This window comes from Chelon labrosus (genome assembly GCF_963514085.1).
Source record: "Chelon labrosus genome assembly, chromosome: 15".
In the NCBI taxonomy this organism is placed as follows: domain Eukaryota; kingdom Metazoa; phylum Chordata; class Actinopteri; order Mugiliformes; family Mugilidae; genus Chelon; species Chelon labrosus.
The window spans coordinates 15,276,483-15,348,571 of record NC_140348.1 but is presented as its reverse complement, the minus strand read 5'-3'; the positions used below and the strand labels follow the sequence as shown (position 1 = coordinate 15,348,571).

Genomic DNA, 72,089 nt, shown 5'->3' with positions numbered 1-72,089 from the left:
CATATGCGTTTGTGCGTTTCGGGCCGGTCATGGTCAATGACAAATAGCAATCAATTAGGGTGTGTGCTGGGGTTTCTGGGTAAAGGTTCCTCCTCCTGGACAAGGTCAAAAACATAAGACAAACATGAGGCAGGTGTCACGAACTTCAGATAATAATGTAATTTTCAATAAACAAACGGCTAAAGGATGAAACGCCTCTCTCTGACATATTACCACAGACGCCCATACGTTGAGGCATTAGGGCCTAACCTTGAAGAATGGTCTGCGGTGTGTCACCTGTGGGTGTGTATGTGTGTGTGAGTAACAGCAGGGGCCTCTCAGAGCACTAATGACAGCTGATGATAGGCCGAGAAGAACGGCTCTTTGACTGATGAAAGCTGCTGCAACGCTGAGGCAGAGGAAGGGGTCAGATTGTACCAGGGTGCACAGTGCAAAAAAAGATAACACTAATGACAAAGCTATTTCACCGTTTAACACTTGCTTGGCCAACACGCTGGGAGAGGAGAGTGAAAATAAAAGATGTACCTGACAAAAATAGGATTTTAGACTGAAAATCAACTCTTTATTGTGAAAGATGGCTTCCCACGGTAGGAGTTAGACATGTCTAAAGAGAGTTTGGTGTTTTATTGGGCTAGTTCAGTGCACCAAGTAGGATTTAGTGAAACCTAAATCAAAATGAGACCACACTCAGGTCTGATCAATCCACAGCTACACAGCTCATTTAAATTGTCTACTCAAAGTTTGAACTGTGTTTGGTTCTGAGTAATTAATGTGTTAGTGTGGATAAAGAGAGGCTGGACCATAACAACACCATGTGCAGCATCAGGTCTGCTTTGATTTCTGAGAAAACTAGAATTACCAGCAGCTAGTCGAGACACAGTTTACATCCATGTCATTCATGTAGTGAAGAACTTGAAAGAAATGAGTTTCTGTTTCTGGCAAATTTGGAGAAATTCCTGAGATGTTCCTGAGATATCACATTCACAAGAGTGGACCAGACGATCAGGCAGCCCGGGAACATAATACCTGCGGTCACGGCTGTCACAGATTTTACAAAACACACCATTTGCCTCTGAGTCGGATGATTAGGGACAGTTATAGACAACCAAAGCCAGTATGCAAACAGTGTCTCAGAGCCTGTCAAGTGAAAGTTGACAGCCAAAACTTAGCAGTTCAAACGCAAGTCTGCAGTCTATGCGTACACAGAGTGTGAGCTGTTAAATTTACAATCAACGTGTTGTTAAACCGGGGCGTCCCGATAGCTCACCTAGTCGAGCAGATGCCCTAGCCTGGAAGCCACAAAACATTCGTGGGTGGGGAAGTTGGTCTGGAACCACTCCATTTGGAACTGATTATGCCTTGGTAAAGAGCAATGTGACAGCGATGGACAGAATAATAACAGCAACATAGTCATATAGATGATTTAGGAGAGAGGAGTTGAATTTGTTTACAACTAAAGGCCCTTGTAATAAAATCCCAAATGTTGTGTGACCAGCCAAATGTTCAGATAAGAATTGAAGCCATGAATGCTATAGTTGTGCTCACCTGATTATTTCTCTTGACTGCAATCACCAAAAGAAGAAGTTTATATCCTAAAATGTTACGTTTCTGCACTTTAAAGGGTGTTGTTATCAAGTGTAAGGTGTATTTTAACATGATATAAATACACTGAATCCCTTAAAGGGATAGGAAGTATAAATAAATTGTAACACAATCTGGATGATCCTGTTTATCCCATTACGTGTATCCATGAGATCCTGGACCATAAAAGGTTTTGATGAGCTTAATATTTGTTCTGCTTTTTCTTGACTACCTGGTTTTGAGTGCAGCATATTTATAAAACATATTTATTTGAGGGCCCAAATGAGTTGAATGTTCAGAAAATAGTCAAAGCCTGATGCTGGAAAGGCTGTGGCCAGGTACAGCTGACTTCACTTCAAAGGCCATGTTAGTCTCTACTGTATAGCCTCAGGCAGACTACTCAACGATCTGGAGACAGCACTGAGGTGGTGCTATACATTCAGTAGATAGCATCATACATCAAACAAACTCTGGAAATACTACCCTGCTCCTTGGCTGCGGCAGAAAGGGACCTGGTTTCTTAGCCCACACAAGGCCTCACACAGGAAAACACACAGTGGAATGCTTCAGTACACTAACAACTAACGGCGTGCTTCGTTAACTGTGGACTTCCAGTACCTGAATCGGTGTCAAAATCTCGCTTTGCAATCAGAACACTAAACCCACTGTACATATTAGTTTAACACGTTTTTTTTCCTTTTTTGTCGATCCTAAAGGGCAAAATGTGCACCTGCTGCCAGACTGTGAACATTATGTGAAACATTCAACATTCCCCTGTCTCGATACGTATTTATCCACTCATTCCTTCGCTCATAGTTGGGAGAGTGTGCTAAAAGGGAGTAGGAGTTACACCCAAAGTGAGTGCAGTGGTGGTCATCCTCTTACACAAATACACCTGATAAGAGCTGCTGATTTGATCTGATGTTATAAAAAAAAAATAAAAATACAAACCTCAGTGGCAGTGTAGACCAGAGACAAGTACACATGGAGAATTATAGATAGAAGAGATGTGGGGCTGATTGGAGCCCACACTAATCTCTCTTCAAACTCATTACTAAGTGAAATACAGAGCAGCTATTACTGTCCATACAGACAGCACTGTGTACAGTAGATGACAGCACACAGATGCTCTGTTGATACAGTATACACAGACATCAGACACATCCTGTATGTATTACAGAGACTCGGCTCCGAGGAGCCCACACACCACACACCGAGTCTTCATCCAGGCTGAGAGCAGAAGAAGCCACTGTGGTGAAATGCTGTAATTGCGTTTTAATAGTCCAGCACAAACACAAACAATTTGGTCATATCCTGCACCAGAAGAAAACAAACAAAGGAAGGGGAAGAGAAAACAGAACGCGGAATATTTGAAGCTGTCATTAAAATTGCAGCGTAATGCGCAAGTTCACTGAGACGTTAACAACAGCAGTATGCGTCAGCGAGATGACTGACCGGTAACGGGGCTATTAGCAGATTTATGCAAACAGCAACAGGCTAACGTAGCAAGTAAAGGAATGAGAGTGGGCATAGAAGTGTGGAGAAATGAGGAAGAAAGAGCGGGAGGTAGGAGACCAAACAGAGGAGAAATGGGAGGGAGAAAGGCAACGTCTGAGTGTAGGAGACCCAGGAATGTTAATCCTCTTTGTATGTCTCCCAGCAATGATTAAACTTTTCTAATATCAGGCATGACATGAAAAAAAAAAAAAGGGTCAGAAATGGGTCAGCTGTGGGAGAAGAGGAAGAAACAATACCAGAGCCGGTGGTTACGCTCACAGCAGTTGAGCTTTAAAAAATACATATAATGCCACAACAAGCCAGGGTCTATGTCTGCAGGCATTAGCATACAGCAGCAAAACCAAAGCCTGTTGTTAGTTAGCATGTCTCAGCTGCACTGGGTTTGTTCTACTTTGAAGGTAAAGTGGAGAGGCATATGAAACCAAGCTAATCTGGACTGTAACACACCGGCCTGGTAATCCACTCGTCAGTACAGCCGGGAACATGTGACATACAGATTGTGTCATTCCCGCAGGGGACGCTACTGTGTGAAAATGGCCCGAAAAGCCAGCGGGACGAGTGCAGGAGTCACAGAGAACCACTTAGCGGCTACGCTAGGCTAATCACAGGTGAGAGGTCAGCGCCAAACCGTGTGTGCTTAACCCCTGCGCTTCCTGGAAACTGTGCTCTCAGGAGGAGGATGAAGAGACGACGAGCGCACATTTTCCACAGCCTGGGACTCCCTGAGGCTCTGGGGACTGGACGCATCCCTCTCTTTCTTTTCATTTTTTGCCCTCCCTCCCTCACAGTCTCTCTCTCGCTCCCCCTTTCTCTCACCACTTTCAATGAGCTGCATCATTACCAGCAGATTTAAAGAGAGGGCAGGCGAAAAGCAACACAGGGAAAGCGAGGGGGCACGGGGTGGGTTAAGGAGGGGGTCCATGTATGTGTCTGTTACGCGCCGGTGTCAGCAGGGAGACAGATTGGAGAAGTATTTCCTCGCCTGTCCCAGGAAAAGGCCCTCTCACAGGAGGGCTCAGACACCATAAATCCTCTGTGATTCTTTCCATGCCCCTCTCTCTGTGTCACTCTCCCTGCCGCTCTCTGAGCCTAACTTCACGTTGCAGTGTCGAAAGCAATCTGATTCATAATTTCCCAAGTGGCTCTGTGAATTGGTCCCTCACTCGGCTTGGCAGGCCTCACGTTCACACGGCCTCTATTCATCAGCACCCGTGGTCACACACTCTAACCTGAGTTAACCTCCAAGCTTGTCCAGCGCTGAGAGCCGCAACACTGGACTGTTTCACTGATACTTCATTAAGCCCTAACAGAGCCATTTATCTCTGCGATTCCGTCATGTATTACTATGTTAAGTATTGCGCACAAGTACTATTTTATGAGGCCTTTATTGTGAAATACCATAGACACCCACTTAGGCTCTTTCACACGCTCTCACTTGGCTCTATATATATTCTTCCATCAAAAGCAGCGCAGCCCTGATCATTAACATTCTTACACCGAGGGGCCGTTTTATCACTCCAGCCACGCGATGTGAAGCAGCTACTCCCTTTGAAGTCGAGTTATTGCCAGCATCGGATGAGCGAAAATAGCTGAATCTGGTTGTTTGAGAGAGAAAGAAAGAGAAAGAGAGAGAGAGAGGTTTGCATATCGCTGCGTATCTGCTGAGTGTGTGATAGATGGATTTACGCCCTCACCTCTGGACCAGCTCACTAATCAGGCCTTACACGTTCCTGAGATTCTTTGCTGGACGGAGAAAACCCACTGTGAGAAAGCCCACCCACATCAGACACAATGAACAAGTACGGTTCACACAAGCAGACATGAAAGAAGAAATAAGTAAATACAACAACTTTATTGAAGAGATAAACGAGAGAGCAGCCATTACTTATTTACACTGCACATGACTGCCCTCTACTGGTCTTAAACATCGCAAGTAAATTTCAATGTGAATGGTTTAATAGATTTTAGTTTAATTTAAACATGAAGAATTTGAAATATTGAAAGATCACAGAATCTACATACAGTCTAGTTGATGGTTAGAAACAATGCAGCTATAGGTATTTTAAAATCTAGATGATGATGTGTCATGTCGAATAACTTTTCTTAGGCTGTCGTAGCACCAGCCATGCTTCTTCCTGCCCTCTTGCCTCTTTGCCTTAGGTGTTTGAATGGCCGTGGACATGGCTTTCTCACCAGTTCCCGCTCACCTTGTGCTTGGTACACCAGCGGCATCTATCTATATCCCCACCTGTGGTAGAAAATGCCTTAACGACACCAAACCGACAGTTGCCAATTGACAATCGTCAGAGTTTCAGAGAGTGGCCCTCACTCTGGTGGTGTGACTCGCACCATTGCCACTGTCATTCAGCGGTGGAACGAATGATTAAATTGTAGACCAACTGATCAGAGAGATTCAGGAGAGGTTAGCTCTTTACGTTAGTGTGCTGATCTTCCTTCCCAGCTTCCTAGCCTCCCAACTAATAGCTCTTTTGATTTCCACTTGACCGCCTCACATCTTGTACCAGTTCCTGTTCTAGTAGTCAGCACGTATTCTAGCCATGTTCTTGTGTGAAGTTACCTCGGGTGCCAAGCCAGTCCTCAACCAGCTGATCTTCCTTAAACCACTCACCTGCCTGCTCATCCGCCATCACAACCCAAGCTCCACTCTTCAGTCTACTCAGTCTATGGAATCTCTGAATCTCTTGCTCAGCCTCACAACAACCACTCCCCTCCATCTGTATTTGGGTTCTCCACATTGTAAAAGCCAAACCTAACAATAAGAGGGAAGGTTAAAGAACCGTAAGCTGGCTTCAGCTTGATCAGGACTGAAACCCTAGCCCAGTACTCCAAAAGTCTTTCAGCTCTTTAACAGGTTACCCTGCTGTGTCCAAAAACGTTAAATAAAGTTTCATCCAAGAAGCTTCTTCAGTTTTAAAGGACTGATGGGGAGTAGGGGTTTAAATAGGAACATCTGTGGGGGTTGAGCATCAGAAACCTGATTGACTAGAGTCTGTTAATGGCTAGATACTTACCTGTCATTGGGTGGGGACTGGTTGTCCCTGTCCTCTTCCTCCAATGAATGGTGCTCTAACCAATCATTATCAGTCAGAGTCTCAAGATGTGAGGGGGCGTGAAACTTCTTGGGGACAGAACTTAAGACTGCTTTGTAAATTGATGGCATATTATATCTCAGTCCACCTACCCTGTTCTGAGAATGGTTTCTTCTCTGGTTTAGCCAGATTTAAATCCCAACTCCCCACCAGTCCCTCAGAACTGAAGAAGCTACTTAACTTCCTCTAACTTCCTACTAACCTTCTAACTTGGATTAGTGGTGAAACGTCTTCAAAAAACTCAAATCCAGATGCCATTCTTTAATGTTTTTGGATATACCATGACCTGGCTCACTGAGAACCTTCTCAGACATACTTAACCCTCTGTAGACATTGGGTCAGGTCATTTAATAGCATAATAGCTCATACAAATATGGGCATCCCAGAGATGCTGCACTATTGTGCTGTTGCTTCAGGGTTTTACATTAATATGTTGTTCTCCTCTCTGCAGTCAGAGGGCACAGCTGATATGGAGATAACACATGGAAATATTTTTTATTGCAGTAACACAGCTGTAGGCCACGGTGCTGCTCTTCACAGTGCAGATACGCATTCAGACATGATATAAGGTTAAAGAGGCTGGTAAACTCAAATATATCATACATCACTGATATTTCAGGTGTACATAAAAGGTCAGATGCTATGAAAAAGGGTTGTGCTCGCTGACTTACTGCCCTTTGGTCTCCCCCTTAACCCCTCCTCATTTAACTTCCTCGCCTTTCAGGTGCCTGCAAAAGCAGAGAGGGTCCCACATGTTCGCTCATCTGTCCCTCGACACACATTCCCTAAACAAGCACTCTCCAAAACACTGCTGGTTGCCATGGCAGTGTTGCTGGCCTGAGTAAATAAGAAGGATGGGATGAAAATGTCCGTAGAGGAGGGGAGTGTTTTAAGTGGTGGGGGGCGAAAGTGTGTGTCTTTACCACGGTAGTACCCCCACAGGAGAGCTGCCTGGTAGAATCATTACAGTCCACCCAAACACACGCTGACATCTCAACTTTAGTCAGCCTTGCCACACACGAACATGCACACACACTTACAGATATGCATAGACAAACACATGCATACATCTGTGGACATTTTGCCACCTCTAATGGTCAGTCAAGTGGTGTCAGTGTTCTGCAGATGTTCATGACCGGCTGCCGTTTGCTCAACAACATGTGCTCATTATTCTAATTGCATATTTCCTCGTGTTTGTTTGCAGAAAGGCTACTTGTAGATAAAATAAACCACATCCACTGTCTCTGACGCTTAATTCTGTTTAGTCTGAGAGACACACGGAAACACACAGGTGAAGCATGTTTAGTCTGGTTTCTTATTGTCCCTTTAATTTTCTCTAAATGCTGCGTCATTTGAAATAAGAGGAAGTTGCCCAAAAACATGTGTTGGGCTTGTGTGAGTTAATGACAAATTACAAATCATCTGACCAGTGCAGTTTCTACAGTGTGACGAACTGATGCAAAAATTTTAGATGAAGAGGAGTTTAATTTTGTTGTAGTGGGTGAAGCAGTGCAGTAATGCGTGGGACATCCATGTAGGTTGAACATAGATTTCTACTTCTTTACTTGTTAGGTCTAGGTCCCTCATTAAGGAGGCAGCACGATAAATCCACCGAACTAAATCCAGCCCGTCCTTGCAAAGTTTGACATTAAAGAGGACTCATTATGCACATTTCCAGCTCATTTCCACCGGTAGAGTTCCATGATTCACAGTTCATAAAATCCTTATTTAGCTCATGCTGCCTGTTATGCGGCGCCACCTCTGCCTTGAAAAACAGACAACGATAGCTCCATGCTCTTTAAGCCCCCTTCTCCAGAAGCCTATCTTCTGATTGCGCATCCTTTTGCGATTTACGAACACTGTGATTGTTCAGAAAACAAACCGCAAACCTAGTACGATAAAATCATGTGCTTGTTTGTCGAGTGGAAAAGGCAACTTCTCAAATCTACCCTTTCTAAAAGTTTGAGGTTGAATCCAATACCGAAATGTGACTGTTTCGTGAGAACATGTAGCTACATTTCCGAGTGGATGGTGATTTGGTGGGGCTTCTACGCCTGGAGCAAGGGAACATATAAAGAACACCAAGCTTGTTGAAAAACTTCTGTTAGGTCCATCTGAAGGCTGGGCTTTAAGGTCACAGGGATTACTTTACACACATTTACCTTTCAGATTTGAAACCTTGGTCATGTTTAATAGGAACAATCAACATTTCAACATTATAGGAAAAGTATATCTCTCTTCTTAAAGTCCCACACGCATGTTTGTATGGCTATCTTTGCAAGGACATTAATTGACATAATGATTTTCCTAGCCCGTTAACCTAATCCTAACCATGACCTGATGTAACCTTTACCCTAAATCAAGTCTTAATGCTCAAACAGCCTTGTAAAGAAGCGAGGACCAGCCAAAATATCCTCACTTTTTGCACTTTTTGCACCACTCTGATGGTATTAAACGCAGGTCCTCAGAAAGATAGCTGTACAAGAGCACACACTGATACAGACACACAAGCACAGGACCACTGAAGCAGCTAAATGCCAATTAGACCCTGATGAGAGACATGAATAGTGGAATGTAATGACTGAAATTTAGCCCTTACTTGTTCAGCATCCACTGTGGGCTCCTTTTCTTTCCAATCTCCAAACTTACTTGAACCCTGCTACCCCTCAACCCACCCTCCCCTCCTTAAACCAGAGAACACGGCCACAGTCTCTATAGGTATCCGTTTTAGTTGGCACTGACGTGTTTGTTTATGTGTTTTATTTACTGTACGAGAGCATGAGTGTGGTGCAGTGTTTGTTTAGAGCTCACATCTCATATGGCTTTGTTACTGCGTATTTAAACTGGCGATTAACCGACCTCAGCGCTGCAGATGAAACATAAATGTCTCTGGTCTTTAAGGGATTTAGATAATTTGTGACACTGCAGCATGAAACAATTCTGCCAGATACTAGGGTTTCCCCCTGAAAAAGTCTCTTATTCAATTTAGCCTATGTTTCAATCTTTTCATTTGATGTCTCCTAATCTTCTAATGTCCCAGTTTCGTATGCCATCGAAGCGTACATGAAAATCAGATAAGTTAAGAACGTTTGCTCCGAAGCGCAGCAATAGCGATAAAGAGCACCTTTAAAAGATTTACAGCTTTTGCGGGACATGTGAGCTGCCTGTATATTTTTCTTTCCACGTTGGACGCACAAATGCAGCGGAAAGAAAAATTTTGTTAACTAGTTCCTTGGTAACCGCTAGGTAGCTCAAAAACAATCCATAAAACACACCTCAGTGCACTTTACAGACACATAAAGCATGGCTGGAACACCCTTTGGACCAATTCACTTGCATGGCAGAACTGCCCATTGCATCATCAAAAAGCAATGACACCCCTGTCTATCTAAATCATTCATATATGTATGATATATGACCCTGCACAGCCCACACTTCTGGCCCAGTGGGGGCCCCATGGGCAGAGACTGGCCAAGTTCAATTGGCCCTTCATTATGCGCCTAATCATCCGGAGTGCAAAGACCACATCTGGAGCTAACCAAGCCCTGCAGGCCCGAGGCGAGCCAGAGTGTAGCCCGTCATGGTCAACACATGCCGCAGAAGAACAGCTAAAGCACCTGGGCTCTGGATACCGGAGCCCAAGCCTGGAGGCGCAGGACGCAGCACAGAGTTTCAATCTGCACCCTAAATGCTCTCGACAGAATGGTAACAATTTAATCGTCCATCTGCAGCTAATAAATTAGCATCATGTAAAATATATTTCAACCCTTCCTTTCCCTGTCTGTTAATTTAGAACGTGTTACTGTTCTGCAGACAGGAGAATGGCAAGACCGTCTAAGCTTTTGGGAAAAAAAAAAGTGTTTCTCTGTGTGTGGTCATATGTGAGAGCAGTGTTATAGCTGCATAGATACGTACTGTATGTGTGCGCGTATCTTGGTCTTCTTGGCTATAAGTGTTTATGATTATTCTTTATCTCCAGGCCTTCATGCATTAGCAACATGAGTCAGTCTCAGCACTTCATAAATCTCCTCTCCACCCTGTCCCTGGCTGATGACACATGTCTCTGTCTCGCTAAACAGCTTGTTCCAAAAAGTTACTTGTTCCAAATGCCACGCCAGTAAGGAACATAAGTAAGGAATATATTTTCATTAGCTGACCAGAACACACACATAGCACTCTGCTCATATATACAGCGTACCCACACAGAGGCACACAGAGAACATGTCCTCGACTGGGTGCACACAAGCACAAAACACAAAGAAACAAAGCTCAATAGGCACAATCCGAAAAGCCCTTCTTTATGTAATCGTGTTTTTACAGAAGTTGCTACACAGTAGTCCCACAGTTTGAGGACTTCTTGTGGATAAATGAGGCTTTTCTGCTACATTACATAAAAAAACTGAACCTCAGAGGGGAAGATGTGAAGCAACAGGGCGCAGCAGGAGCCAAACGGGGAGCGCTCAAGTGACGGTGTGGTCAGCAGCCAGCTGCATGATGGATCTCCGGGTGTGATTAAGCAAACAGCGTGTTATCAGCGGCTGTGATGGATGTAGAGTACAGCAGCAACAAGGCAGGACGTTTCCCAGGACACCTTGCATCCACACTCACCTGAGAGACACCTCCGGAGCATACACACAAAATACATTACTGATCTCTGGATCAGCTGATATTTTCCCCAGGAAGTGTACGTCCAACCGAGTCGCATAAATCACTAACTTATTGAGCGAGGGCCACACACACAAACACACGTCCAAGAGCGCCGCCTTGGCACAGCTGTCAGTCATGTCTTGGCAAAACACACCAGAAGTGGAGGAGAAAAAAAAAAAAAAATGTAGGAAAAAGGATGGATATTGAATTAGCGCAATAACAGTCTTCACACATGCGGCACAAAATACACACAGAGTGAGGTTAGCTTAGCCCTCACAGGTAATTCTGTTTGATGACTTTAACAAGCCACCACATCCAGTTCTCCGAGAGCGTATGTTTTAACCACTGATTCCGTTTCTGGGTGCTCCTCAGAAGTGGCGTTGTCTTATTTATGTATTTTGAGAAGTGATGGAAAAAGAAGGCCTGCGTGCTTTTAATTAAAATCATTTCAACAATACACTTGCATGGAACATACAGTATTTACATTTGAACACCTTAGATTCTGGGTTTACTTCCCAAATTCATCTGCGTGTCAAAGACACTTCTACAAATCAAATTTCCTCCACTTCAAGGTCAAGGCACTTTCAAGAACAGAACGTTTCACAAAAACAAATGTCTTGGACTAAAAAAAATTAAACTGAGGACAAGAAGCAAGTTATGTCTGTTTCTGATATGGAATGTAAAAATGGCAAAGCTGAAAAGGCAAACAGCAGACAGGGATTGATCTGAAGCCACTGGTGCAAACAAACTGCTTTGACTCTTCCGTGTCTTTATCTCCACCAGAGCCTAAATGTACAAAGACGTAAAACAAATACATCCATATGAAGTAAATTCAATCATTGTGCTTTCGCCTTTGGACGTTTTCCGTAACTGGTCTGAGAAGCATCCGATCCAGCTGTTCGTAGCTGGAAGATGCACAAAGATCCATTTTGTCATCGGACAATAAACCCACGCGAACATTTAATTCCTATAGTGCCGACATTAAATAGCTCTATTCAGTTTTGGCCTTTTCAGAAAACAACGCTGATTCCCGCGTCCCAACAAAAAATGTGTTTGTTTCATTTTTCCTCATGAACAATTAATCCAATCGTCACCAGATGTGAGAGGAAGCGCCACGCGGATGCAGGTTTATTGACTCGGCGTTGAGACTTTAAACTGTTTGGCTGTGATGTTCAAATGAATTTGGCCACGCAGACATAAACGGGAAGTGAGCAGATGTGAATAGTAATTTTGTATCTGTTTGAATTCTAATCTCCTGATGCACTTTGCATAAATGTTTCTGCTTGCAGCTGCATTCGCCGGCATGCTGCGGTGGTCGGTTGCGCGTGCGCGTACGGAGGTGGCTGGATGGATTTGCAACATGAATTTTTATTTAGTGTTTTCCACTGTCTTGCTCTGATTAACCAAGTTCCCCCTGAAACAGGAACACACACGGTAAATGTAGGTCACCTTTAACCCTGGTGTCACCGGTAGAACCACTACTGTAATCTCATCATCTACAGGAACAAGAGACTGCCGGAGAGGAAACGTTTGAAACAAATATGTAAAAACACACACACACGCGCACCCCCCCCCCCCCCACACACACACACACACACACACACAGTGACCCAAACAAATACCAAGATGTGACTACCCAGAGACTCTGCAACATACGGCCCTTGTAAATGTTTTTGTTCAGTTCCCACCACAAGACCATGAGTTCAGTCCTGTAAGTTGGAAAGCTGAGTCCCTTTTGTCTGGAAGAAAGAGAATAATGGCTTGTTGGAAAGGGTTACCCTGCTTTACTTTCATGCCGGTGGTTGTTACGGATTTCTGGGGATTTAGAATAAAGCCATTTGAGGATCATGTCATTGTTCTGAGCGGCATGGATACACGCGGAATGGAAATTCACAGAGCTTAGGTAGAGCTCGCAGTTCAGCGTGTTTGGAAACGATGATGGCGAGATTAATGTGCAAAGTCAGAGTCAGCCATAGGTATGCCCATGCATATATCGTATACCATCCAAATGAGGGCGCACATGCATATATGTGGGCATCTTAATCTGAAGCCTGTGGGAAAACGCAAAGCTTTAATGCAGTATTCCTGCTTAAATATACCACAGAGATCTAGATAAGAGCCGCTCGAACGAAGGGAAAATTTGGGAGCGATGCAGGGAGTGGACGGTTGGGACGTGACGAGGTAGAAAGTGGTGTTTAAGGGATTAAGATGACCCCCACTCCACTTCAAGAGCCAGAGAGAAGCTTAATCAAGAGTCACACAGACTGCTGGCTAGGGAGCGAAGTGCTACACATGGCCGAGAACATTAGTGACGCACTGCAACAGGATGTATAACATTGCAACCAAATGTAAATAAAATGTATGTGCTCTGACATGATTAAATTCTTCAGGACACACAAAACACAAACACAGACGTCTGTAATGAGAGCCGCGTCGTTTGGATGTAATTAGAGGCAAACGAGTGGAAAAGATGGAGTAAATCTCAATTCCAGTGAGTAAACTGAATTCACCATAAATATAATTAATGTTGGTTTAAGTGGAAGTATGTGGTGTGTCATAAAACCGTCGCTGAGGTTCAGTCTTGGCTCTCTCCGTCTCTCTTTTCTCCTTCCTGTAACACACACGGAGCGAAACAGCAGGGCTCTGGTGCCATCTTGTGTCTTCTAATGTGTCCTACAACAAGCTAAACATAGAGCTACAATTTTTTGGTACATAAACTACTCACAAAAAGTTAGAGATATTCGACTTCCGGGCGCTAGACGACCTGCAAGAGTACCATACCACACCACCAGGCACAGGTGTCATCGTATTGCATGGGCCAGGCAGCGTTTGCGCTGGACAAGGAACCAGAGCCTCAGTGCCGTTCTCTGATAAAAACTGATTGACACTGAGCAGATATTATGGCTGCCACCGCTGTTGGAAACGTTTTTGAGAATGCATCAGCCATTGGTGTCACCAGACGAGCCTTTGGAGGTGGTGGTGTTACAGTCGCATCATCAGGCAATGGCTGCTGGGGACCTGGAGACCTGAATCCCATCGAAAATCTATGGGATTAACTGAGTCGTCGTGTAGAGGGTCGTAACTCTGCACCCCTCAATGCCCCTCAAGATGAGTGAAATGCCTTGCCTCAGCAGTCTTGTGAACAGCATGAGACGTTGTTGTCAAGCTGTATTTGATGCTCAAGGATGATATTTTTTGTTCTGGTATACCCAGCACTGTTTTAGCTCTTGTTTTTAATAACTTGTTTCAGGTAAAGACCTCTGCATGCTTCTACTTAAATGCCCTAATTTCGTAATATAATATCACTGAAGCATGAACTCTTTACATTTTCCATACATTTCACCTGAATGTTGCATATCCCTTATTTTCTGTGAGTAGTTATAAATCCATGATGCCCATAATACCACTGACCATCTTGTGGCAATTCAATGTTCTGCTGGGAAACTTTCGGATCTGGCATTAACACTCCTTGAAGGCAGCAGCCATCCCCAGCAGGATGCAGCAGCACAAAGTGTTGACCTGGCCTCCAAATTCTCTAGATCCCAAACTGATCAAGTATCTGTGGGATGCACTGGAACAAGCCTGATCCACAAGGGACCCTACCCCCCTCAACAAACAGGACCCAACAGCCCCCCACTAACAACATTCTGTTGACAGACACCACAGGACACCCTCAGAAGGCCGATGTCCATTCTCTGATGAGTCACAACTGTTTTGGAGGCACAAGGAAGACCTACACAATATTAAGCAGGTGGTCATAATGTTATCAGGGTTCCCACTCCTAACCTGAAATTATTTTCCAGGACTTTTCCAGGACATTTTCAGCTGCTACAGAGACAAGTTATCCTGTCATACACTAATACATTCCCCTGTCCCGCTCATTCTTTGGAATGATACTAGCGACACTGGCACTTTTCAACTTACCGTAGTCCTGAGTTTTGTCTCTAGGCGCGGGGTCTGAAAAGTCGCTAAAGCCAGAAATTCTTTGCTAAAGCTAGCGACAAAATCAAATTTGATTTGCTGGTAGTTTCACGTGGGGCGGTGCGCTGGCTAGAAGCAGAGAAGCTCTGTGCCATATGTTGCCCAGAAGACATGCATGCGCATAACATTTAACCCGTTTGCATTCGCTCAGAAGGTAGGGGGAGGATAAATAATTTTCCAGGATAACTTAATAATTTCCAGGACATTTGACCTTTTTTCTCATTTTCCATATGTTTTCCATGACTGGAAAATTGGTGAATCATTTTCCAGGTTTTCCAGGTTTTCCAGGACACGTGGGAACCCTGTGTTATGCCTGATCAGTGAATATTGAGTTTATATTTTATTTTTGAAAGTGAGAAATTGATCGTGAAGATTTATAAATACCTGATGCAAGTTCTTTAAAGATGCCACATGCTAATTGAGTGTGGGAACCTTTGGTGTAACATGTACTCATTATAAATGTGTTGTGTTGATTTTTCCTCTAGATGGCCACAGCTACCAGCTGCAGATAAGAGAAAGAAAAGGGAGGACAGTACTTGCAGCGCAGCCGCATTCATTAAGAATGCATGGAGGCCAATAGGAGTCATCACTCTCCAAAAGCAGCAGTCCTATCACAGCGTCTCAGTGGTTTTAAGTGCAAACTTGGGCGTGCTGTTGAGAAGGAATGGAAAAAAAATAAAAGATTTAGAAGACATGCAACAAACTACGCCAAAAGAGCTGAATGTCGCCGCAAAATGTGCAGCACCTGAATTTCAGTCGTGGTGCAAATCGAATACGAATCAGATTCACAGTTGTCCAGATAATTTGTTTTTCACACATCAAATCGCACGATGGAATCTCATGCATATTCTGCAGCCGCTGTTTGTGTAAAAATACAGCTCCAGACATCTGATGACAAGTATCATGTTTGTAACGTTGGGGCCGACACAGATCTGTCTGTCACCTCGCTATAAATCCTTTTCACAACAGTCAGGGCCAAGCACGTTCAGTTTCTTGATTTGTCGTGACGGGAAAGTAAAAAAAGGTCAAAAGAGGAATACTTGAGAAATGCGTTTAAGGACAGCTGTTGGAGGTACATTTATTGGCGTCTTTGCTTTATAAATTAAGAGCATGACTCCCTTCCTTCGTTTAGTATCCATAACACGTGCATAATCAAAGAAAGAGACATCAATGACAAGGATGACTTTGTGTTTGAGCTGACGCCGTAGATATCAATTATTCTCCTGTTCTCGCTCTGTCTTCCTCGCCTGGCGTCCAGGGTGCCGACGAGATCACATTAATTTTGATTTAGCTCCTTCTGTGCCCTCTCAGTGTCAGCTGTCCTCTATATACGGCTGTTTGTAAGTGATCTGAGCTGGAAGTTTAAGAGTTGCTGATGCTCCTGTAATTAAATCTCTCTCTCTGGATTTCCTCTCACCTGTTACCAATAAACACTTTATTGGAGAGAACACCGTATCCTCGTGGTTCCCCGTCCACCCAACTCGTTGCGCAGACATTCAGGCCGTCCCATGCCTGCGCCCCATCAGTCGATACATTTCTCTCCCTGACCTAAAGTGGACAAACAACTCATCGGTTTTGTAAATACTTTGGGGGAAATTATTCTTGGAGCCGGCCTCGTCTTCTTTTTCCTTTTCCAGCTATAATGAGCAATCCACCACACTCGGGCTAGCCACCAACTGGCAGCACCAGCAGGCTGCCCCCCGGACCTTGGAGCCGGACCAAGCGGACCGGGCCAGTATCCTAGCAGCCAAAACCCAACAGATGCACCGCACAGAAGACGGCATCATCACAAAATCGGGGGGGGACTAACATTTATTCTCCCTCGCACAAGAACACGCTCATATTCACATCTAAATATAAACACTCGCTTAGCTAGAGAGTTAGCGGATGAGCCGAAATAAAATCTGGCGTATCAGTTTAATCTCTGTTGATTTCTCTGTGCCCTTGTAGTATCTATTTCAATGTGGCAAAACAAAGTTTCACTCCAGCAGATCAGGGTCCTGCCTTTACTGGAACGTTTTGAAGGTCGGTGTTAACGGTAGCGTCATCATTTACTTCCAAACATATAGTAAAATTATGTATTTTATGCTCATTTTAAGGGTGTTGCAGTACACTTTGTTGTGCTTTAATAATTCATTGTACCCTCAAGAACCTTTTTAATATTTTACATATATGAGTCTGAAGCATTTACACTGCTGTTGTACTTCAGCTACTTCTTGAGACCAAAGTAAAGAGATAATTACTGGTGGGGGAGCGGCTACTGCAGTCATTGTGGCTCAGATTCATAACACTAGCTCTACAGATGGAAAATCTGGACAAAGTACTTTAGATTTATACTGTATTTCACCAACCAGCCACAACATTAAAACCACCAACAGGAGAAGAAAATAACATTGACCATCTTGTGACAATTCAATGTTCTGCTGGGAGACGTTTGGACCTGGCATCCATGTGGATGTTACTTAGACATATACCACCCACCTAGACCAGACCAGGCCCCCCCACCCCATAGAAATGACACTCCTTGATGGCAGCAGCCATCCCCAGCAGGATGCAGCATGACACAGGTACACACACAAAAATGGTTTAGGAGCAACTCAAAAAAACATGAAAAACAGCACAAGGTGTTGCCCTGGCCTCCAAATTCACTAGATCCCAAACTGATCAAGTATCTGTGGGATGATCCACAGAGGCCCCTCTCCTCAACTCATAGGACCCAAAGGCCCCCACTAACACTGTGTTGGAAGACACCACCATTATTAGGAAGGTGGTCATAATGTTAAGCCTAATCTGTGTTTTTTTGAATAAAAAAATTACCACAACGCCAAATATGATCAAAATGAGCGAGGAGTGAATGAAACATCCCAAAGGAATAAAATCCGTCCATTATGTCATTAGTGAAGATTCCTGTTTTGGCTAAACATCACTTATTATTTCTCCATCTCTCCCACTCAACTTGACAATCACAGTCAAGACAACCCAACAGCTTATCAACGCCATGCAGTGAGGATGTCCTCGTGCTGTGCAGACCCTTTGAGACGTTTAGGCGCTGTCTGTTTTTCATTTGAACACAGTTTCTTTGTGAGCACTGCTCTGGGTTTTCTCTCTCCCTCTAATACTGGATTAGTTTGGGCTTCTAAATGCTGTAAAGCTCCGAGAATGAAGATCGATCTTGCAGTTTAATGAGGTATAACACGGGACAGGCCTCAGTATTTTCCCTTCCTCCCTCTCTCTCCCTCCCAGTATCTGACAATCAAAAGAGCTGTAAATACTCATTGCAGCCACGTCAGCTGGCATCAGCAGGTGAAAATAAGCCAAAGGCAAAAGTGAGTGTCATGTTAGGAGAGCCGTCTTCACCGTCTACGCAAAGAGAAAGGTGCGCACACACACACACACACACACACAGGCACGTCCTGCCCTCTATCTCCAGACCAATGCTGGCACTATACGTCCTCAGGCCTGCCGAGGCTGGTGGTTTGATAAATTGGCCCTTTCATCTCGTCTATGCGCATTGTGTCAGTGGGCTTGTGTGTATTTGAATCTGTGAGTGCGCGCGTCCGCCTGGGTACATTGTCTGAGCTGTGAAGTGTTTGGCTTCCTCACTGAGGGCTGCTGTCACAGCCTCTGAAAGCGTGTAATAGGCGCCCATTCTCCCGGAATGAATACAGATCCATACACTAGTGAGAAAATGTGGCATTTCGAAAAGACTTGGGATAATCGAACAGAAAAATTATACATATATTTAAAAAAAATAAAGGGTATCGCAATGTCATTCTTTTCAGCTAAGCTCTAAATTTGGTGCACATGATTGCTTTGGGAACCGTTTGTGAATTAATGCCATTTCCGACAGATCAAAGGTGGTTGTTGTTGGCCGTGCAAAACATTCTGGCAGCAAACGTGGGGGTTTCTGTGAGTCGGACTGTGATTCACGGCAGTGTAATGTCGTCTCGGTTTGATTGGGATTCAAAAGCAATGGACTGTTTATTCAGATTCCACTTTGAAATATAGAATAATTTGCAGTGATTTGTTGTTTCTCTGCCAGGTTCAAAGCAAGTGTGTTCTGTTAAGGCGGGTCTAGAATTAGATCTACACACGGTGAATTACCTGCCTTCTGACAAATCATTACCTCGCTTTCAGGACCTCGGCGTAACCTCAACATGTCTGCAGGAAAATACAACATGAAGAAAACAGCTTGGAGCTACAGGAACAGAAAACTGAAAATGATTGAACTGAAATAAATTTAACACATGGACTGTTAAGTCAAAATAGCTATTACGCATTTCCTGCAGCCACTGAGTTTGTAAATGGCTGGTTTCGCCAAGTAATCAAACCCCCGAAGGCACTGAATGTACAACGGATCAATCCGTAATCTAATCGAGATTGTTATTTTCTGGTCCAACTGTTGAAAGGAATTCCCGCAGCAGGATTAGTGATCATTTAAATCCCGCTCTGGTAACGTGTCCAACATGTTTCCATGTCTTCAGTCTACTTCACGATGGGAAAAGGGTGCACAACGTCGCCCCCGTCCACGGCTGAGAAAAGAGACGATTTACAGAGGATCCCAAAGCTCCCAACTTGTCAGCCGTCTAAAAAAGTTGCATTATGTATGTGTGCTGTACGCAGTACGGCAAAGGAGCGACGACACTCCCTCTCTGGACGGTTTCATTCATATAATTTCAGAAGTCTGATGAGATCAGACTTTTCAGAAAGAGAATGTATTCCCAGGATTTATCAGACTGCATGGTGAAGATCCCAGGACAGGAATCTATAGTACCTCTTGGTGAACATTTGACACCACCGACATACTGCTTCTCATCCTAATATAGCCTAGGCATCATAATAAAATTATATGGGACTGTGACTGAGATAGCCCAGGCGATTGTGGCAAGTCTGCCCAGCACTTAGGAGAACATTAGTGCATTAATGTCACACTGATTACATGACAGGAAATTTGGGCGCCCTGTTCTGTCTGTTCATTTTTTTTTTTTATGTAAGCTGATATCCATGTGGGTGCACTGTGTGCAGAGACTCTCGACCAGTGCTCCCACTCACTCACTCTACAAATCGAGCATTCAGCGTGTACACTATCACACACGCCGTGTAAGCCGAGAGCGCTTTCTGTCTTTTCATTCATCCCGGTGAAGAGGCTGCACACGCTGCCTTCTCTCCTCCTTCCCTCCCTCGCCTCCTCGCATCACGCCGGGATAGCTGACTTTGTTTTTGATTTTTCTTCCCCCCCCCCCCCCCACCCCACTCCGCGGTGCCTTTCCCTCGGAGGAGTGTTGGATGATATCAACAGAGCTCTCCTCACCTCCGCGGTGCTACGGAGTACAGAGGAGTCGCCGGAGGACGCGCGCATCACGCCGCGCATTCTGCCGGACGGGACGCCGCAAATTTCAAAACAATAAATAAGCTCGGCGTCGTTAGCGAGAGGGGATCCGGAAGTTTGGACGGATTTTACGGCTCCCGTGCGCAAAAAGGATTAAAGACAGGCAGCTGGCGGATGGTTGTCGGATTCGTGGAGAGGAGTCGGTGCCTCTGCGCAAGGTGAGTGATGGACTCTGAACTGATGGGAAATACTGACACTGGAGTTTGGTCAGGAGATGAATTATTGACCTTGACTTCTGAGGCATCAAACAGAATACCTAAAGTTGGTTTTATTTAAATAATTCAATATGTGTGTGGTATTCCTCTTGGTAAAGTGTCAGTTCGAAGCAATCTCTGCAAAATCTTTTTAATTTGGAGATATATTTGAGGTGTGGTGACAGCATCTACTACTAGCAGGTGCTGCTTTGTGTTATAGTTTCAGCATAATGCTTATAATATCATCCATTAGTATTTTATATTGTAATAATTTCACAAATAGGCACAACTTTCCATCGACGCCTTTGTGGACTATGCCAGGGTGGACTCATGTGGTTTAGAGCAGCTTTTTAAAGTCCGTTTAAAAGTGTGGTCTGGGGGGGAAAAGAAAAAAACTGAGAAAAATCTCCATCACAGAATGCGAGAGTTCAGCGTGAGGTCCCCCAGTGTGTTATTTGTTCAGCCAACCGATATTTAGTTCACAGTGCGACAAAGACAGAGAGAAGTGGCAAAACCCCACACTGGAAAATGTGAGACCAGGGAATGAATGGACTTTCCGCAAGATAAACGACTTAAATGATTACAGATTCATTTCATCAAATATTAGAAGAACATTTCAGCCCACGTTGCAGGGATTTTCATCATGCTCCAAGAACCTTTTCACATCAAGCCTCGGCAAAGTCTTCCTGTGAAAGGTGAAAATGAGACACGTGTCGCTTTTAATATGGATTCATTCTGATGCTGCATCTAGTTTCACTGACGCCTATCCAACTCACTCAGAGCCGACTCACTGCAAGAATCTGACACTTCGGGGGGAATGTCCAGTCAGCCTCACACTGGGCGTCTGGTGGCAGGATGATACCAGCTTATGGTCTTTTCAAATAGCTCACCTGCCTGTCAACGGCGCTGACCCCCACGCTCACACATACACTCGCACAGGGCGCAGGCTATCACCAAGTATCACTCACTCAGACACGCTGTAATGAAGTGTCACGGATTCAGACAGGTGAATGTTTTTATGTCATGCAGCCATCGTTTCAATAGTCAGAGAAGGACAATTATATCTCCCTGGACTGCACCCTCTGCTCTATTCAGATTTTATATATATATATTCACAGAGTTATCCAGCTGCAGCCGTTGGAGCAGCGGTGAGGCTTCATGCTCTGTTTACATACAGTTATTGATCACAAGTCAGGGAAAGCGACGCTCTGTCCTGTGCCGTGATTGATTCTGCCTGTGCTGAGTTTTACTGTACTTCAGGTCACTGCAGCAGACAACCCAGCAGGGTGCCTGAGAGCTCGAACAGAAGAGAAAAACACACCACACAGAATAGTAGCGTACACTATTAATTGCCAAATAACAGTTGACTGAAATCAGGAAAATCACATTTGAGAGGATTTAAAGGATAATCAGTTAGATAAAAGCTAAAATCGGCTAATTGCTTCAGGTCTACATACTGAACATTTTAGTTACAACTGCAGATGTGCTGTGCTGTTCGCTTTAAGTATCAAACAATATGCTAACACAGTAAATGTAATTAATAGTTCGTATGCTCTACATGTGATTGTAATAGTTTGTATTTAAGCAGATTTCCTGTCTGTAAGAGTCTGAAAGAGTTCTAAAGGCCCAAACTGTATTAGTCTGTATTCGTCATTCAAAAGAGGAAACCGGGCAATCAAGTTAGGAAGAGACAGAAAATCATCCTGATCTATTGATCCACAGTTTATTCATTTATTTCATTTGATTTAAAGAGAAGGAAAACAAGAACAACCTTCCGTGTGTGCCCTTTGAATTCGTCGTTCTGTTTACTTTCCTCACTTCCGTTTTTCTTTTCGTGTGCTGGTTCACTGAGCTGATCAGCCAATCAGAATGATCTCTCTGACAGACTCATTCTGCCGCCCGTTTATTAAGGGGTCCGACCAGTAGCAACGGTGCGGGAATCCCCCGGGAATACCACGGTACCGTACGATCCCCCCAAAGGCAAATGGCAAGACCATTGGCTTGGTGTGTCACAGCTTTAAGGAGATTATAAGCATAAAAATCAGCCCAAAAATAGAGCTAAAGTTAATTGGCACATTCATAACGTCACACATATGCAGTGTAGCCCTGCTCTTCTCCACTAAGAGCCATTTAGAAGTACAGTAGTGTATTTCATCCTCCCTCTTCCTGTCTCTTTGTGTCTCTGGGGCAGAATCTGATTAACCGACTGGCATAATTTCCTGAAGGAACAAACAGAGGAGCAGCGTTGTTCTTGGAAAGTTCATTCTATACGTACAAGTAAAAGCAGCGCAGAGTCTGTGAGCAATAACCGAAGCCCAGATGCTCCTGAAGAGTGGCTGCTGCCGCAGCTTCCTCGCTTTCTTCAACAGGACAAGGATTGATTGAGCGTTGAGTGCATATCTGCGTGTGTCTTTATGTTCAGGGGCGTGTGATTGCTCTGGTTTGGTTAAGACTGATAGAGCGTGGTGTGTAGGTGTGCGTCTCTGTGTGTATGTTTCCCACTAGGAGTGCTCCATAGCAACAGGCAGCATATCTCCTTCAAATATCTTCTTCTCCTCGCACACCGTACGCCGTGACCTTTCTGCCGACTGCGTGCGGTCTTTGTACGGGGTGCATCTGCATGTCTGCTAATGCCAGTGTGTGAGACCATGTGCATCAGTGTGCGGGCCATTTGACCTTTCATAGTGTACATTCATTATTAGCTGCATAATAACTAATATGGAACCGCCTGCTGTGCCTGCCTGTGCGATCAAGATATTGAATGTGTCTCATAGCGGCGTCAGTGCGTTGCCAACGGCGCTTTTTGTGCCTTTATTTCAAACAAAGTAGATCTCAACGCAACAGTGCAACATTGATAATGATTTGCCGTGCTTTGAACAAGTGGCAGTTTATCATTTTAAGCCTCTTTCTAACATCTCTCAGAGAGACATCTTTAATATATATCTCGACACGGTTGTCGTGTTATGTTAATATCAGTGTTAGACTAATAACTGGTTGCATATTTCATATCCGGGGGATAGCAGACAGAGCTCTTTAGAAATCAATTTTCTTTTGCTCCATCACCATGTTCAAAAACTGGCCTGCCGCCAGATAGGGAGGAAGTAGGGGAAGGAGAGGGGAATATTTGGGTGCATTAGTGAACGAGGAAAGAAAAATCTGAGGTAGAATTCAATTTATTTTTTATGAAAAAAGTTTTCAGTTTAATAGTTTTTTTTTTTTTTTAAAGTAAAGTAAAGTCTCACATAAATGCAAGCTTAAGAAGCACAGACACTTTATACAGGTTGTTTATACCATGCTAGGTGCTTCAAGGTCACGACCTATTTAGTCCTAGCCAACGTGTGCGTCCGTGTGTGCATGTTTGTGCGATGCACGGCTTGCAGTCTAAGCTCATACATATCAATGGCGTATTCCTTTGTGTGGATGTGCGTTTGACCATGATTCAAGCAGAAGATGAATGCGGTGCAGTTTGATGTTTATACACACACATGCTGTCTTTGTAGATGGAGATAGTGTGTGCATGTGGAGACTATACCACGAATCATCACGAGTCTGTGTGGTGTGTTTAAATGCTGCCGAGCTTTTTTTATTTAGGGTGGATATTTCTCAAAGAGGAAATAAACCAGCACTTCTTTCTCATCTTTCTCATCTCCCATACTCATGTAGAACACACCATAGATCAAATTGTGAACAAGGCAGATGAATAAAACAGACTGTAGTTGTTTTGTGTCGGCAGTGTGCGGTAAAAACTATTGTTTCTAAACAACACAATTTCCAAGCGCTTAATCTAAAATAGCTCAAAGTTTTCTTTTCTTAGATTTGTCTCTGCAGGTTCATTTGCCAAGGACTTTGCCTTGTTCGTTTGATCATTTGGCAGTTAATTGCTTTAATCGATGCCCTTGATTGCTTCGCTGTTCTCGTAGCTGAGCTGGAAGCACTGTTCTCTAACAACCACTCAGGGGCCGAGCGGCTTTAGTAGTTGAACACCAAAAGCCTAAATCAATCTTTTCAATGTAATAGAACTCACGCTGCCTTAGACAACAAAGCTGGCGGCAAACTGAGTAAACAAAAATCTCTACACTGTAAAATGTAACTCTTTCCACCCTGGAGGTCTGTCAAATGCAGGCCGCTGCCGTTTTTCAAGGTTGCAGAGCACATGCTATAAAGACAGAGAGAGTATAATAATATTACTAAACTGGGTTCAGCGTTGGTGTGCTCGATTTCTGTTAAATGAAAATTCAACAGATATATTTGTTGACAGTGTCAGCATCATCTGCGTCTGGCTTGTTATTATGAGGCTATTCATTCCCTCTTTTCACTTACAGTTCTGATTAGGTGAAAGTAAAGTGAAGGAGACGAGGACACTTAATGCATCTCAAAACTCTCCCGAGTGTCTCGGGCCAATGAATCCCAAGACTGCTCATGTTGCTCTCAGAGTTGTTGAGCTTTCTGAGTGAATTTTGGAATATTTATTAGGATGAATGTCTCCAAAAATAGGCTAAAACCTGGAGTGCAGTACTTTCACATATCAATGAATGCCCATTACATTCAAGACCTTGCCAAACGAGTTCACCCAAGTCTGATTAAGCCTTAAATCTGGTGTCTATCTGCACCGGTTCACTGATGCCTTTATGTCAAGCAACAATAATTTATTGCCAGAGATGAAGAGGGGAGCAACTGTGAGTATGGTGCAGTCTGCGCCAGGAAGTGTCCAAGGAAAGTCTGCTACTTCAGATAATAAATTCAGCATTCAGAGGATGGAGAACGGAAACACAGAAACAAAGCAATATACGGTGAGGAGAAACATGAATTACCACGGGTGAGGATTTTCTTTGTTGACAGTGCAGCTAGACGAGAGGGACTCTAGACTGCAGGCATATATGTCAACAGTGTATAATTACAAATTATACTGCATTTATACACTCACTTGCAAGTTCATTAGGTACACGAGTGAAAATGAATACATTCCGATACAACAGCCCTGCACTATACCAAACAGGCATAACATTATGACCACCTACTGAGGATGTCCTGTGGTGTCTGGTAACAGAATGTTGTTAGTGGGGGCCTTTGGGTCCTATGGGTTGAGGGGAGGGGCCTCTGTGGATCAGACTTGTTCCAGTGCATCCCACAGATACTTGATCAGCTTGGGATCTAGTGAATTTTGAGGCCAGGTCAACACCTTGTGCTGTTTTTCATGTTGTTTTGTGTCTGTGTCAGGCTCCATCCTGCTGGGGATGGTTGCTGCCATCAAAGAGTGTCATTGCTATGGGGTGGGGGGGCCTGGTCTGGTCTAGGTGGGTGGTACATGTCTAAGTGACATCAACATGAATGCCAGGTCCAAAAGTTTCCCAGCAGAACATTGGATTGTCACAAGATGGTTAATGTTATTCACTTGGTTATTCCTCTATGGTTACACAGCACGTTACGCTGCTGCACATGCAGCAATCAAGAGGGTATTTGTAAGCTTTGATAAGAAAATATTGCAGACACTAACATGTAGAGACACACACCTCAGGCAAGAGGAGTGTTAATAAGCTTGTCACCTCAGACTGTTTGAAGAGATCGCTGCAGGCATGGCAACCCACTCAGACACTTTACAGACACTTACACACACGACACACAAACACTATATAAAAACAGAGGCCCTGTGTTGACGTGATATTTTTGTACCTGTCCCCTGAGGTCCAAAGCCCATCATCAACTCTCAGCTGTATTGTATGGTAATTATTTACACTATATACCTGCTTTATAGTCAAACTGAGAGACTTGCGGTAAGTCTGAGGTATTGAATAGAATTAGACTGTGTGATATCCATATTAAAGCCTTTTGTGCCACAGAACAGAAGTTTCTTTTACTGGCTAGTGAGAGGGGAAATGTCATAACGTTAATTAGCTGCAGTTAGATCAGTTCAATAACGGAGACAAAGAGGGTAAGGGAGGATCTCAGAGATACGGAGAGCAAAAAGTTATTAAGGAACATTTTTTAGCTTGTGTCACTTCAGTAGTTAAACCCATTGCGATCTTACCGGTCTTTCCGATATCTTTTTGAATGCATTATCAATATGTCTCACTACAGCTCAGTCTCTAATGCGTTTTCCTTTTCTTTTTGTGGAGGTGAATTTTATCTTGGAAATACATAGGAACTTAGAAATGCAGCATAATACTGTTCAAGTATGAGTTTTTGTTTGGCTTCGGGAAAATGCATTAATGGGAGCTTTGAACTGTAGGATTATCTGTTGGTGCTCTGATCCCAGATTCAATCATTGCCTAACAAGGAGGGTTCATGCCTGCGTCGCTCTGTGTCTGATACTGAGACAATCATTTGCCAAAATCCATGAAGCGTGTTTTTTAGTGCTAAGTGCAATACCATATCTAAGTCCATCTTTTTTATTGATCACACCATTTTCTAGCTTGTGTTCAGTCTTCAGACGATGCCTTGATATTGCTTCAGTATCTGCGTGAATCTGTGTACAGGAAAGTCACACAACACAGAAGAAGAAGAACATCTGGTCAAAAAGTGCCAAAGTATTAAAACTAAGCAATTAGTTGCTAATGGAACAGATAGACCCAAGCAGTTTTGTTGCCATCCACCATAGCACTCTCCATATGTTACAGTAATATAACGGCCCCCTCTCAAACTTCAACCCGCCTTTTGTCTCCCACCATTAACTCAGTTTTCCTAACAGGGCGCACACACTCATACAGACACACACTGAGGCGGAGATGTGCTCAGTTAAACCGAGGAAACCTAACTTTGCCCGCGATAATAGTCTTCTTTTACCCTCTAATGAGTCCATATTGTGGCCTAAAGCGGTAGATCTGTTATTATTACCATTAACAACTAATGGTCCACAGAGAAAGATTTCCAGAGATAAAACTACCAGAGTACCCTCATGAATAAAAAGGTCTTATACAGGCAGAGAGGTTATAAAATCTAAATAAATGAAACGAGTAGAGGTGACTAATAGATAGTTTGCCTTACAAACTGCCTTGGCCTCACTGCGAAGCTGCATTAAAAAGGGAAGCACAAGAGGCACATAAGCGCCACTGAAGCGTTTAATCCATCCATCCACACAGATTCCGACCTCCAGTCGGCGTTTCTGTCCGGCGTTCTGTCTGTCAGCGACACAGAGGAGCACAAAAGAAAAGCGGCCAGATAAAGTGTCTTCACCTGGCTGACTGATAGCATAAATGTGCTGGATAAAAACACATTTCATTTCAGAGATGAATGTTTTATGCGTGAATTCAACATATGAACTGACGTTAAAAGTTCCTCGCATATCACAGCCTATGTAGAGCAGGTTTGGCGAGATAAGCCAGGGAACAAAAAAAGGAAAAACAATGGGGAATCTCTGTGTGAACTGATACATTTAATATAATGCTAGTCCGTCTGCTCAAGAAGAAAAGCGAGTGCAGAAAGAGTTTCCTTGCGGCCTGGCTTTTAGGAATTATTGTGGTTGAAACCTCATGGCTGGAAACTTACAGTAAAGTTCTTTCGGACTAGACACTCGATAAGAACCAAGACGAGATGTACATAGATCAGGCATAACATTATGACCACCTTCCTAATATTGTGTTGGTCTCCCTTGTGCCTCCAAAACAGTTGTGACTCATCAGAGAATGGACATGGGCCTTCTGAGGGTGTCCTGTGGTGTCTACCAACACAATGTTATTAGTGGGGGCCTTTGGGTCCTATGGGTTGAGGGGAGGGACCTCTGTGCTTGATCAGTTTGGGATCTGGTGAATTTGGAGGCCAGGTCAACACCTTGAGCTGTTCTTCATGTTTTTTTAGTTGTTCCTAAACCGTTTTTGTGTGTGTGTCTGTGTCATCCTGCTGGGGATGGCTGCTGCCATCAAGGAGTGTCATTGCTATGGGGTGGGGGTGCCTGGTCTGGTCTAGGTGGGTGGTACATGTCTAAGTAACATCCACACGAATGCCAGGTCCAAACATTTCCCAGCAGAACACTGAATCGTTCCAGAGAGATACGTACAAAGGAAGTTGTAATTAGGGTTTCATTAAGAATGTTTTTTAGCTGAGGTGGTATATGATAGAAAAATATTGGGTTTAGGTGTACAATGATGTGCCTTGTTTTGTTGAAAGTTCGTTCAAGGAGAGTTCAGGAGGCCTGAGGCCTGGTGCCACCTGAAGATACTCCCTCCTTCCGTAGAATAGATAACATGTTTGTTGCTAGCAGTATGACGGGTACTGAAGATAATCTAGCATTGTGTATAAATACTGTTTCATTCTTCTGTTCTGGGAGCTCCTCTCCCATGACCTTGTGTTGTGTGAGATTCTGTGCACTGTTTGAGTAAAGAGACGCTGACTTCAAGATCCTAATTGCAAGAGTGGTGATTCCTTTTTTCACCCCACAGTATACATCTTCATCTCAATGACTCCTTCGTCCCTAGCGGCGAAACAAGAAGAAAAGAAAGAAAACTCTAAGAAAACTAAACTAAAACAGAATATAATCCGTCTTACTTACTTCTAATGGACTGACGTGGCCTTACTATAATCAGTTCAGCGGTCTACAGAGGCAGCTGTCTGTGTGTAGAGTTCACATTATGTCTTCCATAAGATCATACAGAGTTTGGAGCAAAGATGCTAACATGCTCACAGTGACACTGCCAACACACTGAGCACATGTAAACAACGGCCTTTTAGAACAACAAAGTTCAGCTGAGCTTGGCGGGGTTTTACTAGTTTTGAAGGTATCTGGTCTAATAAAATTGCTCCTACATCAAGTGTGTTTGGAATTCAAGAGAGCATGCATGTGTGTTTTTTTCTCTTTTCTGCAAGTTCAATTATGCAAATTGAGAAAACTGTAGTTAAATGATCCATTTTCAACACAATGATGGGCAATTTCTGTGAAACTACTCTTTCAGGGTTTCTTTAATGTTTTATCTGTGGACATACAGACAGTTGGCTTTGAATATGAGAGACGTCCAGAGAATTGATTTGGGCCGTCTACCAAGTGCAGGTTTCGTTTACAACTGAATTTTTTAGCGAAAATGAAGCATTGGTTTATAAAATTCCATATATAAAGAGGAAGATGGGGGATGTAGAGCCACACACAACTCTATCACTTTGACTTTCTCTTTGATGAGATTCTGAAATCAATAGAGTGAAACTGAAAATAAATAAGTTATTGCAGTGGGGTTTTGCAGGGCTTGACCTGAAGGGAGTATACCTTGCAAAATGTTTCACCCAAACCCAGTCACACAGTCCTTCCAAGAAAGTAAACATTTTACTCGCTTAAATACACTCACAAATGAACAACATAAAAATAATATCTGCACGTCACCAGGACAGAATGATTTGTCCTAGTGAAGCCACCATAGATAATCAAGTTTATCGTAATTCATTCATATGAGAAGGGGCGTGATGATGGTGAGAGAGCATACACCGATCAGCCACAACATTAAAACCACTGACAGGAGAAGTAAATAACAATAACAACTCAAAAAACATGAAAAACAGCACAAGATGTTGACCTGGCCTCCAAATCCACTAAATCCCAAACTGATCAAGTACCTGTGAGATGATCCACAGAGGCCCCTCCCCTCAACCTATAAGACCCAAAGGCCCCCACTAACAGCATTCTGTTGCCAGACACCACAGGACACCCTCAGAAGGCCCATGTCCATTCTCTGAAGAGAGTTTTAGAGTCGCAAGGGAGACACTACACAATACTACGAAGGTGGTCATAATGTTACGCCCGATCGTTGCATGTTAGGGGATCACAAATGTCAACCATGAATATTTGCAGCAAGTTTAAGCCCTTTAACTAGATGAGTTTACAGCATGTCAGCCACCAAAGATTAAACTCCAAGGCCACCAAAGTTACACAATTGTCCCTGAGTGGAGGAGTCAAAACAGTCCATCTTATACATTTGTTGTGATATTTCATTCAAAAGCACAAATGATAACCTCGTGTTGTCGAGACGAGAAAATCACGAATGTCTAGAAAAAATTGCATTTCACAGTGTTGGAATCTTTCAGTCTGCACCAAAGTCACGGACATTGTTGATGCTCTGTAGAGTAGACACTTTCCAGTCTGCACCAAATGTTCAGTACCCTGGCCTTGGGTTTCTTTTATTAATCTATTAAAGAGGCTGTCTAAAGCACTTTTAATTGCCTCGTGGAGGAAAGGTGCCACACAAACAGACTTGTCTTTTTTTATTCATTTATTGTCTCATTAAGAACATCACCTCTTTGACAAAGGGTCAAGTATAAACATAAATCCACCTACATGTGTAACCCAGAGAGGTGAGATTCTTCAACTTTAAGTTACAGTGCCATTTATTCCAGCAACAAGGTGCATAATACAGCAGTCTATCTGCTCATCTTTCCCAGAGTGGAAGAGTCTACTTACACCCTCGCTCATGAATAATCCCTGCCCTCAAGGCCATATTGGGGATATGGCCACACAGAGAGAGAGAGGTGGCAAAGATGGGTAAAGGCAGGCGGTGAGAAGAAAAGCATAGCGTGACAATATGAAGATACTCTGACTCAGAGAGGAGAAAAAGGACAAAGGTAGAAGTTGGGGGGCAAAAATAGTGAGAAAGAGGAGGTGTGTATACCTGAGTCGACACTCCATTTCGTTCTGCTTGGTTTAAGGATTTGGAAACGAACAATGGGGAGCAGACAGGAAGCCTTAATCGCATGTTTGTCTCACCTGTTTTTGCATCTTTAGCTTTTATATCTCACTTTCATATTGCACTGCCAGATTTGTGTTTGTGACCTGCCTGTATTTGAGGGTTTTGCATACAGTCTGAAATATTTAGCAGGAACAGTACAAAGTGAGCCTCCTGCAGAACAAATACAATGAATGTGGATTTGGATTCAGACTCTGGGCTCCGGCTCCTTTGAAGACTTTTTTCCCCCCTCAGTCTACTACCTTTCATTACTACTGTACAAAGGGGAGGTTTGTGAATTTTAGAGTGTGTGAGTGTGGAGGGGTGGTGCAGATGAGGTGAAGCCAGTGTTCGGAAAGATTATATTACCAGGAGCAAAAACAAGGGGGGAAAAAATTGTAAAGTGGAACATCAAAGTGACGCAGCGGCATGCCTCCACGATATAGGGTTCCATATTATTAAGCCTGCAACCCCTTCTCTTGTTATTCCCACCAGTGACTCATTAGACAGGTCATTGGCTCACAGGCTCGTGTCAATATTTCGTCGTCTGCATGCGTAATGTGACAGCTACATCACAGCAGCTTTTTACATCAAACGAGACAGGAGGTGTTAAAAACGTGAGCACAGGAAGCTGAATAGTTTGGACCTGAGCATCCACCTTCCTGATGGAGCCTGCTGTCTTTTCCATCCTCATCTCTCACTCCTCTGCAAACCGTGGCACATTTTCTACTACTGCACTTTGCCTTTCCCTTGCTCACACTCTATGTTCTATAATTTTACCAATAAAGCGATGTCGTGAGGCCGTAAAAGAATATATTTATAACGGGAGCGGTGTCTCCGAAGCTCCCCGCTGGGGTAAAACACTGCACTATATCTCTGCCAATGCATTAGCGCTCCCGTTTAGTACGGCGCTATCTAGTCGCAAGCAATATTACAACCCAATTAATATTCCGCGCCCGGGCGACAGAAAACAGTCTGAGTGGTTGAATTTATTAGACGAAAAGAACAAAAAGGCACATCCTATTCAGCGGCAGCTATATAATGAATGGTGGGCCGGGGGCTACGATTTCAGGGAGGGCTCAGAGTTCGCATCTGTGTTAAATACTTGATGTGGTTTGTTAAAGTGAATCCCCTCAAGGTTCGTCCTGTCTTCTTATGCTTGAGGCTTTCATGTGCTCGCTAAGACTCATCTGGTCTATGTCTGTGTTTAGGTCTTTTTAATTTTTAATGTGAGCTGCTGTTTATGTTTGGCATCTCTGTCCTGACTGTAACTGTTTATATATATTATATATAATGTATATACTCTATCTATCTAGATATAGATAGATAGATATTCCCTGTTCTTGCATATTGTGTTATAGTTTGGCTCTGAAAACTCCTTTGAGCTCCATGTTTCACCCGTGTGTTACCACATCCTTCCACCAGATGTGCTCAGTCCCTCTTCTTGCTCCCATTCACCTGTCGACCACACCCACCTCACCTCCCGATCATTTCCCTTGTATATATATTATACATGTATATATATTTTTTTTCTTCCTGGACCTCAGTCTCAGCCGTACCCTTCGGTTTTGTTTGTCTGTCCCCCACAAAACTACTCCTGCCTACTACGTTCAGTGTGCACTTCACTTGGCTCATGTTGCGACATAGTTTCACTAACTTTTAATCACCACACTGTGCTCTTAAGTCCTCTCTAAGAACTCCACTTCGGATCCTTAAGTATCTCTCTGTAACATTAAATATTCACAACTAGATAAGAAATAATCGCAGATGAAGTTCATTGTGAGCAGATTCAAAGACGTATGTTAAGTTTCCCCACCTACCTCAAACGTGTGAGCAAGGCCTTAAGCAACAATACCAAGAATGAATTGAGGGATTAGTCCAGGAGGAGCACTGAAGTTTTGTGGTGGCTGACTGGCATCAGCTGTTTCACACAAGCTTCACAACTGGCTCAGTCGCAGCTGTGTGGCTATTAATGTGCAATCGTATTTATAAAGGTGTCGTTAGGACCCGACGAACCGCATCTCTCACCTCCACCCCAGCCTCCTCATGTGCTGAAGTTTTGCACTGGCGACTTATTCGTACTTACTAAATTATTTATGGTTATTAAATGGATTAGTTTCCAAGCAGAGGTTTTGCTGCTATTCAGATTCTTTTGACCTATGTGCACAATTTGTTCCGCTACTTTGTACTATCTCTATCCCATTATGTTGCTGATATTTAATGCGACCAAGGTGACGTTTGGATTGAGTTCCTTGACTCTCGGGAGGGAAAAATCGTCCAATAATAATACATTTCACAGGGAGTGGATTGAAAAATAAAGGTTAAATCCTAACCTTTACAAGTATAAAACTTTGTTAAAGAGTTGTTTCATTTTATTTTTTAATTAAGCTAAGGTTTCACTATGAAGGAGCTTCCATCATTAATGTGCATATACTGTAATATTACATTCAAAATCAATGTCTTCATGATCAGATGGCTGCAAAGGAGTACTAGACCAGTGCTGTCTGTCACTCATTCTCCATTAATCCGACAATGCATGAAGTTTTGCACATGGCACGACCTTTACCGACGGCCACCAAAAGCTGTATGATATTTGCCACAAATTGTCCCATCAGTCTCTTCTGTCTTATAATAATAAAGACTGACTGGTGACGAGACAACAGCTTCCGGTATCTATATGTAAATTCTCTTTACTTAAACATCTGAGTGACAAATAAGATGCAATATATATCGTTGAGAAGAAATCAAAAGATGATGTGTGATATGTGGTTAATGCTTTCAAAATCGATGTTAAAGTTGCAATAAATCCGATTTTCATTATCACGATCAGTGCACCCTCCGCTCCCTTTTTCCACTTGCCTTCCCTCCTTCATTATGTTTCCCACTATCTGCCTCTCAATCTTTGCGCTTCGTTGAGCCTGCCAGTCCGTTAATCTCACCGACAGATTGCCTCTATTAATTAGTCTATGTCTCCCATCTTGCATGTAATAATCAGAGGTAATAGAGATATTAAGAAGACAAGGATATTTATGCAATCACTTTTAATTAGCCCCAAAGATTAAAAGATAGGCTCCCTTCCCCCTGACTTACGTCCAGTCCACACAGACAGCGCAAGGTCTTTTTTTCTGAGACAAACTTCGTTCATTGTGTCAGTTTGCAAAAAATAAGTATTCTCAGGAGGCTGTTGAGGCACTTCACATAGCGGAGGTAATAATGCAGCTAAGCCTCTAGACAAAATAAGAGCACAACTTGTCGTCTGTGGCATTTTCAGGATAAATATAATGCCTTACACCGTAAAAGTGTAAGGCTCCAAATCAAACGCACTGTCTTTTAGTTTTAATGTATGATTATACTGTAGGTTCAATTAGATAATGGAGGACTTGCCCATACAGCATGTCTGTAGTTAATTGAAAGGTCCAGGGTGCACAACACAGACAAGATGAACAGACAAGGGTAATTACCGCTGTGTTAAGGTGAGTGCTTGCAAGAGTTAGGCAAATTGGTTAAATGTAGTTATGCACTAGACTTCAGATAAAGAATACCAATTCTTGTCACCACTTAAGAGTTGTTTTTGTGTAATGCCATAATGCTGTGTTTCTTGGGATGCCAAATGTTCACGTCTTCCAGAGTTACCGGAGCTGACTTCAACAGCATCGATGCATCTCTATAAAACACTTTGCCCCTGAAGATCCCCCTCTCTCCTGCTGCCTCCTTGACGAAAGGACCTCATCCAGTTTAATGGTTGATGTTCCTGGACCATTCCCTACAGACCCGTTACTCAGCCTAACCCTGTCAGAGTGGGGCCTACAGGGCACACATAATGAAGAGAATAGAAAATTGAACACAAGACCCCAGAGCACATCATTAAACCATTTTCTATTACTGTACTCAGTATAAAAGCTAAAGAAAACACCGGTGCCAGGTTGTTAGGAGCTCAGAGCCACGTCTCCCTGCGGGTTGCTCAGGTCTCCGTGGTTTTACCGGTCGAGTATTCGCAACATTGACAAGATTTTAAGACACTGCTTCTCACCGGGGGACCTTGCTGTAAACCGTTTTAAACAGCTTACTTTAGAGACCGTAATCCTCAGCACTGTTCCTCTCGGCTATCCGAATCGCTTTACAGTATTAGTACTCTGGCCAGGGATCCAGGGATCAGAAATTTTGAGATGTTTATGTAAAGGGTTATGGTGTTATCCTTATAAGCATTGAGCAGCAGTGCATTGTAACTGAATTTCACCTGGTTCATTTATATTTACAACAAAACAGCAGAACATCACCAGAAATGGGACGTCCTAAGCTGCCCACAGCAGGATTAGGAACAAATATCACAAGTCACACGTTGGCTACGTCTTTGGTGAAGGCTGCGGAAATTTGAGGACCAGAAGTGGATTCTGGCAAAGCAATCGTTAAAAGCCAAGAGCAATGATTAATATTTACTCCTGTGATGTTGTAAATGAACACACTAGCTTTTCCATACACTGTCAAAATGTCAACACTTTTCACATTTATAAGAAAGGTTGGGTGTGTCAATAGACCGATTAGTGCAGTGGCTGCTGTGCCCCCTGCAGACCAAAGACCCCTGCTGAGGTCACCTGATTTTCTGTCAACTCCAGAGGTGCATGTATACAAACTGTTTATAGTCCCTAATGAAGAAAGGCCGCTGAAAGCACAACAGAAACAAATCAAATATGACTACTGCTCATCCAAACAACTTCAATCTTGACAATGGGCTTAGTTGAATCCTTAGAGGCGTCAAGCGTGAATAGGTTCACAAAAACAGTTGATAAGAAAAGCAAAGACCAGAAACACAAAGAGATTCCTTGGTTTATGAAATAGTGAAACGCGTACCGATTCATGACTTCTGGTAGGGAGTCTTATCGAACCTTTGCAAACATTGCAAACATTGCTATGATGCCAGCATCTCATTAACGATGACATTACCTCGAAGTGGTGACTCATTCATTCCATACATCCGTTGTGCAAGGAAACCAATCTGTGCCTCATTACGTCTGAAGCTATCTCAGTTTATTTTGATAATGGGTGACGCTCATAACTTGGAAATTAATGAAGCAAAAATGTTTGCGCAAACAAATGAGTCACCACTTTGGAGTCATTTGGACGTTAATGGGGTCCTGGGGTCTATGATTTAAAATTTGGGGTTTGATTTCTAAAACACTGCACAGCACATTGATCTGGTTGGGGAAGTTAAATGCGTTTTTTTTTTTTCAGATTGATATTATTGTTATATGTATTTTAAACTTAGATGATTGACACACACAATGGGCTGGAATAGTGAGTCTCAGCTAAAATATGTCTTACCTTGCAAAATTGCATTAAAATTGGACCGGAAGGACAAGCTTTGTGACTGAGACGAGCTCACAAAAACAGTTGGAAAAGTATGAGTGAAGCTGTGCAGAAGCTATGCTTGAACTGATGACTGCATACAAAACATTTATGGAGTAGAAGTGATATAAAATGTTCAAAAGAAAAGACAACATGACTTCTTTTAGAGACATTTTCTCTTTGCTTACTTGCCAGCACCATGATTTAAATACAATATCATTACCATGCAACGAGAATAAATAGAGATCATTCCAGCAATGGATGCAGAAAGTGACAATGCATCAATCACAATGTACTGTTCAAAGGGTAATACTGTATATTTTTATATGACAAAATTTAAGTATGTAGTTAGCCGTGTGACCACGTTGACCTAAATATTAACATGCTTGCAATAATAATGTATTAATAAAGTGGCCATGTAAAAGGGCTCATAAAGTTTTGATCCTTGTGGCCTCATAACTTACATTATGGTTTTGTTTCCATGGTGTCCATATCATGAAAACTATAAATAGCAAAAACTTGTTTAAACTTTACGATCACAGATTCCAAGTGATTCAAAAAAAAAGAAAAAAAAAAAAGAAAGAGCCACAGCCTCAGGCCACTATTTCCAAGAGTGGAGCCAAAATCATCCATGAGAGGACGTTCTGACAGAGAGGATCACCATGTTTTGGGCTGAGCTGTCATTGTGAATTTGTCATTCCGATGGAAAGCCACTTCTAAACTGAGATAAGATATTTGCGAGCTCATGCACCTCTAACACTCGCTGTAAGGTTCACTGACATTTTATTCCACTCTGCATCTTAATCACATTCATATTTGCATATGTTTGGGTGTGTGTTTTGTCTCTGCGTATAGTCTCAGATGAAGATGAAGTCGGCGGGCGTCGTGGATGGAGGCTTGTTCACAGAGAGCTACTGTAACATCTGCAATGCCCAGCTCATCTCCGAGTCCCAGCGCACCGCTCACTATGAGGTGAGTCCGTCTCTTCTCAGTTCTGGAGGTATTTCGTCGGGTTACTCAGGGGTAAACACGTACGCGTCGAAGAACTCTCAAAGGTTCTCATGCACAAAAACAAAAGAATGATGCAATGATTGTTGCTTTCACTCGCAGATTCCAGCAGTGTATACTCTGCAACAGCCTTATTTGTACCAATTTGTGCTTGTGCCGTTCAAAAACAGAGCTCATCCATTATACATAGACTTAATGCAGCATGGTAATGCCCGTTACTTGCACACAAACAAACGTGCACACACACTTTAATGTAGTCTACCTTTCCGCCGACTCTTTAAGAGTAATTTAATGGATGGCCATTAAATAATCAACCCTTGCTTTATTTAACTGTGATCTATATGTGTGTGTACATGCACATCCAAACGTGCGCTTGCATTTGTGCACTGCGCTGAGGTTGTTCTTGATTACAAGACACATTTGGGATTAACAAGCAGAGTAATGAGGACAAGGCCCTTATCTAGAGAGTTAAGCAAGGACAGCGACAGTGTGTATGTGTCTGCACACATGTGTACCGACCACATTCGCTTGACAGTCATCTATTTCTGTCCCTCATCCCAAGTCAAGACAAAAACACCCAGTGGAGCAGACAAATAGTCAAGCTGAGTCACTGCCTGTCCTCACTGTCACCTGTAGGTAAAGGTCTCCACAGGGGTCAGCAGATCAAAATAACAAGGCAAGAAATCATTTGAAGGCATGTTAGATTTAGTCAGGACAGTCGAGCTGGACTCGGATATTCAGCTGTTTGGACATGTAGTAGGTTTCAAATATTGGAATTCTCCAGATCCCCTCTGAATGCGCTGGTTTCTACTTCCTTGTACATATTTGATATTAAAATTAGCCGTTGCTTAACTTGCTGTGTGAGAACATTTTAAACTGTGCCAAATATGGTGACACAACAAGCATGAAAGGACACCTGATACTGTAGGTAGAAGGCTAATGTACTGTTTGCAGTGCAAACACGTCATGGTATGATGCACCGCAGCGTCATACCATCTGTCTCGTCATGTCATCTGTCAAGTTCTACAAAAGCTTCAAATATTCACAAAACACACTTAAATGTGGCAGAGCTTTGGAGATAGAGGGCTAAGTCATTTTAAATGCATCTTGTTATTTCAACATAAAACAATGCAAAATCCACATTTGTTATCCCAATACCATCAAACGCAATCTTGTGTCGTGTAAATCCTTTTTTATTTCATTTATGCTTAGGTAGTGGTGTGAACTTACAAATCTATTGCAGTTAAATTAAATCGCTTTTAGATAAATTAAGGAATCAAATAAACTTCTGGTATTTTTAGTCGATAACTTGAACATGAATAACTTGGAGCTACAGCCAGTACAAAGACAATATGCAATGCTTCTCTCAGTGACTTTGTTAGATCATAAAACTGCTGCAATGACTAAATATACTAAGCTTGGTTAGAATCATTTTTATAATTTAAAAAACAAAAAAACAACCAGTGCTTACTTTATGTAAAACCCACGACAACAGTTTCCAAAATGTGTAATTTCCTCAACTAAAGTTAGCATGCATGGCACGGACTCTATTAATATGCAGGTTTTGTATCCCTAAAAACTTAATTTAATCGCTGAGTGAACTTCGTTCAACTCATTGAATTCCTCCTCAGGTTTTACAGCTTGTGGGTAAATTATGGCAGACAAACAAGAGGCTGAAGAAAGGTTTATTATTATAAGGAATTCATTATTAAGAACGCCATGTTTTCAAAAAGGGTAGCCTGCGCTTATTTTATAGGCCCCACTAGTCACATTAAACTCTCTACATGTTTACACAAACACACCAGGGTGATGTGGCAGACTATTTGATATAGTTACTCTCTGCCCTGTCTGTCTCCTCCAAGTTGTTTTGACAGAGAGAGGAGAGACAGAGAGACACACGTAGTCCATTAGAGTAGGCTGAGCGCTGAGGGTCAGTGCAGGGTAACCATGGTGACACAGGGTCCTGCTTTTAGCCCATATCCCAGAGCCATCATCTACATGACCATTTATACACCTATAAACACGAGCGTACACCCGGACGCACGAACACACACAAGCGCTGACAAAATGCATTAACAGTCGTCTGACAAGTGAGACGGGGCTGGAGGGCGGGGGGTCATTTCCTGGTGGAAGGCAAAGGATCTAATCTAAGCACTGGAGCAGCAGCAATATAGCATCTTGTCCACATTTAGCTTTTTTTTTTTTTTTTGTGCTGCTCAGTCATGATCTGAACCTACAACTCCACCTTTTATATGGATTAAATTAGGTAAACCACCTCTAATATTAACTTCTCATCCATCTAGAGTCCACAATCTTGACTCCCAGCACTCGGTGGTACAAACAACATGTCTATAACCTCCATATGAGACACTCTTTCCGATGGCGTCATCAGCGGAACTTATAAATATAATGATAGGTGTTATATAGCGGGAGGGAGAGAAGGCCAGAGGTTGCCAATAAAATGATATGTACGGAGGAGGATAGCTGTGTCAACCTCGCACACAAACACGCAGAGCTGTCTGGACACATTCACCGATCTTCCTGCCGGCAGCGTGTCCAGTGATTTACATCGTTCGGTATTAAAGTGACAGTTAGCAGCTTCAAGGACAGTTCACTGTCCTTTCATATAAACGCCAGCCTGCTTTTTATAGTCTTTATAGTCTAAAGCCAGCAAACACACATTTTGCGGTCGGGTGAAAATGCCAAATGAATAACAAGCACAAAAGACGATACGACTACCCGAAATTATTATTTTAATTCTGTGCAGACAAATTTCATTTAAATTATTTTGGGTGTTGACTCGGCTAAAAGTTTCACCTTCTTCATGTGGTATTTATTTTAAAGTCATTTGGGCCATCCAAATTATTTCGTCACACCCTTTAGCAATTTAAGGAGTCAGTGAGTGCACATAAAGCAAAGTGCCCCGCTCCCTCCCCACCGCCCACTTCCATCCCACCACTTCCCTTACTCTACACCTTACTCAGCTCCAGAAAGCTGAGGCAGGCCCCGACCATTAGTCACCTACCCGGGGGCAAAGTGTCTGCTAGCATCATCAGCCGAAACAGAGATAAAAGCTTGGAGCGAGTTGCCAAGGTGGAGTGACAGTCATTGATTTTTTCTTTTTTACACACACACACTTGGCTCACTTCATAAAATAAAACTTACTTCACTTGCTGACTTTCTTATTTTCCCTTTCTGTCTTCCTGTGTGTCTCCCTCAGAGTAAGAAACATGCCAACAAGGTACGCCTGTTCTACATGCTTCACCCCGAAGATGGAGGACCACCTTCCAAAAGACTGAGGCCAGATAACCCAGTATGCTTTCACTCAATGTGTGTGTGTGTGTGTCACTACTTCCATCTTCTCCCTCCAAACGAGAGATTTGTTTTTAATATTTATGATTTAAAGATCTGCACATGTCACAGTTGAGTACAAGCCGAGGCACCGGCACGGATAGAGGGGCAATTATTTGGGAATTTATCCTTTAAAATACATCGATGACAAAAACCTGGGCTCGCAAGCCGCGGCCTAATCCTTGCAAAGGCTTGACCGTTGAAGCCAAGTGCTCACAGGAATATTTGTTTGATCCGTGTGCAGTTGTGAGCTATAATTCTCCCAGGAGAGGTTATGCCTAAGCTGTGTTTCTGGTAAGATTTAGTGGAGGCAGATGCCGCCAAGCAGCTCTATATCTGTCTATTGCAGGCGGTGGCTAAGGAGGTCAGTGCGTTACCAGTGTTTGTGTGTCTGTCTGTGTGCATGTCCTGTAGGTAGGTAGGCCATCGCGTCTGTACATTTTCCCCTCAAGTGCTGAGGCTGCACGCGCGTTTACGGTAAATTGTTCCAACGTGAAGCATCAACTGTTATTTTCCTGCTGATTAAATTTAGACTTTGTGTTTTTTGTGTACGTGTAATAAACTATTGCGTAGAGGGAGATTTATTATAGTACATTCATTGTGAGCCCCATTTATCTGGCTTGTCCCCCGTGGCGTAAAGTGCACACATACACACACGCACACGTGGAATAAATGTAACACACACTTAGAGGACACAGCTGGTGGAAAAATAAAGCTTATCAAGCTAACTGACAAATCTAGTTGCGGCAGAGAGAGAGAGAGAGAGAGAGAGAGAGAGAGGCGAGACGAGGTGAAGAGGTGCACTGCCACGGCCAACACCTTGGGCCACACTGCAGGGCTAGTTCCACTGGTACGATAATGGCCCTCTGTCCTCCAGCCAAAATATTTGCAAACGTCCCCAGAGTAATAGAATTCAGGTCTGATTTGACAAACGAGGAACGCAGAGCTGAAAACTCCAACAATTTAAGTTTTGGGTTGCAAGCAGTCATCTTCAGAGGGAGCAGATTAAAAGGTTTTTCATTTTCTACTATTAAATCCAGCAAGGCTAAAGCATAAAAACAGGCACGGATTAACAGTTCCAAACACTAGAGCCAGAACAACCATGTGGAGTTGTCAAACACACAGCAGTCCCGCTTTAAACCACATATTAATACTTTTATGCTCTTCAGTAATAGCTGGATGTAGTATTTGTATGTTTCTATAACGAGGAATTCCTTGTGTCTGTGGATGAGGTTGTTCCCCCACAGCGGCATCCAGCATTTCCTCACATCCTTTCCTTTATTATTGAGTATTTAAAATCTATTAACATTACTCAGCCTAAAGTTTGTTCTCAGATCAGTCCTGAATTGTACGGTCAGGTTGTAAATAACTTGTAACGATCACATCAGGAGACAAACGAAACACTTAAAGGTGAAATTAAAGCTACCAGCTGTATTCTGGGGTGCATTTTAAAAGCCAGGCTCAGACTGCAGAAGTTTTACAATCCTACCCAATTTTGAAATCTTGGTGCAACAGGAGAAATACTCTCACTACGTGATTCTGAAAATAAGAGCGTAAAACACACTGCAGGATGTTACTGAGATCACAGTGTCACATCACGTGATCTCAGAGGAAAGAGGACGTTCACAAAAAAAACTGTGGTAACAAATGAGTATGGGTAACAAAATGGTTGGGGATGACAGTGGTTGTCTGTTCTGTAGCAAGAACTGGAGGCGGGATTTTTGCTCTAATTTTAACATCTGTCAACAGCACAAGGTGTTGACCTGGCCTCCAAATTCACTAGATCCCAAATTGAAAGTATTTGTGGGATGATCCACAGTGGCCCCTTCCCATCAACTCGTAGGACCCAAAGGCCCCCACTAATAACACTGTGTTGCCAGACACCACAGGACACCCTCAGAAGGCCCATGTCCATTCTCTGATGAGTCACAACTGTTTTGGAGACACAAGGGAGACCTACACAATACTATGAAGGTGGTCATAATGTAATGCCTGATCGGTGTAGCTGTACAATGATGCACAAAGGTGATGCACGTGCACAACACTCCAGAAATAACACGTCAAGGTCTTATGGGTTTACAAACACACTCTCACACTACTGTAGAAATATACACACCTGCGTCTCCATCTGTCTCCCTAAGTGAATAAGACATGACTCAGCCCATCCTGGCTCTCACCTCATATGGGACACCGAACACACATAAGCAGGTCACGCACGCACACACACACAGAAACGCACACTCATCTGCCATACTGTAACGCACCGCGCGCTCCACAGCCAGCGTTTTGTTCGTAACCTTTCACACGGAGACGTGACATTGATTTTCTGACAATGCCGAAAAAAAGAACAGATGAAATCCATCTCCCCAGATTGAATTCTCACGATTCAATTTTTGGAATAAACTTTTTCCATCTCTTTCATCTTTTTTTCTCCTCTCGGGGGAAGTTTGGCACATTTTTTTCCCCGCTGCACTTCATCTTAGTGAGTTTGCCTGTCTGTGTCTGCACTGATTGACGTGGTGCAGTCCGATGGGAACTGAGGAAAAAGGCTTTTTGCGGAGTGTATGAAATGCCAGTGTAAAATGCCATGCCTGGAGGTTTTTTTTGTTGTTGTGTGTAGGTGAAAGTGTTTGTCACAGAACAAACATAAGAGAAAGTAGGTCATAAAGGTGCTCCCAGATGAAAGGCAAGGAGACTTGATCCTTTTTTCCTCCATTATCCTCCACCCTTTCTCTCGGGTCTCTGCAGTTTTCCACTTGCACCAAGGCCAAGAGATGACAAAATGTTTTTCTCTTATTATTATTATCTTCTCCTCTAGTGCTATATTTGCACTGTTGCTTTTTTCAGTTTACACTTTCAGAGCTTTTTTAAAACTCCAAACGAGAGTGTCTCTTTCCCCGTGCTGCTCCGTGTGTATATTTAGCAGTGTTTCCGACAGCGCCTCAACACAGAACAGTGGGAGAAGTAAGGAGGAGCCGAGAAGGAGCAAAACAGAAGGAGAGGAAGATAAACACGGCTAATTAGGATTCTATTGTTAGGTGCATGAGAAGGATGAAGCCTCCCAAACACAAAATATTCTGCGATACAGACGTCACGAGCAGGCAGCAAACAGATAAACAGGCACGCACTGCAACGAGGTCGCACCCCGCGCGTCCGTCTCGACAGATGTGCGGGGTGCGACCTCGTTGCAAGCATGCGTACCTGTTTATCGAGGTAGACACGGAGAGGGACCAAACAACAAAGAGGAACACGGCAATGAGCGAAGAGGGACATTTAATAAATCAAACAAGAAGAAGCGGGAAGGCTGATGATTTTTTGACTAAGACAGGCGGACGGAGGGAAAACAGTGAGTCAGGGATGCTGTTTATTGTTTAAAGTGGCTCAGTAGAGTGGCAGCCGTAATAGGCTGACAGTTATTCATATGCCAGTCACCAGCGCACCCCCCAACACACACACACACACACACACGGACAAACTTTCCCCATGCTGTCACTAAATCCCTGGTGTAACATCTGTCTTTTTCTTTCAAGTCGATGCTTCTTTGTGTTTCGGTCCCAATCTCTGTCGAATGCTTCTTTTTTTTTCTTACTATCCAGTGTGTTTTGACAGGTGAGACCACTGCAGACTGCCACCAAGATATCAGCGCAGGCTTTTTGTCCAAAGTCCAAAAAATAAAAAAGTGTTGTGGGACACCGGTCCACATATATCCTAGTACAACAAGGGTACAACAGGATCCCAGCAGCTTTGCCGGTGCAAGGAGTGAAGTAGAAAGAAAAGGAAAAGGAGGACGTGAAATGAGAGAACAATAGGATAAATAGTGAAGGAGATGAGAAGAGGTGTAGTAGAGGTGGTAATGAGGGAGAAGAGAAGAGAAGAGAAGAGAGACTTGTCCTTGTGGGCATTGTCTCTACTGTGCTACAATCATGAATAAAGATCATGGGATAAATATAGATAAGCTGCATTCATTTTACATACAAAGCTACTGACAATAACAACAAATAGACTTTCTTTCATTTTCAGCATGAGACAATGCGGCTGAGGAGACAATGCGGTGCTTTTAGAGCGCATCTAGCATCGTTTTAGATGGAGTTACTAATGGTGATGCTGGGTGGGTGGGGGTGGGTGTGGGAGTAGAGGGGCCTGGACAGCTTGTTGCAAGCCTTTAAAATGATCACAGCAGGGACAGACTCGGGGGAGGTGAGGAGGCGAGGGCGAGAGATGGGGGCTAGGGGAGGGGGCAGCGAGGGCCTGCCAATACAGATAAATATTTCATCCTACAACACACAGAGTCACTGAGACTGGTGCCCAGAGGGGGAGGGAGGATGCATGGACGGAAGAGAGGAGAGGAGAGAGAAAGAAAAAAAAGCCTGAGAGGGAAGGCAAGGCAGGGAGGCAAAAGGCAAGAGACGAAGAGAGAGAGGGAGAGGGAGAAGAAAACAGAAAGAGGGATATGGGACAGCTCAGAGACAAAGCTAAGCCTGGAAGGTAAAGGTGTCCTTAGCTCTCACATCCACTGTCCGTGATGCTAACCAGGGCTGACATATCGCACACACACACGCACACTGAGGCACACAGCGTGCACCCACACACCCAGATATGGTGTTTCAGACACTTTTCCATTATTGCACTCTCGTGCAGAGACCAAGGTTTCTCTCCTCCTCCAACTCGATTTGACACCTGGACTAAAGAGAGTTCTGGTGTGAAAAGAAGAAGAAAGAAAGTCTGGATGAACAGACAGTAGGGGGAGGTTTAGTGTGAACAGTGAGAAGAAGACAAAACATGTCCACTTGTTTTTTCTTATTCTTTCTTTAAAAAGACTGTCCGTGTTTTAATTTATATATTTAAGTATGTGGCATATACACTGATCAGACATAACATTATGACCACCTTCCTAATATTGTGTAGGTCTCCCTTGTGCCTCCAAAACAGTTGTGACTCATCAGAGAATGGACATGGTCCTTCTGAGGGTGTCCTGTGGTGTCTGGCAACAGGATGTTGTTAGTGGGGGTCTTTGGGTCCTATGGTTTGAGGGGAGGGGCCTCTGTGGATCCGACTTGTTCCAGTGCATCCCACAGATCTCGATCAGTTTTGGATCATGTGGTGGGGGTGTCTGATCTGGTCTAGGTGGGTGGTGCATGTCATGGCATCCACACGAATGCCAGGTCCAAAAGTTTCACATTGTATTGTCACAAAACGGTCAGTGTTATTTACTTCTCCTGTCCATGGTTTTAATGTTCTGGCTGATCGGTGTATACACGTAACACAAACACAGTACAACATTTCTATGCTGCTATATGAGCTGCCACTCCTCTGACAGAACGGTCCACAAAATGAAAAAAAAAAAAAAATGGACAAATGCAGAGGTTTGCTTCCTTTTAGTTGCGGTCAGGGAGTTGTACTGAAGGATTACAGATTCGTGCCGGCCAGTTAAGGTCACTACAACAAACTCAGAAAGTAATTTGTTTGACATCAACCCTGTGCATGAATTGAAACAGGACAGGACCTCCCCCTAAGCTGATGCCGAAAAGGTCAAAGCACACAGAAAACCTAAAACGCTATTGTATGCTGCACAACATTTAGATTTCCTTAAACTGGAACGTGGACTGTATATAAAAGATGGGCATAGCTGCAGCTGCCATTTTAAAGCCTTGAGTTTGACATTTGGCTGTTGTCTTCTCTGTGAGTTTTTTGGAGACAGAGGGGGGAACTTGTCAATTACTCCAGACCAGAGATGTCAAGTATTTCCAGAGGACCACCAACATTGCATTAGCTTCACTTGTAAAACTAGGTGGTTATATCTATATTTGACCTACAACAAAAGACACGAGTCGAGTATGTGGACACATACTGACAGTATCTATGTTTCTCTTTTAAAAACAGATATTACTATCTAATAAATGTGCTTTGGTGGCCTTGGTTGGCTTATTTGCAGTCTACGTGTGACATGTTGTTGTACTTCATTCTGATTTTGTCAGGTTTTGAACAATTTATGACCGTACAGGTCAAACACAGTCCATCACGAGTTTTGTATGACGTCCTGACATGAAGCCTACAGCATATTTTAGCATGATCTTCACTAGTTGTTATGTGGGCCTGAATCTGTTCACGCAAACACATTATTTGGATCCACTTCGTGATAAGTTAAAGTTACAAGTGGTAAATTCAGCAAGTTTCCAGGAATTTCTTGTGAGTCAATGTCATCTGAAATGACAGAAACATGACTTCGTGTGGTGTGTGAGTGTGTTTGTGCACTTGTGTCAATCAGGCGGTTGGTCTTTTGGTTTGCGTTGCCTCTCTCCCGCAGGGAGCAACTCCCTCTCATCATTAGTAATAAACCGGCAGCGGTGAAAGGGCCTAGCCACAATCTCAGCCCAGAGAGACAGATGAATATTTGATCTGCCCTCTCTTTGCCTTTGTGTGTGTGTGGGTGTGTGTGTGTGTGTGAAAGAAAGTAAGCGCTAGGGAGAAAAAGCCCAGTGAGGTCAGCGCGGAGTGTACATCTTTTCATTTCCCATTCTCCTTGCTTTTCTCCCCTTTCTCACTTTTACCTCTCCCTGCTTCTCCTTTCACATCCTTTTCTTTCTTCCCCTCCACCAGCCTCTTATTTTTTATGTCACCTCGCTCACCCTCTCCTCCCATGTGGTTTAATTTTCTCTTCACCCCCACTAACACTCTCTCTCTCTTACCATCTCTCCCTCTTCTACGCCTGTAGGACTGTGCAGAGACAGAAGTGGACAGGAACAAGTGCTGTACCTTGTGTAACATGTTCTTCACCTCCGCAATTGTGGCCCAGTCCCACTACCAGGGCAAAACCCATGCCAAGAGGGTGCGCCTGGTGCTCGGGGAGCCGACCAACCTACCCACAGCTATGGCCAGTCCTACAAACACAGGTATCTAGCACACTCTACCTGTCTTCCTATCTGGGTTAGACTTCAGCAATAAGATGAGCCTCACACATCTAAGAATCAAACTGCTAAGAGCCGTTTCATACTGACACCAGTGACCTAGTTGAGTTTGGGAAAGAAAATAGAGAATTAAACTGATACTCTGAGTAAGCTGTCTTCATCCGTCTCTCTTCAGGTCAGACTTAGAATCGATGTATTAATCTTCCGACTCATGATCAGCACTTTCAGCCGCAGCTAATCGATACCTCTATCAGATTTCAGTGTTGATGTTTGCACAGAGAGCCTGTCGTCAAAGAAGACCACTCAGCTTAGTCATCTAACCGACTAACGCACTCATTCGATCCGGATATCTGCTTTTTTTTTGCTACACATATCACTGAATCGAGAGCTACTTTTAGTTCAAAGCATATATTTCTTTCTGAAGTGGGTTTGGACAGTTTTAGCCATGGTTGCGGAAACACGCCCAGGCTGTGAATCTGTGCGATGAATCGAAACTTTGAAGGTGAAATCACATAGACAGCTTGTAATTCATAAAGTTCTTATGATTAATAAAAAAAAAAAAAAAATGTCCTTAACAAATCAAGACATCCACCACTTGATTTTTGTTCATGCCCGTGATTGTTAAAGATGAGCGTTTGTCTTTGTGCGACTCTGCTGGCGAGTTGTCTCCAGTAGTGGCTTTACATAATGTGATTCAAATTGGATTCAAAGGGAAAAATTCACAGAGCTCTAAATGCACAATCACTACAAAATGGAGTGCTATAATCAAGCCCCTGAGTGACTTTTGCTAAACTTTGGCCTACTTCGGGAAAGTGTCACTTCTGCGCAAGCCGCTGCCGTGGAGTTTCCGCGGTTTTGTGACAGTGGGACCTGGAGGAAATTAAACAAGAGAGCAAAGAACAAGAGGAGTGACCTGGGAGAGAAGAAGAGGATTTCAGGAGAGATTAAAGTCAAAAGTACCCTTCATGATCGCTCTGAGATGAGCGCTCCACGGAAGATGCACAGCCAAGCTGACAGGCTTGGGCGCACATGGGAGCAGAAACACACACACACACACACATGCACACAAAATCGGCAGAAGCACACAAAAGCAGGATGCATGCATGGCGTTCACTTGGGTCTCAGGAAACATACATGCAGAAAAAAAAGGAATATATACACACACACACACACAAACCGCACAGCTTAGAGAGAAAAAGCAGGGGTCATATGTACTGGAGAGGCCCTTGAGAGGTGGAGAGCCGAGGCTGTACCTGTGTCCCCTCCCTACACACTTCAAATCACAACCTCCTCCTCTTACAGACACACACTATCGCACACACTCCCTGTTCCCCACTCCGTGAAAAACACTTACTTCTGCTTCAGCGTGCAGCGATCACAGTCAGGAGTTGAGAAACGGTGGGAAAACAAGGGACGGAGAGGAGAAATACATTAGAGGATCCTCTCACTGTTGCTGCTCACCACGTGCAGCTCCACTGAGCTGTCAGAGCCGAGGAGCTTCACTCATGCACGGGCACACACACACACGCAAACGCACATGAACGCCACGGCAGATATTGACGATGGCTTTGCCTTTAAAAAAAATAATAAAATAATAATAATAATAATGAGATGACAGTAAGAGGGTTACAAGGCTGTAAGTGAGATGATAGTGTGGCGAAGGCAAGCAAAGGGAATGTGAGTGGGTGTGGTTGGCGAGATGAGCAGAGACGCAGCCATAGATACAGTAACTATGTGAACAGAGCCCGAAGACACATCAAGGTATGAGTAGCCAATCAGCTCACAGGGCTAGAGTCAAGTTAACACAGGCCCACACACACACACACACACATAAAAGAACACACACAAACGAACGCACCTCACACTCATGGTCACTGGTCAACGGTTCATGCATTCCCTGCATTTGTGATCAGCGAGCTGATGGTTGAAGTGAAATAAGTGATATGACTCATTTGGGCTTAACACAGCATGTGTGAGTGGGTTTTTATCTGTCATATAAAAAGTCTGAACGTGCGGCATCGTGGCTGCGTAGTCACAGTCGGTATAACTCTAGTCATTGACACATTGCGGATGGCGAATCGGCACATTTGGACACGCCATCTGGCATTATCGGCTTTCTCACACGATTTGGCTGCGAACCTGACCCCCCCCCCCCACTCTCACCCTCAGGAGGTTGCGTCGGTACACATGCTGCACCTTACACATGCAAGCAACCTATTCTGGAGCGCCATTCATGCACACACACACACAAACACACACATTTTCTCAAGCGTGGATTACACATTCAACCCGCCACCCAAACACACACACACACACACACACGGGTGCACGTGCAGCCGCACGCACGCATGTCTTCACTGCTGCAGCCACAACCGCGTCCTGCAGTCATGTCAGTGCCTGTTGGCTATTAATGGGCAATCACCATGGTAACCAGTGTCATGTCACGAGTAGCAGGTCACCTGGAAGTCTGCCATTTCTCTCTTTTTTTTTTTCTCTTTTTTCTTCAATCTCTCACGGAGAAGAGAAGAAGGGAGGAGAGGAGACTGAAGGAAGATAACACGGGATGGTTGATAAATGTAGTGGATGCGAGTAGAAAGCGGTCTCTAGACCCTGGAGTGCAGGCAGCCTCTTTCTAACCCTCAGCCATGTTCCACAGATGTGTCCTAACGCACTCTGTTTGCTCTTTGCTCTCAGTTTGATCTAAATCCAGAGCTTTTAAATGTAAATGTCTACGTATCCTCTTTTCATCTGTGGGTGAGAGTACGCGTGTGAGCGTCTGAACGAATGTGAATGAGTCACATTTTCATGTTAATGCAATTTCGGGAAAAATATTTTCATCTCGTGTCATTTTTTTGCATTAGATCTCGATTAGCATTTGAATGAACGGTAATATCCTCCACCGCTCTCCCTTCCCTTCTGTTTTCCTCTCTTAACTCCTGTGTCTCCACACCCTCCCCCAGATTCGTCCCCTTCGACCCCGCTGCCCACGGACCCCGCTTCGTGCCCCCCTCCTCCCCCTGCCTTACCCTGGCCCATGGCGGTGGTCAGCGGGAACGGTGGCAGAGAGGCTGGGAAGTACTGCTGCCTGTGTGGAGCCTGGTTCAACAACCCCCTGATGGCCCAGCAGCACTACGAAGGCAAGAAGCACCGCAGGAACGCGGCCAGGGCGCGCCTCCTGGAGCAGCTAGCGGGCAGTCTGGATGCCACGGAGAGCACAGGTCAGCCTCTTGGCGCCCAGCCCAACACAAGTGACAAATGAAGGGCAGCAAGGGTGTTACGACTTTGTACGAAGAAAGACGATAAGTGTTGGATCACATGCGAGATCTGTGGCAGTGAGGCGTCTGAAATGTTCGTATGTCTTTCAGCGTGGTGTACATTTCACACGTTACACTGAGGCAACCCACACCAGTTAATCTTAGATAAAATTAGCAGCGTCTGCACCAGTTACTGTAAAGATCAAAACTACCTTACACTTGGTTTAAAACATGGCTTCCATATTAATGACGACTCTCTGACCATGAACCCTTTACGTTGAATTAAATCAATCAAGAGCATCTCCCTTAGCTCAACCTCCTCTTCTATCCCATTATATAATCCATAAAGAATGAAAGTCCTACGGATGGCTGGAATTACCTCTATAAACCTCTGTATTTATAGATTTATAGTTCTGGAGGGGGAGGTCGTCATAATCAATCACATAGTAAATTAAATATCATACACAAGTATCTCAGCCTGAGTAAGTTATAGTGAATATACCTCTATCATATGTCGTCTGTGGCTCTGAGGGAGATTAGTCAAGTCTCAGGAAATTACTCCAGACATGTCATCTTGGGCTTAAAGGCTTCGGACGGGTTTTAGGAAGCGTACGTTTGCAACTAGGGTGTAGAGTTTGAAAGGCACCGGGTGATTAGCGAGCGGCGTCGAGTTGCGTCGCTGTAACCGTAGCAGGCAGCGTTTTTTTGGACTACACCTGACCCGTTTCAACTTCAAGGAAATGTAACGTTTAATCACTTGAGCACTCCGCGAAAAGGTGTTTAGTGGGTAAGCAATCTTTCGCGATCATCCATCAACCCGAGCAAACGCTTCCCCTCTCCGCAAGCGGCTGAGAATCTCGGTTGAAGCTTGGACGCGTTTCTCGTTCCGTTTGCCAGCCTGACTTACCATGTCGGTCGTCTGAGGTCGCGGATTGCTCATATTACAGCATAGATTTCACACTTGTTAGTGCTGGCATTGCAATATGTAAAAAGAAAAAAAAAAAAACTCTGCTGGCATGGCGGCATACTTGAGAGATAATGGAAAAGGCTCATGCAGCTAAATAACAGCACATTACTGTATACACTGATATTTCCCGCACAGAGAGACACATGAGATGGATGTTAAGTCAACAGTTACCATGGCGAGTCCTGTTTTAATTCTTATTCTACATCTGTCTCCTGCTCCTTAACTCTCTCCCACACTACCATCATTTCCATGCACAAATGTAGCAGAGGACACAGCTTTGCATGCTCAAACCTGCATTCCTGCCAGCAGGGTATTCTAATAAAATTCGAAATCTAGTTTTTGGCACAGCGTCCGCCTTTCCATTTCTGCTTCCTATGAGTGACATCATGTCGCATCGTGCTACGGCAGCTTGCAGCACAACATGCGCACGAGTGCCGCGCAGCACCTCGAAACGCACGCAGGCTCAGCCAAACACATGCAAATCCTCTGAGAGGCGAAGCCGGCGCCGTTTCGCCGCACGCGCTCCAGGTGCCGTGACACAAACCATCATCTCAAGGAGCCAATCACATTAAAAGCATGACTCATGTCGCCGCCTACACTGGCTCTTAGGCTTTAAGCGGTGTCACGTTAGATATTGTCCTCTATCCACACACACTGTGACCCAGATCCCACATTCTCAGTTTTTCATTTTGGAGGAAGATTTTGACTGCAAATCTCGGCGTGTATATGTAAATATATAAAAGAGGGGGCTTCTTATTTTTGATCGAAGAAATACTTGGTGAAGAGCGACTGCAAGCCCTTCTACAGTACGTGTTTTCTTGCAAAGGGCATTGAACTGGTCTAAGATTTTTAAGTGAGCTGACACAATCTATTTTATGTGCCATCAATCATGTGTTTGTTCCAGCGCCTTTAGTCTGAATCACTTTGTTTGACACAGAACCATTTTGTTGTCAGGACTCCTTTGTTCTTCAGTTCAACACATTTCCATTGGTGCGGTTCTCACGTCTGATTGGCTTTTATCGCCACTTCAGGTGTGAAGTCACAGGTGTGTCGAGTGTAATCTCACCGGGAGGGTCGAACGGGAGGTGGAGGATGAGCTAAGAGAGACACGTAGAGGGCGAGGGAGTGGGGTGGGGTGGGTTTGCTATGAATGAGGAATTCAGTCTCAGCCAAACGCAGATTTATCTCTGCCCTTGCGTCTTCCTTTTCATTTTCTCACCGCCCTCCTGCTGCTTGCCCCGTCGTCGGTCGTTGCTGTAGTTATTTGCGTGTGAATGGGTGTGTGCATACACCCCGATCTGTCGTCATGTCTCATCTGTCTTCCTCATTAGCTCCCCACGAGGCACAGGTGAATTATTTACACGTCAGTGTTCCCTCTCCCTCCAAACTACTGTATTTCTCCGGTAGCGTCCTATTCACGATGCTGACCTTTATTTTACTTATCCCTTCCTTTGCCCATAACCAAAAAATGTCACAAAACCCCCAAGACATTTGTGCAGACACTGTACTTTAATGTGTTTTTTTTTTTTTCTTCTTTTTTCTGGAGTAATTGCACAGACAGGGCACAGGGGTGATTTTGCACGGCTAGGTGCCAGACTAAACCCTTGGAGATGTATCGCGGAGGTGGGTGAAGTAGATACAGTGGGGGGGTGGCTGCAGACGAGGGATGGAGCCCGGCCGACTCGGCTGCGTCTTTACATAAATCACGACGGGGGGAGAAGCCCCTCAAGACAGAGCCAGCGCATTGTCTGTACTCTCTGGAGACTGAGGGGAGAATTAGAGGCGGTGAGATAAGCGTCTAGGAATGGAGCACGTGTGCGTCTCGGTGTTTGTGTGAGAGGACCCGAGAGAGGATGAAGTACCAAAGCAGAGAGAAAATTGTGTGTAATTGATGGCTGTGGTTGAGTTGTAAGACGGAGCTGACCTCCTCTCCCGTGAGACAGCATTTACTCTGACACAGTCGCACATCAAGCCTACATACATGCACATGATATATTGCAGGCAGTGTAGATCTGCGAAACTAAACACTTTTGGAGGACCAATCAAATAAGTGTAACGTACTCAAAATTGGCATCTCATTTTTATGCTTGAAAACGTTCCAAACTACAGACCCAGGCCTTGAAAATCATATACTAATGGGTAATTTGTAGAGAATAATCAAATAAAGAGTTATCACCCGACTCCTTTCAGCTTTATGGACCATTTTAGCGTTTTTCCACTTCATCGTTTCCATTTTAACAGCCCAACTTGAACGTCCTGCTTCAGTCTCGCCTCTTGTGTCTTTACCCGACAACAGCAAACAGCTGTTTCCTCCCAACGCTAAACCAACTGCCTGTCCAGCTGCAAGCATTAGACAAAGTTAGCAGCTCCCCGGTGAATGTAGCGGAGCATTTAGCAGCTAAAGAGCCGGAAATGTCCCTCAGGGGTTGGTGGAGGCCAAAAACAGAGCTAAAGCAAAGAGAATATGGGATTTAAATGATCAGCAACATCTTCCAAATGCAGCATGTGCCGTCTCTGTCAGAGGTGGGGGGAAGAAAGTGTAAGGAACTATATTACCATTGGGTTGATGAGGATTAAGATAATTATGCAGTTATGATGTCTTTACAGCTAGTTTCTACTGCGTCCCCATGGAAAATAAGCTGATTATTGCTGCTGTACTTGGCATAATTAGTTAAACCGGTCAAAGAAAGTTCATACTTTCTTATTCATTAGCTTTAATAAGTTTAAGAATTACTAGTCGGTTGCAGTGGGACAAAGAACATACAACACAAACTAATGAACTGAAGCAGAACGTGCCTCGTGTATGCTAATTCTTTTTTGTCTAAAACAGATGGTCTCTCCAGTTACTGTCACATTGGCTGCAAAACAAATTAGTCTCTCTATAAGTCCTTCAAAGTTTGTTGGTGAAATTCCACTTGGATTCAATCGCCCAATGCTCAACCCCTCTCTGCCGTGGTATTTGTGATATATTCCTGGGAGAGGCACTGTCAAGCCTTTGCTGCAGACTTTTGGTTTTGATTGCATCTCAGTGGGCTTCTTTTTGGATTCAGTTCATTTTTAATCTCGCAAAGCACCATTGGTAAACTAATGATGTACCACGGCACAAAGGCTCTGAGATAGTAAGAACTCCATAAGCTAATACCCCACTATGAATAAAATTACACACGAATACCTTACAGGGACATTTTGGGTTGCCACATAGGACAGGAGAGGAAAACAAAACCAACTCTTTGAAATTATGCATATGTAACTTGATGATCAGTGGATGTGCAGTGTGCTTAAGGATAATTTCCTCCCTCTGTGTATTAAAACCGGCCCGTTTTTTTTTTTTTTTTTAAACAGCAGTGTCCACACAAAACTATATTTCACAAACGTCACTTCTGACCGCTACCTGAAATCCCTCCGAGACCCACAAATAAAAGGAGCTGCAGTTACAGCTTGGCAGAACATCCTAATGGCACAAGCCACAAATATCATGCTCCAAATGGGTCGTTAACGTTGCCTGAGCCGAGGCAAAGTGAAAAAGCCGAGGTTTAAGTACATCAGCCACCGAAACTGTGGGAGGAATTTCTACGCCACAAGGCTCTTTAAACGATTCCCTCAACTTTCTGAGCGCAAAACGTAGCTCATTACTTTTCTGACAAGCATTTAGGCTCAACATACCAGCAAAGCCAGAAGGCTCTGTACATTTATCGGCAGCCACAAACAGCTCCACACCCACCGCCTCAGCTCATCTCGGCCGGTCTTTTCTCTCTCCCTGGCATGTCTTCGTGTGTAATTAACAAGGCTTAGAACACCCTCACAAATACTGCTCAGGCTCCCAAAAAAAAAAAAAAACCCACATTCACAACCCCGAGCTCCGTGCTGTCACTTGCGCGTCGCGCGCACACTTTCCCCTGCATGTAATTAACATGGATTAGGGCACAGCGTGGCCTTGCGCCAGAACTGCTTTATTAACCAAAAACACAGTATCGGTGCATGTGTGTGTGTGGACAAAAGACTGGCACAGAAACAAACTGCAGCATATTGTGCATCCGTGCTACTCGGCCAGGCAGCGGGGAGGTGACATCAATCAGGGTAAAAGCGAGGAGGCTGCCTTTGTCTGCACAAGCACACACATGAAGCACACTTAATCGCATGTACAAGAATAGGCCTCTTTGTGTAATCCTTGCGGCAGTATAGAATTACGTGGAAGAAAAAGGAAGGAAGAATGAGAGAGACTTATCGTTTCTTTTCCAAATTATCTCCTCTCCAATTAATAGCCTTTTCATTTCGAGCGAACAGAAGTAATGACGTTTTGGCAGATTTTTTCCCTCTTTCTCACATACACACGGACTTATTTATTTATTAGCTCCTAATAGATGCAAAATATCAACGTTTAAGCTAGGACAGTGCTAACTCCAGGCAACCAATTCATTCGTGGCTTTCTTGTAAATGACTGCTTGTCCTTAATCACCCCGGAAACAGACGAAGCGACTCTCGAGGCAACAGGGAGTGGATATGCCACATTATGCAGCTCGTGCCCAGTCCAAAATGACTTCCAACCGCTCCTAACTGTATTACAACTTCATCTCCCACCATACTTCACCAATTACCACCAGAGAAGGTCAAAAGGTGATGGAACGCACAGACAAGTCATAAATCTCAAGGACAGTAATGACAGCGGAGAAAAGGGCACCCACACACAAGCCGAGCGGGCGCCCACTTTCAGCCGCGGCACGCACCTAAAATTACACACTCATCGTCAAAAATGATGCACCATCAAAGGGGGGCGGGAGGCGCGGTCAAGCTGAGGGGGAAAAGGCTTCGAGCAATTAATTTTCGACTGTTTTGTCATACAAGTGTCAAGGTTGATCATCTCTCATCTGGGTACAGTCTCGCAGTGACGGCTCCGCAGAGCGCCAAATGTGAGAAAGCAAAAATAGCACTTCATTGTATCCCTGACAGAGAATACGCGGCCAATTATGCCTCGTTGCTGATTGCCCTATCCTTGCGGACACAGAGAGCATTTCCCCTGGCCTCATGAAAGAAAGAAGGTTTAAAAATCGGTGCTGCCATGCTGTAGTTACCACGCGGGTAAGAGGATTTTGGGGGTGGACGTACATCATGTTTTCTGTGGTCATTAAACCCCAGCATGCATTCTGCATCTCTGCTGCAGTGTGATAACTCATTATCCGTCTCCTCTCCTACATCTTTTCACACACGCGCCGCATTTTTTTTCCTCCAGAAATGTTGTCTTTTCACTTGTTCACCAGCTCCCCACCCCCAAATCTCTTACCCCTCTCCGTCAGTATCTCCATCCTCATCCATCTATTTTTGGGTGTTCATCGCGACCACCTGCAAACCCTCTAATTAGTTAACATCTGTGTCTGATCTGCACCATCTGAAGCGCGCATTCACCAACCGAATGAGAATGTGCATACGCGCGCAGCCATATTCACTCGCACATCGCACAAAACCTGCTGCTCTCTTCTTTTTCATAGTGTCCCAATTCTTCTGCTGAACTCTGCTGAAGTTCAAGTTTTAAAAATTCACCCTCGCTCACACACACACACACACACACACACACACACACACACATAGGCGCAGTGAAGAAGAAGGCGCTGATCTAAGGATCTAAAAATGTAACCGGTTTTCTGCTAATGATTAGCCAAATCAAATCTCTTTCCAGATGCACTCCAATTAAGAAAATTGCCCTGCACTGCTCGGCGTAAAAATAAGACTGTTACTTAGTGTCAGTTTGGATTTTTATTGTTTCTCACGCTTGCCTCGCTGCTCCTTGCCTGTGATCCGGATGATGACAATTATGCAAGCTTTTAAGGATGATTATGAACCACTCTTATTAAAAGCGCCCTCACAGTAACAGTTGTACCTGTGTGGTTTTGCCTCCTTGTCTCCGCAGGGCTGCGCAGTAGTTACTCCTGCAGTGTCTGCAGCGTGGTCCTCAACTCCATCGAGCAGTACCATGCACACCTCCAGGGATCCAAGCACCAGAACAAGTGAGTACGAGTAAACTTAGCATTTTGGATGACCAGATGGGTGGTCACGCAGCAGCTGCTGTGGCACGTGGATGTGTAAGATCAGACAAAGATGTGAACGTCGCTCTCGTGGTCTCTTCTTTCAACAATGTTTCATCTTGTGACAATGCAGTGTTACGCTGGGAAACGTTTGGACCTTATTGGTGCACCAACATAGACCAGAGCAGGCACCCCCACCCCACAGCAATGACACTCCTTGATGGAAGCAGCCATCCCCAGCAGGATGCAGCCTGACACAGGCACACACACAAAAATGTTTTAGGAACAACTACAAAAAACACAAAGAACAGCACAAGGTGTTGACCTGGCCCCCAAATTCACAAGATCCCAAACTGATCACGTATCTGTGGGATGATCCACAGAGGTCCCTCCCCTCAACCCACAGGACCCAAAGACCCCCACTAACAACATCCTGTTGCCAGACACCACAGGACACCCTCAGAAGGCCCATGTCCATTCTCTGATGAGTCACAACTGTTTTGCAGGCGGTCATAATATTATGCCTAATAGGTAAGTAAGTGTTAAAACGTGCGGGATTCATGGCTATTCAATATCTGTACACATAACAGTGAGCCATGTAGATGAGTATGGCTCAGACTGCAGTAATACGGTAGAAATAATACGGAGTTATTCATTGTAAAGGATGAAAGTAGCACGATCACATTTGGTCATTTTCATTACTGATTTTAGAAAATGTAATCACAGCTCGCGTGCTGGAAATTATAACCACCGGCAGGAAGAGACTCTGATATGATACAGTTAACAATTTCATGCATTTGCCGTGAAATAGCTGCGAGCATGGTTATAGGCAGTTTGGCTGCGTGCTGGTGGATGTATGCTCCTCTCCAAATTTAAAGCAAAGTAATGGAAATTAAGTGTGCTATGAATGTAATACTTGTCAGATAAAAGTGGGCTGGAAGCTATAATAGTGTTATTGCAGCTTTCTGTTGTTGTTTTTGGGTTTTTTTCACCCTTTTGTCTTTTTGTAGAGGGTCGAGGCAGCTAAAAGTCTTCTGTATTTAACCGCCCTAGAGCATAACTTGTCTCGGCTGCACACGCCAAACTTCTGCAAACAAGTTAACTCTTAGACAGAGAATGGTGGGTGTAGTGAGAAAAACAACAGCGATAACGAGGATGAAAGAGGCAGCGAGAGAAGGAGGATGAGAAAGAAAGAGAAAGTAAATAACAGGATAGATTTTCTTTAAGCCGAGGTTAAAATCCAAATGCTGGTATTTATTGATCTAAAAATTTACGTTATTAATAATTGAAAACATGCTTCATAGACTATACTGTGCCTTGTCACTAGTTACAATCGCAATTTTTCTCCACTCTACACGTAACTTCACCAACTCGATACTCATATTGTTGTTTTTGAGATTCAGTGTTTATGAGGAAAAAAATCAGCCAAACTAAAAAGGTCAAGATATTACATATAAAACAAGACAAAAAAAGCAACTGGATTTTTGAGGTTTCTTGAATGCTCACCCAAATATCTTTTTCAGTTCTAATGTACCAGTGGAAAGCTTAGGTATTTATTTATTCCCCTGGATTAGAGGATGTTGCTCAGATTAACCTCAAGTCCGTGGCTTTGGTTTAGCTTTGTTTTAGATATGCAATTTAGATATAACCTGGATGTGAGAATCTTCACAGACATCTACGGTGAATATTTTGATACCGCATGAGGGAGCTGGATTATCTCAACAAGGCAATTGACCACATCTATGTGCTTGGGTTCAACCTATAGACTGTACATAAATATGGACATATGCGTCCCCACTTCCTTGCACTAATTCAGCTGACGCTAGAATTCCAGGGATACGGGCGGCGCCATCTTGCGAGTTTGGAGCCTGAGTCTGCGCAGTATGGTCTGAGAGTGGAGCCATGTGGAGCCATTTTATCGATGCCCCGGCCACACAGTAACCAGACTCGCTTGCATTTCCGTTTGATTAATATGGCGCTCTGCTCCACCTCCACCAGTTACAAAGAAATGTTGGATTATATACTGTATTTATTTATTTTTTCCTAGTCTCATGGTCCTACGGGTTGGCGTCGCGACTGGTAGTCATCACAATGTCACATCTTGTTTCTATAGCATCAAATAAAATAAAATGAAACTTATCAATAAAATTGATACCCGAGTATGTTACAGAATTATATTAACTAAAACGAGAATTTATTTGATGTGTTCTTTAGTGTTTTAGTTTGGCCCAGGTCCCATTCATTAAGCAGCCAGCTGCCAGGGGGCGCTCTACTTGCTTTGGCTTCACTTAAGAGGAGCGGTTCGGTAGTCCATCATTATTTACAGTCTATGGTTCAGCCCAACTGTCGACAGCTGTGGACATGTGTCAGTCTATGGTGACAACAAGATGGACAAAAAGCAATGCAAAAAAATGTCCTTGCTAAGGCTGCAAAAATGACCAACTGACATGAACACTAGCAACACGGACCACTTGCTAACTTTCAGAGTATGTTTGACTGCGGCTTGTTGTGTGGGGTTAGGGTGATGGACAGATGGTTTGTCCTAGTACTTTTTTTAACAAACCTTCCCTTTTCCAGTTTCCAACAATGACTTCACAGATGATTCTGGATCTGGTGCTTCGGGTTAATTATATTGTGGTATAAATACAAGAAAGGCATTTAATCTACAGTCAAACTATTTTGTAGGACTCAGTAATAGAGCATATTGTCAAAAAAAAGTTTTTGACGTGCGATACTCTTTTTAAATGTTTTGTTTAAAGACATAAAAATAACATGTGCAAGTGGCTGATGCCAAAGCTACATACCAGGGTGAGATACAGAGGTGAAAATGTTGCTGGGATGTTTAAACTTAGGGAGAAGTTTAATGCAAAATTGAACAGACAAACAATTTTTTTTTATTTATTCTACCTCCAGTGCTATCTGTCCATTCAGAGAGATTCCGCGCGATTTACTGAGGTGCAGAGAGACTGCAGTGGCTCAGCAGAGAAGTGAAATATCAAAGAGAATTGAAAGCCTACCTGATGTACTATGCAGAAGTTGATGTGTTTTTCTTTAACTCTTTGTGCAGTTTGGTAAAAAGTCTTCAGCAAAACTTCTTGACAAGTTCTGGGAACGGTTGTGCTAGTAACAGGAATATTTGGAAAGAAATGTTGTTGAGTAGGACAAAATGTTCTATTGCGTTTTGGGACTAAAGGTCTCAAATGATTGCAGAAGTGGATGTCCGTTAACTGTCACATGCTACTGAGCAAAACACCGAACACCTAGTCCAAGCCTTAACTTTCTCCAGCCAGCACAGATGGCAGCGTCAGCAAAGCTCATGAAAAGTGCGATAGCCGAGTTGTGTAATGTCTCTGCGCAGAGACTGTAAATCGTGCAAACATGGTGGCTCATAACTCTCTGCTGTCAGTTTTACTGTCGCAAAGAGGAAACGAGTGCAGACACGCTGAAAGAGTCATGTTTATGAGAGAGGACGAGAGAGTAAGCAAGACTGATAGACAGCATGCGCCACAGACACAGAGAAACAGATGGGCAAAGAGATGCAGAGAGACAGGAAGACACATCGTGTTTGAGACAGAGGCAAGAGAAATAAAAGGTAGAGCCGACAAAGAGAGACAGGTGGACATGGAGAAACGCAGACAGAACCTGGATGTACTGGATACCGAGAGGTGCAAAGAGCAAAAGAAAGTAAAACAAAATTTTCCCGCAGGGTTTAAATTTCTTTAGACTGAAGGGAAGAGCCAGAGAGATACAGAGCAGGCCTAGAGTGGACACTGAGGTGAACCCACTGGTGCTGACAGCTGCAGGGTTTAGGATGGAGAGAGTGGAATCACAAGGCATCGGTGAACAAGAGAGAGAGTGAGGGAGAGGTACCAGGGAGATTTAAGGTGATACTGATGGGCCACTGGGTAGAGGTGGAGAAAGTCCCTCAGCCACTGAAGCGGTCTTTAATTTGGTGAATTTCGTGAGGAGTGTGCAGAGCTGGGCTTTAGTCCCATTTCAGAGAAATTAAATGTAACTGAGAATGGACGGAGAATATACGGAGTTAGCATCATGAGCTGCAGGATACTGGAAATGTGACAACACATCAGCTGTGTGTTTCCATAAAAGTGAATTTTGAGCAAACTTTTTAAATGCGCATCAACTTATTTGGAGCAAATAAACTAGGCTGTGTAACGTCAACAGAAGGTGGTGGTGTTGGCTACATTACCCATGGCTGTAATAAACAGAGTAGAAGAAGAAAACCATAGCCAAACTCCAACCAAAGCCAAATTCTCCTTGGCCATTTCTAAAAGAAAAATTGAGAGTGCTTCAAGAATTTGTAGGATTTTTTTTTCTCATGTAAGCCAGTAAAAGATGGAGAGGAAATTTAACTCTTAAGATTTATGGTAATTAATTAGTCTTTACATTAGAACTTATTCAAGAAAGGTTTCATTATCGTTCCTACTATTTCTAATTAATTAAAGTACATAAAAACATGAAGATGCCAACATGTCAGATTGACAGTGGATGGGTCACGAGTGGGTGAAATAATAATAGCCTTCATCGTTAATAAGGAAATTGTTAGCTACTTAAATTCTTTGACATGTGTTTTCTTTTAGGCATGAGTTACCAGACATTCATCAATAAATCTGTCAGCTGCTTTCAGGCTACTGTGATGCCACTTTAATTTTAAAGAAAGAAGACAAGCTTTTGCTTCAAACATATTTCTGCTATTATTATCATCATAACACCACTGAGGAATAATGGTAATGTGCGACTAGTCCTGAGTCTCTTAATGGGAGGAAATACTTCATTCTGGTGGGTGGCAGGTGGGTGATTTATGCATGCGTGTGGATTCGGATGGCATTAGGGGCCAGTCCGCAAATCACTAATGGCTATCGTGACGATTGGAGCTGAAGCATTTCTGTGAATAATGGTGTACTTCACATGCAATTTTACATGTTTACATGTAGTTTAAACAGCAGAATAGAAATTATGTTTGACCAGTTATATGTGCTGGAAACTGACTACTCTTGATGGTGCAGTCATGTGGACTGAGGATATTTCCCTTCAGCAGTGTCTGCAGGACTGCAGACTCAGACACCGTGTATAAAACTATCTATTAGAGAGCCCTTAAAAACACAAGCAAGTGTGTAATTCGAAAGCCCCGACTCCTCACAGACTTGCCGCAACCACATGCTGAATTTTGGAGTCCACGAGAGCGTACACTGATACTGGAAATAAGTCTTTCCAGCTCTGTTGCACTGCTGTATCGATCCTCTGGGAAACAGAACAAGACCGAAGGTTCCAGCTCATCAGCCTCACTTCCTCTGCCTTCACCCGGTCACTCAGGTGAAACACAATACGGGTACATGACTGTCTGTTAGAAACCACTTTGGTGGCTAAGTCTCCGTCACTCTCATCTCCTACCAGCTCCTACATCAACATGCATTACATATTATCCTGTAGTGTGGGGGCATGATATGATAGCCAATAAAGGCCCGTCACATCATGTTACGCTGCGCATTGTGCAAAGCGTCAAAGCGTGTTAGCACACTCATGAGCGCACACATATACGCTTCAGCACAAATAAGAGACCTGACAACCCATAAACTAGTGCGAATTTAGAAATAAGAAGACATAAGGGCCGATGAATGAGCGCTGCATGTTTGTGTGCGATTCTGGGCTTGGTTTCGATGACTGGCTCACGGCCCGAGTACAAATGTTTCCTTTAAGAACAAGCTGTCAAGCTGAAATGTGTTTTATATTTGTGTATATGTGTGAGCATTAATGTGGAAATGTGAGCTTATTCATGGCAAAGAAGCTACTTAGACTGTCCCATTCACATGTCCGGGTTATTTACAGGGAGAACAGGACTTTGCCAAAGTTCTGCGCAATCTTCCACCCTAAGTTTGTGTGCATGTATTTATGTGTGTCTGTTCACACTCAGGATGAGCTTTGGCTTGTGTAAGGAGCTTTCCAGAGGAGACGAAAGCGCCTCTGACAGCGGCAAGGGATTAGCTCTCACCGAAGAAACATCCATGAAAACTCTGTGTGCGTGTCTATTTGTGTTGGTCTGCGTATGCGAGTGTGCGATGTTTGGCTTTGGGAACATGTCACCATAAAAAAAAAACAACAGATTCCGCTATTCTTTAAACAGCTGGATGCATCTATCTGCCAGCTCTCCCTATCTGTACAGAGCATCTGCTTGATGCGCGGTCAGCCGCAGGTCATTTGAAAAGCTGCAGCCTTCACACAGCGCTCCAGACTGGCTGCTGTAATTGGACCTGTACAGGATGATAACAGCAGAGATATAACTACGTCGACTTGGCAGAGCATTTTCACAGTTTACTGCATGTTGCAATTAAGGCAATGCACTTAGCTGGCCGGCAGACGCAAGAAGGCAGAAGACAGGAGACAGGGCTGCAGCAGAGAGGAGAAAATGAAATCTCACGTTGGCTTTAGGTTGACAACAGTGGGGGAAAAAAAAAGGAACATAAGGCTGTCAGCCGTCAGGAGCTGAACCGTTTTTTCTTTTACCAGCCCCACTGCTGTGTAAAATCCTGTTCCCAGCGATGACTGTAAGCTCTCACAGAGCAGGTAATTTGAGATGTAGTTATAAAAACTATATATAAGTCAGAGCCCAAGCAACAAAGCAGGAGTTGATCTTTGTAACAACCTCACGAGAAGTTTGTGTCCGGTGATTTATGCAGTGTCTACCTAATTAGGAAAGGAAAGCCCGTCTGTCATTAATCAGCATACATAGCGTCGAGTATGATTTAACTTTAATGGCTGGTGCTTTCAAAGTAATTTGAAATGAACCTGTGTCATCCATCTGCATGGACTAGAGTGTAAATTAATCTACACTGTTCAGTTGCGTAGGTCAGTACGTGCAAAAACAAACTGTTTGCAACTTGCAAACATACTAGAATGCAGCGTTGACATCTTAGCCATTAGCCTTCAGTCCCTGGAGGCTTCACTGAGCTGTATGAGACACAACAGAGGAGGATACAACGATCTCTGGGCACAGTGTGCCCAGTCAGACAAAGTGGCTTTATTAGTATTCCTACACATTTGATAACCATGTTCAGGTTTTTTCAGCATCCCTGGCAGTGGGAGGCGCTATAACTGGGAATGAATGTAAACATTGCAAAGCATATGCAACACAAATCAGTGTGTTTGTAGAACTTCTGTTGATTACATTAACTAGCTGTTGCACTTTTAACATTCACTTTCCTGTCACTCTACTTACTACTTACATGCATGTGTGTTATCAGACATAACAATATGACCACCTTCCTAACATTGTGTAGGTCTCCCTTGTGCCTCCAAAACAGTTGTGACTCATCAGAGAATGGACATGGGCCTTTTGAGGGTGTCCTGTTGTGTCTGGTAACAGGATGTTGTTAGTGGGGGCCTTTGTGTCCTATGGGTTGAGGGGAGGGGCCTCTGTGGATCATCCCACAGATACTTGATCAGTTTGGGATCTCGTGAATTTGAAGGCCAGGTCAACACCTTGTGCTGTTTTTCATGTTTTTTTTAGTTGTTCCTAAAATGTTTTTGTGTGTGTGCCTGTGTCAGGCTGCATCCTTCTGGGGATGGCTGCTGCCATCAAGGAGTGTCATTGCTATTGGGTGGGGGGTCTGGTCTGGACTAGGTGGGTGGTACATGTCTGAGTAACATCCACACGAATGCCAGATCCACACATTTCCCTGCAGAGAATTGTATTGTCAAGAGACGGTCAGTGTTATTCACTTCTTCTGTCAGTGCTCATAATGTTACGCCTGAAGTATGTGAATAGAATAATTTAGTACATTTGCACATAAACCTTTAACACCAAGGGGACAGGAATGTGGTTTAAATGCACATGACTGGGTCCGTAAAACATAAGTATATCTAATACAAATCCTTCTCTTGGGTTCAACCGCTGTTCATATTAATATTTGGTGGTTTGAACCAGAAAAAGAGCTGCTAGAGAGCTCATAGTCATTGTGCAGACTATCCCTGAGGCTATGATTGCTTTAATGCAACAATTTTATGCAGAAAATCTCTACTGCCTGAGAATTTTGACTACATAAACATACAAAAAAAAATAAAAACCTGCATAACTAGCTGCCAAAAAAGAAAAGAAAGCAACCAATAAAGTGTAGTGTACTCAATGTGAACTATCAGCATGGTTTTATGTATATATGGCCAGTGACGCTGTCGTGGCTTCAATTGCCTGTATGATACTCAGTAGGACTGCATGGCCTTTGCTTTTTGACCACTTGACCGTTAAACACTCTGGCCTTTAAGTGTCTTTATGTGCATAGCGTGTACTTGTATATGATGATGTTAACACAGGCCCCCAGGGGTACGATGGCGAGGTCTGGGGCAATCCATTTAGCCTACTCACCCTGGTAATTATTCAGCATCAGTACCACAAAAAACACACGGGCTACACACAAACTACAAAACAGACCAAGAGAGAGAGGGAGGGGAGGGAGGGTGACCACGTGTGCGGGAGATTACAGTGCTTAGTGTTAAGTAACTCTGAATGCAAATGGTTGAGTTATCGACCTGCTAAAAGGCCAGGCTTTCTGCATGCATGTGTGTGTGTGTGTGTGCAGCCCAGCTCTGGTTCAGGCGAGGGGGAAGGTTAATTCAGGACCCTTGCCAGTTAGCTCTCCATTCGCATGCCTACTCTGTCACACTCGAAGGCACACACACACACACGCAGGCTCGTGCCTTAGGCTCTCCTCAGAGGCACCCGTCCCCGTCTTCTCTCACACCTTCCACTCAGAAATCACACAAACAGACAGTCTCTTTATATGCACACAAACACACAGCCTGCCCCGGGCATCGCTGTCTGTGTTTTTAATAAGGTGAGGTTGGTGAGGGGAGGGGAGGGGGGGAGGGTCATGCCTGAATCATGACTCACGTCTCTCCTCCCTCAGCAACTGGCACTGCTGGACTGTGTTTACCTGGCGAGCACACACACACACACTCCGTCCACACAGAGCGTGCCAAGGTGACCTTCACGTCCTCACAGCCAACACCTCCCTTGGACAGAGGCGCATAGACTCTCTCTGCCCTCCCTCTCACACATCCTCGTATATCTTACAGCCCACATGTGTGGCCCTGGGTCACATTATTGGATTAGTCTATTAACAACCCCATTCACTCACAGACCATGACCTTTATTTTTACCTCATCGCCTGCTTCACATTATACTCGGCTCTCTCATCTTTCCTGCGCTCGTCCTGCCATTTCTCACCTTGCGCAGACGGAGTGTTACGATACAGATTTACTATGTCAAATGCAGTGTGCCCAAATGCTGCATCCCAGACTCCCTCGACCATGTTGTTCCCATAGAAACAGATCAGTCAGGGGGACATCTTTTTTTAAAACAAAATGACAAATAACAGTGGAACGAACGGCAGCTGGAAACCACGAGTTCAAACATATGCTGTGTATTGTACACACCTAAATTTAAATGGAACAGATTCCTTCCGCCGGCTTATGAAGGCTCCCATCTGCTACGAAGCTCCACTGGTCTATTAATTGATCAGTCGACTGAGGAAAGAGGAAAATATCTACTTTGTTATTTGTCAAAGCAAGAATATCAAAGTGCTTGAAGCTCCTGAAAAAAGTGAAGATTTACTGCATTTGTACTGTTTTATATTAACGTCTAAGTGGTCCTCATGCGTGGTGGTGGATGGTGGCGGGCGTCAAATGGAGATTGGGATTCGTGTCCTGTGTTGTACCATTACTTCTTCACATAGCACTCTTATTATTGCCTTTTTGGGACTTTCATGTTTAGTCGCTGTTTGGATTGTTGTAGGCCATGAAGCCATTTGGTTTAGGTTTAGAACGGGATTGTGGTTTGGATTAAAGGGGAATTACCATTTTTTACAACCTGGACCTTATTTCTGGCATAAAATGCGATCGTTTACTCACCCATATAAGTGGAGCGCCGCAAATATCCATATAGTGGGAGTGATTGGGGCACCGAAACGCAGCCTCTAAATAACGCATTATATGCCGCGAAACTTGTTCATTTCACCAATATTTTGTTATGATACGCTAGCGCTATTTCCCGTTGAGTCCGGAGTTACCTGTTATCGTCATCCGGGGTCTGTAGATTGACCTACTAATCTCTGACCTGGATGATGTCATCTCTGAGCGCCACGCGCACCCGCGACGGTCGGCTTGTTTACCTGTAATTTGCTACTGCTAGTTTTTTGCAACCTGGCCGAATATTTTTCCGATTCTGAGGTTGTGGACGACGACTTTGTTTATGACGGACGTCCTTACCGTTTTGAGCCAGAGTATACGGATGAGGAACTCATTGAAAGGAGGATGCGGAGGCAGAGAGAGGAACAGCTGGTCAAAGAACAACAAACCGCTGCATGTCTGCGAATAGATAACAGGTAACTCCGGGTAACTAGCGTGTCATAACAAAATATTGGTGAAATGAACAAGTTTTGCGGCAGATAATGCGTTATTTAGAGGCTGCGTTTCGGTGCCCCAGTCACTCCCACTATATGGACATACACGGGGCTCCACTGGATCTAAATATTGACCGAACGACTCCAAATTACACCGAAGTTATATGGGTGAGTAAACGATCATATTTTATGCCAGAGATAAGGTCCAGGTTGTAAAAAACGGTCATACGGTAAATTCCCCTTTAAAAGAAACCCTTTCACATTAAACACGTGAGTATTGACACTGATTTCTTACACTGATTCAGATTCACAGGGTCCTGATTCGATTCAGTTCGATATCAACTCGTTGATGGATTATTTTATTTTTTTTAGTTTTGTAAAAGATTTTCACAAAACTAAAGCTGCCATTGGTTCCAGAGATTTGTCGTATTTCCACAATATTTTCCCTCCAGTTTCACATCTTTTTATGTTGTTGCTTTAGTCTAGCTAATCTCTGCAGTCATACTTTTTAAATCCGATCGGCTTGCAGGCTTGACAGTGCTCTCAGGGTTGTAGCTTCTATCCTGTTTTGGATCTCACACGTGGACTAATCTTGTTGCTCGGGCAACGTTTCTAACGTGAGGACGCCGGGAAGGGCGTTTATTTTAAAAATAATCGCTCAGAGGATTTTATAAATGAACATCAAATAAAGCTCAATGTACTGAACCCAATCCTATTAAACACATTTTACATGGCAAACTTTTCTTAACTGCAACAACTTCCTCTGCTTTTTGACTCCAACAGTGTTGAGTCTTGGCCAGGCCCGGACATTTTCCATGCAATTAATCACCCCAGCAGGGCACATAGCTGCCTAAACACCAACTGTTTCAACCACCTTTAAAATTTCACCACTACTGTCAAAAAATTCACCCTTTGGTTGAACTCCTTAAAGAGCAGATGCATTAATCTACTCTTATTAGCATTAATGCACAGAAAATAAACCAGCTGTTTTGGTAACTGCTTACATTGTAGTTTTTATACCCATCCAACAACAAGGATTCGGGAGTAAATTTTGCCATGCAGCTTTCTGCCCCACACTGTTTTAACTCTGCAGCAGTCATCTTGTCGCCTCCCCACCCCTCCGCGCCGCTACCTGTCCCCTCCAAGAGAACAATAAAAGCTACCAGAGTCATGCCCTCCCACTCTTCAGAGAGTCCAACGCACTCAATGAGTCCTGACAGAGCAGACAGGGTGTAGAGGCCACTGTTTTAACAGCCATTACTGGGATAGGTGCTGACAGCTAGGGTGCATGGGTATCCTCCCTCCTTCTCTCAGTCCGTCTCAGTGTGTTGGGGGGACAACGCTCCAATTAGGACACAGTGAAGGACTGGCATTTCAACAAGGACTGTAATGAAAAATTCACTGTTTGGGGGACGTGTTTTTTCTTATGAGGCTCAGAGCGACAGCCACGTGTGGAGGCAAACATCTTATTTGCACTTTGTCTGATATGGTTCGTCTCTCTAAAGGTAAAGGCAGGCAAGACTGAGCTCACGCCGAGGCGGAAACTGAAAATAGGAAAAGAAGAGAAGAGGGGAACGATTATAGAAAAACTGCTGCAGAGATAAAAGCGGTGTATTACTGTTGGGATTTCTGTTATGACATTTAGACGACTGAATGAGGAACACTAAATGCTAATTTAATACTGTCATATCCCAGTGATATTGAGATGAGCTGCAGGATTTCTCCAGATTTTATTTCTGTCCATGTGCCAAAAAAAATAAATAAAAAATGCTCGCCCTGTTAGGTGTGTGTTGCTTAGTATGATCTTCAATCCAACTTATCTCTTTGCTTTAATTTAATGTGTCGTGTTTGCCTCGGCGGTTGCTTTGTTTCGTGGCGATAAAGCCGCAGAATGCAGCCGCAGCGCCTGTCATCGTGAAAAACAATCAGCGGCTGAAGATAAAGACCAAATCCGGAGTAATTACTGAACCTTAAACATGGAGGTTTACGCTCCCATCTTTTCTCTTTTGTTTTAATTTAGGGTACAGCCAGATACGAGGCACAATGCGACGCCTGTAATTATGAGAAGATTGTGAAACAGGATTATCGGTTAATGCTTCACATAGTAGGGCTGTCACAAAAGGGAATTCTTTTCAGTGCAGCAGAAAATAACAAATAATAGCAGCAATGGTACAGCATGACATCTCTGCATATTTGTCTTGTTGCATTACCAGTGGGGACTTTGTTTATTGTGTTGTCTATGTTTTATTAAGAATGGCATGAGACGCGGATTTACAGGTAAATGAGATTAGTTCCCAGCGACAAAGCGCAGCAGACACTGAATATCTTTCTCCCCAGTGGGCTCGATGCTCCCCGTGGTTAAAGAGCCCTGTCTTGTCGGATCTGCCCATGTCAGAGACAAAACAAGACTAACAAATTCTTTCCTGTGTTTTGTTTTCAGCCTGAAGCAACACCAGCAGTAAGCCACCGAGACAGGCCACTCCAGAAGGAAGAAGAGATGAAGACAGATTATTGGGTGAAACAACTTCAGAAAGAAGGACTTGAAACCGAGGAGTATGAAAAAGTAGTGCAGAGTAACTTAAGTATGTGTGTCTGTATGTATGTGGGCGTCATGACCTACGCATCTGCAGCGTGCGTGTCGTTGTGGGTGTGTTAATTTCTATCTTTGATCTACAAATATATCTTTGAGATTTATTCAGCACCTTGTGTTTGATGAGTTCGACACCAACAGCCGCGAGAGTACACGCGGCTGCGTATTGCCATGTAAACTCCTGTGTGAACCACAATCCTGAAATTTAAACTGATGTCAGTGCGTTGCCCAGAGTGGTAATAACCGTTACAATGATCGTCATAGAACAGCAGGAGTAAAAACTCTGCAACTAGCCGTCCCCCATGTGCTCTGACAGTGATCCAAGTCTGAACAGAGTCTTCTGTTTCTACGTGTATTTAATATGCAGCGATGCCGACGGCGACGGCGACGGTGGCGGCGGCACATGCATGGCTCACTCTCAGAACACTTGAGACCTACTCAGGCCCAGACGTTCAAATCCATGGACAAGAAAACTCCCAATGACCTCAGCCATTACAAACTGCATGACTTCCATAACTTCAAATAAAGGGTATTCTGGGTTTGTTGTCCTTCAGTGTAGTGCTTCAACCATCATCATGTATTCCATATAATCAAAACATGGAGATAAAAGAGACAAAAGCCACAAAGAGACTTTTAAAACTCCTGATCTTAAGGGAATCATCTACTGTTGAAAACATTCCCGCAGCATTAAACAATGATGTCAGAAGCAGTTTGGAGGTGACAAACTGAAAATCGTTCTCCGAGAAGGGCAGCATGTAGATAATATTTTTTTATTTGCCAGAGAAGAAGAAAAACTTCACCAAACCATGTAGCAGCCACTGTACTATACAACTGGGATGTAATCCAATGCATGCAAAATGTAAAACGTTGCATTCACTTGCCTTTTTGAAACCTGTTCATTGCGCGTTTTGGCAATAGCGCTGCTTTCTAGTGATAGCTCCGTAATGCATTACCGCACACGCTAGTAACCGGACAATGAGGTCAGGCTTTAGTGCTGAACTGGCTTCTTCTCGGCATCTTATTTACGCTTCAAAAAAAAAAAAAGGGGGGGAAATCCTTTTGATACCAGGATATTAGGACGACTCGCTAACATCCTCATGTGTAGTGTCTTCAGAGTGTCTGCGAAGTGAGTTTCAACGATGTTTTGTAGCAACGTAAGCGAAGAGAGGACATGCTCCACTTTCCTGTGCT

At 43.7% G+C, this 72,089-nt stretch overlaps 1 protein-coding gene across 1 annotated transcript; it reads left to right on the top strand.

Moving 5' to 3' along the window:
- Nucleotides 1-37,258: 37,258 nt before the first annotated feature.
- LOC311500564 (zinc finger matrin-type protein 4) lies at nucleotides 37,259-58,313 on the top strand (the record flags this gene model as incomplete). The annotated part of the gene is made up of 5 exons (XM_084562055.1): nucleotides 37,259-37,369; nucleotides 40,626-40,718; nucleotides 47,469-47,646; nucleotides 50,622-50,879; nucleotides 57,785-58,313. 5 exons carry the CDS (start codon nucleotides 37,259-37,261, stop codon nucleotides 57,883-57,885), a joined length of 741 nt encoding a protein of 246 aa, XP_084418181.1. The 3' UTR covers nucleotides 57,886-58,313.
- Between the last annotated feature and the right edge of the window lie 13,776 nt (nucleotides 58,314-72,089).